The following is a 72089-nucleotide window of genomic DNA, read 5'->3' as shown; positions in this document are numbered from 1 at the left end:
TGCTCGTTCGTCTAAATTTGTTGCAATATGTATTCCGTTTCATACCCATTCTGATTGAATATTTCATTGCTACGTTACATTAAAACACTACATCTTCATCATCCTACTGTTATAGAGAGAGCTAAATTGGGTCCACTGCGTGCGTACGAATACCTGACAACCCGTGTGGCTTCAGCTGTAGCCAACGGCAACGCTACTTTTACTGCATAAATATGCAAACCTATTAGGGACATTAATATGGGGTGTGTGCACCCTTCACCTTTGTGATGCCTTGGACTCTGCTATGGACACTCTCGATGAGGTGCCTGAATGTCTGTCGAGAATGACAGCACATTCCTCCTCAAGAGCCGAAACCACAAAATGCAATGATTGTAGTAGAATGGGCATTCTGGCTCGCTGACTTGCAGCACAATTAATGTTACGCATTGTTGTACATAACTAACCTATTTGGTTCTATCTACTGCAATTGAGGAGATGCTAAGACCCCGTTACCACCTTCGGATCTGCAATGGAAAGAACCAAACTGAGAGGATGATACTTTTAAAACTCAAGTGCAACGATGCACAACATTAACTATTCATGCAATTAGAAAAGTAAGATACATTACGCTCTAAAAATTCATATACTCTTCTTCGAATGTGCTATGTGTCACATCATCACTATACATGTGAAGATCACCGGGCTTCTGCGTATGAAATGTAAAATAAACAATGTGTACAAACGTAATGAAAGTGCGCCCAACACAAGTGCTCATGCTTACACAACAGACGACTACAGACTGATACGCAGAGTAAACATAACTACAATTCCGTCACCCTGCCAGGTGGAATTTGTTTTGTGCAAAGCAAAGACATGAATATACAATGCCAGGTAATGTTAATAAGGTAACTAAAAAAAGGGAGCTTTCAAAAATCCAATATTTGTGTACAAAGCGTAATCCGAATCAGAAACTGCAGTGATCTTAAAACAACTAATTTTTATCAAAAGTTTTAGGGAATTCTTAGAAGACTCCCGTCTGTTGTTGTTGTTACTGTGGTCTTCAGTCCTGAGACTGGTTTGACGCAGCTCTCCATGCTACTCTACACTGTGCAAGCTGCTTCATCTCCCAGTACGTACTGCAGCCTACGTCCTTCTGAATCTGCTTAGTGTATTCATCTCTTGGTCTCCCTCTATGATGTTTACCCCCCACGCTGCCCTCGAGTACTAAATTGGTGATCCCTCGATGTCTCATAACATGTCCTACCAACCGATCCCTTCTTCTAGTCAAGTTGTGCCACAAACTCCTCTTCCCCCAATTCTATTCAATACCTCCTCATTAGTTATGTGATCTACCCATCTAATCTTCAGCATTCCTCGTATTGTAGCACGACATTTCGAATGATTCTCTTCTTTTCTAAACTATTTATCGTCCTTGTTTCACTTCCATACATGGCTATTCTCCCTACAAATACTTTCAGAAACGACTTCCTGACGCTTAAATCTACACTCGATGTTAACAAATTTCTCTTCTTCAGAAACGCTTTCCTTGCCATTGCCAGTCTACATTTTATATCCTCTCTACTTCGACCATCATCAGTTATTTTGCTCCCCATGTAGAAAAACTCATTTACTACTTTAAGCGTCTCATTTCCTAATCTAATTCCTTCAGCATCTCCCGATTTAATTCGGCTGCATTCCATTATCCTCGTTTTGCTTTTGTTGATGTTCGTCATATATCTTACTTTCAAGACACTGTCCATTCCATTCAACTGCTCTTCCAAGTCCTTTGCTGTTTCTGACAGAATTACAATGTCATCGGCGAACTTTGAAGTTTTTATATCTTCTCCATGGATTTTAATCCCTACACCGAATTTTTCTTTTGTTTTCTTTACTGCTTGCTCAATATACACATTGAAAAACATCGGGGATAGGCTACAACCCTGTCTCACTCCATTCCCAACCACTGTTTCCCTTTCATGCCCCACGACTCTTATAACTGCCATCTGGTTTCTGTACAAATTGTAAATAGCCTTGCTCCCTGTATTTTACCCCCGCCACCTTCAGAATTTGAAAGAGAGTATTCCAGTCAACATTGCCGAAAGCTTTCTCTAAGTCTACAAATGCTAGAAACGTAGGTTTGCCTTTTCTTAATCTAGCTTCTAAGATAAGTCGTAGGGTCAGTATTGCCTCACGTGTTCCAATATATCTACGGAATCCAAACTGATCTTACCCGAGGTCGACTTCTACCAGTTTTTCCATTCGTCTGTAAAGAATTCGCGTTAGTATTTTGCAGCCGTGAATTATCAAACTAATAGTTCGGTAAATTTCACATCTGTCAACACCTGCTTTCTTTGGGATTGGAATTATTATATTCTTCTTGAAGTCTGAGGGTATTTCACCTGTCTTATATATCTTGCTCACCAAATTGTAGAGTTTTGTCAGGACTGGCTCTCCCAAGGCCGTCAGTAGTTCTAATGGAATGTTGTCTACTCCCGGGGCCTTGTTTCAACTCAGGTCTTTCAGTGCTCTGCCAAACTCTTCACGCAGTATCATGTCTCTCATTTCATCTTCATCTGCATCCTCTTCCATTTCCATAATATTGTCCTCAAGTACATCGCCCTTGTATAGACCCTCTATATACTCCTTCCCCCTTTCTGCTTTCCCTTCTTTGCTTAGAACTGGGTTTCCATCTGAGCTCTTGATATTCATACAAGTGGTTCTCTTTTCTCCAAAGGTCTCTTTAATTTTCCTGTAGGCAGTATCTATCTTACCCCTAGTGAGACAAGCCTCTACATCCTTACATTTGTCCTCTAGCCATCCCTGCTTAGCCATTTTGCACTTCCTGTCGATCTCATTTTTGAGACGTCTGTATTCCTTTTTGCCTGTTTCGTTTACTGCATTTTTATATTTTCTCCTTTCGTCAATTAAGTTCAATATTTCTTCTGTTACCCAAGGAGTTCTACTAGCCCTCGTCTTTTTACCTACTTGATCCTCTGCTGCCTTCACTATTTCATCCCTCAAAGCTACCCATTCTTCTTCTACTGTATTTCTTTCGCCATTTCCTGTCAATTATTGCCTTATGCTCTCCCTGAAACTCTGTTCAACCTCTGGTTTAGTCTATCCAGGTCTAATCTCCTTAAATTCCCATCTTTTTGTAATTTCTTCACTTTTAATCTACAGTTCATAACCAATAGATTGTGACCAGAGTCCATATCTGCCCCTGGAAATGTCTTACAATTTAAAACCTGGCTCCAAAATCTCTGTCTTACCATTATATAATCTATCTGATACCTTCTAGTATCTCCAGGCTTCTTCCATGTATACAACCTTCTTTCACGATTCTTGAACCAAGTGTTAGCTATGATTAAGTTACGCTCTGTGCAAAATTCTACCAGGCGGCTTCCTCCTTCATTCCTTACCCCCAATCCATATTCACCTGTTACCTTTCCTTCTCTTCCTTTTCCTACTATCGAATTCCAGTCACCCATGACTATTAAATTTTCGTCTCCCTTCACTACCTGAATAATTTCTTTTATTTCATCATACATTTCTTCAATTTCTTCGTCATCTGCGGCATATAAACTTGTTCTTCTATAGTAGGCGTGGGCTTCGTGTCTATCTTGGCCACAATAAGGCGTTCACTATGCTGTTTGTAGTAGCTTACCCGCACTCCCATTTTTTTATTCATTATTAAACCTACTCCTGCATTACCCCTATTTGATTTTGCATTTATAACACTGCATTCACCTGACCAAAAGTCTTGTTCCTCCTGCCACCGAACTTCGCTAATTCCCACTAAATCTAACTTTAACCTATCCATTTCCCTTTTTAAACTTTATAACCTACCTGCCCGATTAAGGGATCTGACATTCCACGCTCCGATCCTTAGAACGCCAGTTTTCTTTCTCCTGATAACGACGTCCTCTTGAGTGGTCCCCGCCCGGAGATCCGAATGGGGGATTATTTTACCTCCGGAATATTTTACCCAAGAGGACGCCATCTTCATTTATCCATACAGTAAAGTTGCATGCCCTCGGGAAAAATTACGGCTGTAGTTTCCCCTTGCATTCAGCCGTACCAGCACAGCAAGGCCGTTTTGGTTAGTGTTACAAGGCCAGATCAGTCAATCATCCAGACTGTTGCCCCTGCACATACTGAAAATGCTGCTGCCCCTCTTCAGGAACCACACGTTTGTCTGGCCTCTCGATACCCCTCCGTTGTGGTTGCACCTACGGTACGGCTATCTGTATTGCTGAAGCACGCAAGCCTCCCCACCAACGGCAAGCTCCAGGTTTCATGGGGGGGAGGGGAGGGGGTGGACTCCACTCTATTAACCTGTAAAACAGATCAATGTAATACGTTTATGAAGTAATGCAGTACGTAACCAAACCAAACATTCTTGATACTCTACTACGTGCTTCCATAAAACAGGCTCCAAATCGTTAAATTTGTGTTTAGATCAACAAACTCAGGAGTTAAATCTACTAGGTATCGAAATTCTATACCAAGAAATGGCAATATATACACTTATTATGGTACCTAACATATTACACGACTTTCAATAGGTATGATGTCTTGATACATCGAAATGTGTCTGTCGATGTCTAGGTTGTATTATGACTAGACATCGAATGAGGGCGTTAACCGCTACGTAATGCCCCGAGACAAAAGAAGTGGGAACATGTGGATTCACCACCGTCGAAAAGCGCGAAGATCCGTCATGAAGAAAGGTGATACTTAGGATTTTTCGGACTGCTGTGGTGTATGGTGGTAACAAATTATGCTTGTAAGAGTTGCATAGTACCGAAATCTCCTGATGACTTAACGGAAAGCTGTCAAGTGAAGAAATTATTGAGTATGAGGCATTTCTAGAACGACAATAAGGTGATCTTCAAAGTGGACCAAGCAAGGTCTCTGCCAAGTCTTCTATCACTGTGAAAAATTTGTCGCTTTGAGGGGGGTACGTGTAGAGGACATCTAACACAAAGATTGATGGGCACAGTTTGGTTTTTCGAAGTGATAAAACTTTATGACTACACCTCGCATATAATAATACAAGACATTCAACACGTATCCTAGTATTTACTGACGGAATCTACCCGTCCAGTCTACAAGATATGAACTATAGTGGGTACGTAACTACAGTGCTCTGCAAAACATAAGAACGAACTTTCACATGGCGTGGCACTGCCAAGTAACGTACCTGGACCATACATGGAAAGAACTGGTACTGTATAACACGGAAGGTAACTGAAACAAGTAAGCAATGAGACGAACAGACATAACAGTTTTATTCAAGTATAATAAATGCAGATGATGCAGAGCCATAGTCGCAGTTTGTGAGTTGATTCTTAACTGAATGAAGCTGTTGATCGTCAATGCAGCATATACAGTGATGTCATCGCTATCCATGGTTGTCCCCTGGACATTACAAAACGCTGAACATGGTTCTCAAAAGGGTGTGTGTAACGTGCTCCCATTCTGTCTTCTATGCTGGGCCGGCCGGAGTGGCCGAGCGTTTCTAGGCGCTACAGTCTGGAACCGCGCGACCGCTACGGTCGCAGGTTCGAATCCTGCCTCGGGCATGGATGTGTGTGATGTCCTTAGGTTAGTTAGGTTTAATTAGTTCTAAGTTCTAGGGGACTTATGACCTCAGCAGTTGAGTCCCATAGTGCTCAGAGCCATTTGAACCATTTCTATGCTGGTAAGGAGTTCTTGTGGTCGGACGTTCCAAACCTCACCAGCGAAGTTAACGACTGTTGTATGGCCGATGGTGCCTGTGGACGTCGTGAAAAACGCCTCTCCAACGCATCCTACACGTGTACGATCGGGTATAAGTCAGGCAGGCAAGTCCATTCAAGGAATATCCTCTCTTTCCAACAGCCCTTCCACCTGCGCTCATCGGTGTACTCGCACATTCATCAACAAAAATCAAGTGAAAGCCGAATGCAGCCCTGAAAAAACTCACATAGGGAAGGAGTACACTGCCTAAATAAAGTTGACTAGTGAGTGAATCGTGTTCAAAAATTTGGAAGACAAGTACTTTATGCCTCCCCGCACATGCAGCACTGCCGGCCGCGGTGGTCTAGCGGTTCTAGGCGCTCAGTCCGGAGCCGCGCGGCTGCTACGGTCGCAGGTTCGAATCCTGCCTCGGGCATGGATGTGTGTGATGTCCTTAGGTTAGTTAGGTTTAAGTAGTTCTAAGTTCTAGGGGACTGATGACCATAGATGTTAAGTCCCATAGTGCTCAGAGCCATTTTTGAACCATGGAGCACTAAAACGATCAGGTTCGACAATGATGGACGTATCCTCTCGTGGCGAGATTTGGGAACAAACAGTGCATTCAGGAAAATTGTCGAATATGATTGTTTTGGTGGTCCATGTGTGGTGAGGCATAAAGCCGTATTGGCGTACTTGTCCTCCAAATCATTGAACACGGTATAGTCACCGAACCACTGTACTCCCTTTGTGTCTTTTCAGGGGAGTATTCGGCTCTGACTTTTTATGGATGACAGTGCGCGACCTCGTCGAGCAGCGCAGGTGGAAGACCTTTAGCAACGAGTGAATGTTTGCGGAGAAACTGGCCTTACCATTCACCTGACTTGAATCCCATTGAGCAAGTGTTGCAGCAGTCCTCAACTGCACTGGTGGAAGAACAGAAAGCCCTGCCCCGAGGACTCCTTACTAAACTCGTAGCCAGCATGGTATCACGTTGCAGAGAATGCATAGCCACCAGTGATAATTATAGACTCCATTCAGAACTATGTCCAGTCTTTTTTGATGTCCGGGGAACCATCATAAACAGCGGTGTGTTCAGTGTTAACTGAATAAAAGTTTCATTTCTGTTCGTCGTCTTGCGCATTTCTTACTGTTATCTTCGGTGCTGTACTGTGGCAGTTCTTTGTATGTTTTGTCCGAGTTTCATTGAGCTATGTTAATTGACAGTGAAATTTCATGGAGAGGTTACTTTCGTCCTCCGGTTCATCTCAGCAGTGTATACGGTGAGGTCCATTGATCGTGACCGGGCCAAATATCTCACGAAATAACCGTCAAACAAAAAAACTACAAAGAACGAAACTTTTCTGGCTTTAAGGGGGAAACCAGATGTCGTTATGGTTGGCCCGCTAGATGGCGCTGCCATAGGTCAAACAGATATCAACTGCGTTTTTTTAAATAGGAACTCCCATTTTTTATTACATATTCGTGTAGTACGTAAAGAAATATGGATGTTTTAGTTGGACCACTTTTTTCGCTTTGTGATAGATGGTGCTGTAATAGTCACAAACATATGGCTCACAATTTTAGACGAACATTTGGTAACAGGTAGGTTTTTTAAATTAAAATACAGAACGTAGGTACGTTTGAACATTTTATTTCGGTTGTTCCAATGTGATACATGTATCTTTGTGAACTTATCAGTTCTGAGAACGCATGCTGTTATATCGTGATTACCTGTAAATACCACATTAATGCAATAAATGCTCAAAATGATGTCCGTCAACCTCAGTGCATTTGGCAATACGTGTCGCGACATTCCTCTCAACAGCGAGTAGTTCGCCTTCCGTAATGTTCGCACATGCATTGACAATGCGCTGAAGCATGTTGTCAGGCGTTGTCGGTGGATCACGATGGCAAATATCCTTCAACTTTTCCCACAGAAAGAAATCCGGGGACGTCAGGTCCGCTGAACGTGCGGGCCATGGTATGGTGCTTCGACGACCGATCCACCTATCATGAAATATGCTACTCAATACCGCTTCAACCGCACGCGAGCTATGTGCCGGACATCCATCATGTTCGAAGTACATCTCCATTCTGTCATGCAGTGAAACATCTTCTAGTAACATCGTTGGAACATTACGTAGGAAATCAGCATAGATTGCACCATTTAGATTGCCGTCGACAAAATGGGGGCCAATTATCCTTCGTTCCACAATGCCGCACCATAAATTAACCCGCCAAGCTCGCTGATGTTCCACTTGTCGCAGCCATCGTGGATTTTCCGTTGCCCAATACTGCATATTTGCCGGTTTACGTTACCGCTGTTGGTGAATGGCAGTTCGTCGCTAAATAGAACGCGTGCAAAAAATCTGTCATCGTCCCGTAATTTCTCTTGTGCCCAGAGGCAGAACTGTACACGACATTCATAGTCGTCACCATGCCTTTCCTGGTGCATAGAAACATAGTACGGGTGCAATCGATGTTGATGTAGTATTTTCAACACCGACGTTTTTGAGATTCCCGGTTTTCGTGCAATTTGTCTGCTACTGATGTGCGGATTAGCCACGACAGCAGCTAAAACACCTACTTAGACATCATCATTTGTTGCAGGTCGTGGTTGACGTTTCACATGTGGCCGAACACTTCCTGTTTCCTTAAATAACGTAACTATCCGGCGAACGGTCAGGACACTTGGATGATGTCGTCCAGGATACCGAGCAGCATACATAGCACACGCTAGCTGGGCATTTTTATCACAATAGCCATACATCAACACGATATCGACCTTTTCCGCAATTGGTAAACGGTCAATTGTAACACGGGTAATGTATCACGAAGCCAATACCGTCCGCACTGCGGAATGTTACGTGATACCACGTACTTATACGTTTGTGAGTATTACAGCGCCATCTATCACAAAGCGAAAGAAGTGGTCCAACTAAAACATTCGTGTTTTTTACGTACTACACGAATATGTAATAAAAAATGGGGGTTCCTATTTAAAAAAAACGCAGTTGATGTCCGTTTGACATATGGCAGCGCCATCCAGCCGGCCAACAATAGCGCCATCTAGTTTCTCCCTTCGAGCTAGACGACTTTCGTTCTTTGTAGTTTTTTCGTTTGATGCTTATTTCGTGAGATATTTGGCCCGGTCACTGTCAATGGAGCACACTGTATAATGCGTAATATAGGCAGATTGTAGCTATTTATCTTATGTGTGATGGGGTGTGTTCAAAGTAGCAATTGTTACGCAGCGGTAAAAGAGCATTTTTGTGCACATTACAAGAAGTAATATTCGCTGGCCACATGCTAGTGTTTTCAATACAGACCACATACTTTCCTGATGCTCTTATACGAACACTGCAGAACTGGCAGGTGTAGAGAGAAGAGAATAACAAAGACGGCCGAACATGTGGCAGACGCCTTTCGCTACGGATTACAAGTTGCCTTCAAGGTCTTGCGGGAGACTAATAGCGCAGAGGACAGACGTTCGGAGCCGGATCCCTGGCACCAGGCGCTGGTTCTCCAATCGCTGACGAAAATGCTGGTGTAACACGGATTGCGGTGTTCGCTCGTCTCCATGCTATTTCGTAGAAACATGGACCGATCACACTTTTGTGTCGCGAAACATGTGACTGCAAAGTAGTCCAATACGATTTGCTGTGAATATCCAGTTGGGTCACATATAGCTCATGTTAATCACTGAATTTGTTAATGACAGTGTTGGTTGTCATGGCAAAGGTGGCGGTTGTGAGGGCGTGTTTTATAAATTAGTTTCAGATACAAAGAAGTTTTTCCATTGTAACTGAAGAACGTCATCGAGGAACAACCGAAAGTAGTTGTAATGTACATCTACTTACTGTGAATCATTTTCGGCTTGAAAATGGTAGCTTCACATAAACGTGTTGTCTGTGAATAAACAAGCATTTCAACTGCATTCCTTGGTTCTTTGATGTTGTTCTCTAAGTACACGTTCCAGTTACATTAATGTGACCACCCTCTTTCTACATCAACGTGCAATAACCACTCACATAGCGTAGATCGCAGCTCTAGCTTTTTGGGTTGTTTGGGGGAGGAGATCAGACAGCGAGGTCATCGATTTCATCTGGATTATGGAAGTAAGGGGAAGGAACTCACCGTGCATTTTCAAAGGAACCATCCCGGCATTTATCTGGAGCGATTTAGGGAAATCACGGTAAACCTAAATCAGGATGGCCGGACGCGGGAGTGAACCGTCGTCCTCCCGAATGAGAGTCCAGTGGCCTAGCCTCTGAGCCACCTCGCTCGCGCAGCACTACCAGTGGAGGACATATAAATCATTCTGGGAGGGGGGCAGCGGAAAAACGGTGCGGTCGCTGTCATACTGCGGAAGCAAAGCGATTTATCTGACGTCCAGACGGGCATGATTATTAGATTTCTAGTTGTGGGCGGAAGCATTTCTGAAACGACTAAGTTTGTAAACTGTTCACCTGTCATCGTGCTTAGAGTATATCGTGCTTGGTAAAATGGCAGAATGGCACTATCCTAAAGTGGTACGAGGCAACTGAGGTGCACCACGGACCATAGATGAGAGCGGTGATTAGCGACTGCGTAGATGTGCACAGGCGAATAGACGAGCGGCTGTTGAGCAGCTGATCGCACAGATGATCCAAGGGGCTACCAAAAGTGTGTCCTGAGAGGTTGTTCAGCAAACGTTGCTGCCTACGCGTACTCGCAGCAGGCTCCTGGTTCATGCACAGGTGCTGGCTGCTGTTCATCGGTGACGAAGGCTGGAATTTGTACACCAGTACCCCAACTGGACGTTTACTATGTGGTGACAGAGAGCCTTTTCAGATGAATCACGTTTTTTCAGACAGATGTCTGTTGGCGAGTATGAAACGTCTAGAAGCAAACAAACGTCGGAAGGGTCCATGCCGGAAGGCATTACCTTGATGATCTCGTCTTTCTGGAAGGCACAATGGGTCCACACAAGTAACCATCTATCACTGTGGACCATTTCCCCTCATACATGCAATTTGTTCTTCAGCACGATGGCACCTACCAGTAGGACAATGCAGTGTCTCACACAGATAGCAGTGTACGTGCATCGTTCGAAGTGCACCAGTACGATTTAATTCCCCTGGCCGCAAAATACCCGGATTTCAATCCAATGGAGAATTTGTGGTACCATCTTGATCGGGCTGTTCGCGCCATGGGTCCTCAACCGAGAAACCTGGCGCAGCTGTCCACAGCACGGGAGTCGGCATGGATCCACACCCATGTCGGTACCTTCCAGAACGCCATTGACGCTCTAGCTGTACGTTTTGCAGCAGTCCGCGTTGTAAAAGACAGTTATTCATGCGTTTGACGTGGTCACGTTTATGTGACTCGATAGTGTACAGCTCTGCGGTGTATGTATGTACTTATTGTGAAATGGAAAACTCTTAGTGTTGTAAGTAAAGAAGAAAAGAGAATTTCGCCTGTAATTAGTATGTACTGTAAAATTAATATTCTAGATTGGCGTATTGTATATAAGTAATATAAAGGATATGCTGCAAAAAAAAGAAAAAAAAGTTCAAATGGCTCTGAGCACTATGGGATTTAACATCTGAGGTCATCGGTCCCCTAGAACTTAGAACTACTTAAACGTAACTAACCAAAGGACATCACACACATCCATGCAGGAGGCAGGATTCGAACCTGCAACCGTAGCGGTCGCGCGGTTCCAGACTAAAGCGCCTAGAACCGCTCGGCCACTGCGGCCAGTCTATATGCTGCATCTTCAACAATTACAGTTACGTACCTGATGTGTTCGGCAGTTTCCCATCAGTATCAAGGTCAACTGCTTGTTTCTAGGCAAGGGAATGAAGTATATCCTCTGCGGTTCATCATATTCTACGTTTTTTTGTACTTTTAGAAATTTAAAATCTTTTTTTACCTCAATGAAAGTTACACCCAACTCTTCAGTAACTTAATATGATCTTTTGGTATGATGACATCATGTCGTTGCTGGAGAATATTTTTACTGAAAAAAAAGAATATCTAACCAAATGAAAGGATTTAGTAAAATATCCCTGTTAGTGTTGTTTACGAATAGTCACATCTCAGCAAGAAAATCATTTTGTATGAGAGAATCTGCATGAGAAAATACCTAGTCAGTGTTTTCCACATGTTCCATTCACCGTTGATTCTATGTTGAACCTCTTCATTTCTTATCTTCCCAGTCCACTTAATTGTCAACATCGTCCTACAGCAATACATCGCAAACGCATAGGTTCCCTTCTTTCCCGATTTTGGCACAGTTCACGATTCACATCAATACAATGCTGCTTGTAAAATGTTCGTTATCAGAAATTTCTTCCACAGAAGGTCAATGTTGGATGCTCGCAGACCTACTTCGCAAGGAATACTCTCTTTGCTTGTGCTTACCTGTTTCTCAGGACATTTTTAGTCGCTCTAAGCACTATGGGACTTAACATCTGATGTCATCAGTCCCCTAGACTTCGAACTACTTAACCAAGTAGGAGAAAAAGAAGCATACTTGCACAACAAAAAGATTACATTCCTTCCCTTGAGAAATCTAATGGTAACGAACAACGGCCATATTTTGAAGAAGAAATCTCTGAGAATGTACGTTTCGAGCATATCGTTGTGTGGAAATAAAGCATGGACTGTGGGAAAATCGAAAATGATGAGAATCGAAGCGTTTGAGATGGAATGCTATAGAAGGTTGATGAAAATAGGTGGACAGGGAAGATAAGAAACGAGAAGGTTTTCCCGAGAAATGGCGAGGTGAGAAACATACGGGAAACACACACAAGAAGAAGGGACAGGATGACAGTACATATGTTAAGACATCAGTGAAGAACTTCCATGGTACTTGCGGGAGCTGCAAAGGACAAAAAGAATAGTTGAGAATGGAGATTTTGTAAATTCTTCATAATTACAGCCTATTATCTGAAACGCTAAAATAGGCCATACAAATCACATTTCATTGGATAGTAATAAATAATGTGTTGAATGTTTATTTCTGATACTTAATTTTAAAATACTACATTTAGCCTACTTCTACTACTACAAAATTACAAAGAAACACTTAACCAGTTATCAAATTACTAATACTTCAGCATTTGTTCTCTGTTGGTTCGTTTATTTTGGTGCATTTAGCTTGTAGATGGTTTTCTCCCGCAGCTGGATCCGCCCTCGTACTACTGTCAGCAGCCATTATCTGCTGGGTTTCTTGGGCATCGGGCAGCACGTCCGTAGCGTTTCAACCGTAGCAAGTAATTCTACCCATAACTGATACGTCTTGAAGTCCACACTTCCATGGTCACTTGCACAAACAAAATGTAAATCCCTGCTACACTAGTTTATGCGGTGGTCGCGGACCTCAGTTACCTTCTCCCCAACTGCAGAGTATGTTGCTTAACCTGGATGGCAGGATGCTGACTTATGGGTGAATACCTCGTGAAGTCTTCCTTGGCCTTGCTCTATACTGCGGCTGCAGTATCGTCCAAGATGAGCCACGTCGAGTCGCTCCTTAGTGCTGCTTTAGGATCCAACATCCTTAATGCCTGACGTCCATTACAGTCCGCATCTTCATAGTGTGTGCTGTCCCACAGTGTTTGTTCTGGGGTGTCCACAGTGTACATCGGTCATCTATCTTCAGATTTTGTACAGCTCTGTAGCATAAGAGCCGTGGCCATGGCCAGTCATGTAAGTATCATTAACTCAACGGTTTAAGATAAGTCATTTTTAATCTTTCCCTGGTATCAGGGAGAAATTCGTATTTTCTCTTGCCTGTGCCTGAAGTGTCCCATCCGCCTTGCGAGAGTTGTAATATACGATCTCTTATGCTCTCTTTCGAATTCGCCTCAGTTTCAAGCACCTTTCATATATCTATTTCACCGCCCTTATTTAAAAAAGTAAAAGGCTCCCCTTTTCCTAATTTTGCAAGTCCAGTGGGCATATTCCTAGAGTTACTAGCAAAACATCATTCGGGGTAGAGCAATAGGTGCCCGATAATCTTAGTAGCAGTCCTCGTTGAACTCTTCTCACTGATGAAGCTGTCTTCATTGCTGCAGTCTATCAGCCCAAAAGCTCACACTTTATGCTACGACTGATACTAACATAGACTGGTGGTATACGCTGATTATTTTCGAGGGCAGCCGAAATGACCTATTTGCAATGGTTATATACTGAAGAGCCAAAGAAACTAGTATACCTGCCTGATATTGGATCCCCGCGAGTACGCAGAAGTGACGCAACACGACGTGGCATAGACTCGGTTAATGTCTGAAGTACTGCTGGAGGGAACTGACATCATGAATACTGCAGGACTGTCCATAAATCCGTGACAGTACATGGGAGTGGCGATGTCTTCTGAACAGCACGTTGCAAGGCGACCCAAATATCTCAATAGTATTCATGTCTGGGGAGTATGGTGACCAGCGGAAGTGTTTAAACTCAGAAGGGTGTTTCTTGGAGCCACTCTGTAGCAATTCTGGATGTGTGAGGTGTCGCATTGTTCTTCTGGAATTGCCGAAGTCCGTCGGAATGCATGCACAATAGACATGAATGGATCCTGGTGATCAGACAGGACGCTTACGTACGTGTCATCTGTTAGAGTCGTATCTAGATGTATCAGACCTCTGCTGACATGCAGCGTCCATTGATTCATGAGGTTGTCTCCATACCCGTATACGTCGATCTGCTAGATAGAATTTTAAACGAGACTCGTACGACCAGGAAACGTGTTTCCAGTCGTGAACAGTCAAATGTCGGTGTTAACGGACTCAGGCGAGGCGTAAAGCTTTGTGTCGTGCAGCCATCAAGGGTACACGAGTGGGCCTTCGGCTCCGAAAGCCCATGTCGATGTTTCGTTGAATGGTTCGCACGCAGACACTTTTTGATGGCCCAGCACTGATATCTGCAGCAATTTTCGGAAGGGTTGCACTTCTGTCACGCTGAATAATTCCTTTCAGTCGTCGTCGGTACCGTTCTTGCAGGATCTTCTTCCGGCCGCAGCGATGTCGGGGATTCGATGTTTTACCGGATTCTTGATATTTACGGTACACTCGGAAAATGGTCGTACGGGAAAATCTCCACTTCATCACTACCTCGGAGACGCAGTGTCCCATCACTCGTCCACCAACTATAACGCCACCTTCAGATTCAATTAAATCTTGATTACTTGCATTGCAGCAGCAGCAGTAACCGATTTAACAACTGCGCGAAACACTTGTTGTCTTATATAGGGGTTGCCGACCGCAGCGCCGTATTCTGCCTGTTTACATATCTCTACATTTGAATACGCATGCGGTCCGCAGCTCGTGGTCGTGCGGTAGCGTTCTCGCTTCCCACGCCCGGGTTCCCGGGTTCGATTCCCGGCGGGGTCAGGGATTTTCTCTGCGTCGTGATGACTGGGTGTTGTGTGATGTCCTTAGGTTAGTTAGGTTTAAGTAGTTCTAAGTTCTAGGGGACTGATGACCATAGATGTTAAGTCCCATAGTGCTCAGAGCCATTTGAGCCAATACGCATGCGTATACCAGTTTCCTTGGCGCTTCAGTGTAATTTAATATATTACCTTTGTACCGTTTGTGCCTGCTTCTTCAATATGATGTGCTATCCAGAAATACCCCCAGATGTCTTGTTACTGCGCTTCTCCTGATCGTTACATAATTTATTTTTATTATGTTTCCTTTCAGCAGGAGGAATGTTGTTTTCTGAGGTGCTGGATCAGTTTGGATTCCGTAGAAATGTTGGAACACGGGAGGCAATACTGACCCTATGATTTATCTTAGAAAATAGATTAAGGAAAGGCAAACCAACGTTTCTAGAATTTGTGTAGAGAAAGGTTTTGACAATGTTGACTGGAATACCCTCTTTCAAATTCTGAAGGTGGCAGGGGTAAAATACAGGAAGTGAAAGGCTATTTACAATTTGTGCGGAAACCAGATAGCAGTTATACGAGTCGAGGGACATGAAAGGGAAGCAGCGGTTGGGAAGGAAGTGAGGCATGGTTGTAAACTCTCCCCGATGTTATTCAATCCGTATATTGAGCAAGCAGTAAAGGAAACAAAAGATAAATTAGGAGTAGCTATTAAAATCCATGGAGAAGAAATTTAAAACTTAAAGGTTCGCCGATGAAATTGTAATTCTGTCACAGACAGCAAAGGACTTGGAAGAGCAGTTGAACGGAATGGACAGTGTCTTGAAGGAAGGATATAAGATGAACACCAAAGAAAGCAAAACGAGGATAATGGAATGTAGTCGGTGATGCTGAGAGAATTAGATTACGAAAGGAGACGCTTAAAGTAGTAAAGGAGTTTTGCTATTTGGGGAGCAAAATAACTGATGATGGTCGAAGTAGAGAGGATATAAAATGTAGACTGGCAATGGTAAGGAAAGCGTTTCTCAAGAAGAGAAATTTGTTAGCATCAAGTATAGATTTAAGTCAGGAAGTCGTTTCTGAACGTATTTGTATGGAGTGTAGCCATGTATGGAAGTGAAACGTGGACGATAAATAGTTTAGATAAGAAGATATAGATGCTTTCGAAATGTGATGCTGTAGAAGAATGCTGAAGATTAGATGGGTAGATCACATAACTAATGAGGAGGTATGAATAGAATTGGGGAGAAGAGAAATTTGTGGCACAACTTGACTAGAAGAAGGGATCGGTTGGTAGGACATATTCTGAGGCATCAAGGGATCACCAATTTAGTATTGGAAGGCAGCGTGGAGGGTAAAAATCGTAGAGGGAGACCAAAAGATGAATACACCAAACAGATTCAGAAGGATGTAGGTTGCAGTAGGTACTGGGAGATGAAGAACCTTGCACAGGATAGAGTAGCATGGAGAGCTGCATCAAACCAGTCTCTGGACTGAAGACCTCAACAACAACAGTGACATTTTAACACTTCTGCATCAGCGCTCAAGATCTTGGAGCGTTTCACCACATTTGTCTTCCATAATTTTTCTGGAGTCCCCACAGAACAGAAATTGGGTTATACTACTGGCCATTACAATTGCTACACCACGAAGATGACGTGATACAGACGCGAAATTTAACCGACAGGAAAAAGATGCTGTGATATGTAAATGATTAGCTTTTCACAGCATTCACACAAGGTTGGCGCCGGGGGCGACACCTAGAACGTGATGACATGAGGAAAGTTTCCAAACGATTTCTCATACACAAACAGCAGTTGACCGGCGTTGCCAGGTGAAACGTTCTCGTGATGCCTCGTGTAAGGAGGAGAAATGCGTACCATCACGTTTCCGACTTTGATAAAGGTCGGATTGCAGCCTATCGCGATTGCGGTTTATCGTGTCGCGACATTGCTGCTCGCGTTGGTCGAAATCCAATTATATAGAATCGGTGGGTTCAGGAGGGTAATACGGAACGCCGTGCTGGATCCCCGTCTCGTATTATTAGCAGTCGAAATGACAGGCATCTTATCCGCATGGTTATAATGGATCGTGCAGCCACATCTCGACCCCTCAGTCAACAGATAGAGACGTCTGGAAGACAACAACCATCTGCACGAACAGTTCGACGACGTTTGCAGCAGCATGGACTATCAGCTCGGAGACCATGGCTGCGGTTACCCTTGAAGCTGCATCACACACAGGAGCGCCCGCCATGGGGTAACCTACGAACCTGGGAGCACGAATGGCAAAACGTCATGTTTTCGGATGAATCCAGGTTCTGTTTACAGCATCATGATGGTCGCATCCGTGTTTGGCGACATCGCGGTGAACGCACAATGGAAGCGTGTATTCGTCATCGTCATACTGGCGAATCACCCGGCGTGATGGTATGGGGTGCCACTGGTTGCACGTCTCGGCCACCTCTTGTTCGCATTGACGGCACTTTGAACAGTGGACGTTACATTTCAAATGTGTTACGACCCGTGGCTCTATCCTTCATTCGATCACTTCGAAACCCTACATTTCAGCAGGATAATGCACGACCGCATACTGCAGGTCCTGTACGGGCCTTTCTGGATACAGAAAATGTTCGACTGCTGTCCTGCCCAGCACATTCTCCAGATCTCTCACCAATTGAAAACGTCTAGTCAATGGTGACCGAGTCACTAGCTCGTCACAATACGCTAGTCACCACTCTTGATGAACTGTGGTATCGTGTTGAAGTTGCATGGGCAGCTGTACCTGTACTCGCCATGCAAGCTCTGTTTGACGCAATGTCCAGGAGTATCGAGGCCGTTATTACGGCCAGAGGTGGTTGTTCTGGGTACTGATTTGTCAGGATCTATGCACCCAAATTGCGTGAAAATGCAATCACATGTCAGTTCTAGTATAATATATTTGTCCAATGAATATCTATTTATCATCTGCATTTCTTCTTGGTGTAGCAATTTTAATGGCCAGTAGTGTACATTGAACAATAATTGATGATGATGGTTGGCAGTGTTAATAGTGAAGAATTTGGAAAAGGAGAGACGGTTGTGGCGAACCGCTTCAAATCATATTGGCGGCTTAAGGATAAGAAAGTAGTCTCCTGCATGGAGCAGTTCCAATACGTTTACAAGCCTACAGACAATCTCTCGCGTTTCACTTGTAAGAGGAGCAGGAGAAACAGGGGAAAATAGTCGTCCAAAGTATCCTCAGCAAAACTTAATATGTGACTTGCGGAAGTGTGTGAAAATGTGGATCAGCGATACAGCCGCAGCCGGCGATACTGGGCGGCAGTCCCTGTGGAGTGACTCAGTACTGCCGCGTCCTCGGTGCGGACCGTTCAACTCGGACAGGCGCCGTGCCGCAAAAAGCGTACCGCGTCCTTGGGACGGTTTAGAGATAGACGCCCGACGCTGGCTGGCGGGCGTGTTGGTTTTTGCGGCGGCCTTCGTCAGTCGCCGCACGCTTGCAGGCGCGGCTCGGGAGGTACACGATGCACTGCCCGCGCACGCCAATGACGTCACCAAGCTACTCGCTTTACCGCAGGCTCTGAGCAGTACGTTGCTTCTCCTTGCCTGCATTTTCCAACGAGAAGCACATTTGTACCGCATTTTTGCAAATTTTCACAAACAAAGTGCAGGTGCTCGGCAGAGGGTAATTCGTGCAGCTTCCTTCCTTTTCGTCGTCCGAATAAAGCACGGCGGAGGTTCGAGTCCTCCCTCGGGCATGGGTGTGTGTGTTTGTCCTTAGGATAATTTAGGTTAAGTAGTGTGTAATCTTAGGGACTGATAACCTTAGCAGTAAAGTCCCATAAGATTTAACACATATTTGAACATGTTTTAAAGCGCGGCAGGTGAGACTGTCTGAAAAAAGTTCTCTATAGAAAGATAGTAACGCCAGAAGTCTGTAGCGAATTACAGAAAAATCTGATGGGGATCAATGATTGGAGCAGAGATTAACAGTCCACTCTGAACATAAAGAAATACCACGATTTTCGCAGACATTAGTTACAACATTCACTACTGTTTGATTACACTATTAGCGTAATCTCACTGGCAACAATAAGAACCCTAATATCTAGCGACAAACATGAGGAGTGACCTAAATTCGATTGGCTTCTGTCTCGGATTCTTTGGCCGACGTTTTTCTGGGGTTTCGGCAGCATGAGTGGCTGGCCCAAAGCTTCACCCTCAATTGCTGGTGGTGGACTGGAGTCGAACTCGCCGCCGCAGATCATATGTACCTGGCGCTCCAATATCTGAGGACTTTTCTGTTGTCATTTCCGGTGCGGTTCTCTCATTGCTATCTGCAACGGTCGTTTGCTGCAGCACGGGAATCCAGGATCCGTTCAGCTTGAGGCATTCTTCTTTCTTGCTGAAATCGGGTCTCACATTTGTGGACTTTCATCAAGAAAGAAGAAAGCCACAAGGGGAAGGGGTCATGGATTCCCGTGCTGCAGCGCACGACCGTTGCAGGTAGCAAGTGAAGAATAGCATCGAAAATGACTATGGAAAAGCCCTCGGATGTTGGAGTGCCAGGTACGTAAAATATGCGGCCGCGAGCTCGAATCCGGTCACCACCAGCAATCGAGGGTGAAGCTTTGACAATGCCAGCCACTCGTGCAGGCGAAACGTCATAAAAGTTATAGAGTAGACGACAGCCGAAGAACTCGAGACAAAACCCAACAGATAATTTGTCAAAATGCCTTAACAATTTCGTATGAAACCAACTGTTGGAAGTCAATATGACAATCTGAGGTTCCCTTGAATAATTTTAAGGATATAAACAGGGGTTGGGCCAAAATAAAGAAACACTGCCAGAAATGTTTCAAATTCAAATGGCTCTGAGCACTATGGGACTTAACATCTGAGGTCATCATTCCCCTAGATCTTAGAACTACATGCTTAAACCTAACTAACCTAACGACATCACACACATCCATTCTCGAGGGAGGATTCGAACCTGCGACCGTAGCGATCGCGCAGTTGCAGACTGAAGCGCCTAGAATTGCTCGGCGACACCGGCCGGCGAGAAATGTTTTTCCTGAACATAAACGCAGGTGCCAGCCAGGCCTGCAGGTGTCGTCTTTAACCACGATGGGCACCTGTGCGACGTCCCCAATACATTGCAAGTTTCAGTCGCAATTAGGCACTTTTCTGTGTAGTTGTAACTGCAATGGGTCGGAGCTCCGTGAATTTGAACGTCGACAAACTGTTGTGCTCGTATCGTAGATGTTTCCGTAACCAAAGGAACTGAAATGTTTGTTGTTTCAGCAGGCACCGCAGGGATTATTAATGCCGCACACAGGGCTGGAGTGAAAAAAAATGTCACACGGCGCACGAAAGTGTTGGTTGAAGCATCGTGACAGATGTTTATTGGACAGGATTGTGACGAAAAATAAGAAGGCAGCATCGCAAACGTCACTGCATAACTGAATGTCTGCACTCACGAAGGCTGTCACCATGGAAACAACACGAAGGGAGCTCCACAAACAGATAAATGCGATACCAACTGGAATTCCGAAACCGCACATCAATAATGCGAAGGCCCGTAACGGGAAAACGTGGTGCCGCAATAATGCGAAGGCCCATAACGGGAAAACGTGGTGCCGCAGCCACAAAACCTGGACTAAGCAGCAGTGGAAGAAAGTCATTTGGTCGAATGAGTCTTGTTCCACACACTTTTACAACTTCTGGCTGACTTCTCGACTCAAGATTGAAACATGGCGCGGGTTCGGTGATTTTCTGGGCTGCTGTATCGTGTGTCTCATCGTTACTATGCAAGGTTATATTACTGGCAAGGACTACGTGAGAATTTTGGCTACTCAGGTCCATCTCATGGTGCACTGTTCGTTCTCCAGTGGTAATGCTGTCTTCCAAGAAGACAGGGTTTTCCTTCAGACACCTCGCTGCGTCCAGGACTGGGTTTGTGAGCACGATTCCAGACTACACATTTAAACAATAATCCAGATTAAGAAATTAATGTTTACTGGTTCGATACGACGAGCGACAATAAAGTAATGAGACTGATTTTCTTTGCAACATGTGGCAACCCTGCAGGCTTGTGTAGGCACAATATCATTGACCTTGCTCTATAAGCTGCTTCTAGTCCAAGTGGCACATCGATGCAACTGATCAGTCGTACTGTAATAAGTTAACACGTGTTTGTGTCTTTCGTCGCGGATATGAAACCGCATAATATTGCGCAATGGTGTGCCATTATTTTTGCGTTAAATTGGGTGAAAACACCTTACAGTAAGCTTCAGAAGGCTTTAGGAGAGGAGGTTACGTCAATAGCTCAAGTTTTTCTTTGGCATAAAATGTTTAGTGAAGGCAGAAAGAATGTTGAAGATGAAGACCGCAGTGGACGACCATCAACCTCACGGATGGATGTCAACTTGGCCAAGGCGCGTGAACTCGTACGATCTGATCGAAGATTATCCGTGAAAATGATTGCAGAAGAACTGAACATCAATCGAGAAACAGTTCGTCTAATAGTAACTGAAGATCTTGGTATGAGAAAGATTTGTGCAATGCGCCAACCCATACTGCTCTCTCAGTACAGCAATTTTTAACCTCAAAACAAATTTCAGTACTACCACAGCCACCTTATTCACCAGATATCACTCCGTGCGACTTTTTTCTATTTCCAAGAGTCAAAACGGCGGTCAAGGGGCACCATTTTCAAACAGCAGAAGATGTCCAAAAAGCTGTGACGAGGGTCTTGGATGATATTACAGAAGATGAGTTCTAGAAATGTTACCCTCAATGGCGCAAGCGCTGGAAAAATTGTGTGCAACCAGACAACACTAAACTTGACTCAAATGGTAAGCAACATTTATTTTCACATCAGTCTCATTACTTTATTATCGCACCTCGTATAACAGTCACGGACGTTAACTTTAACAGTACTTGTACTCTCATTTCTAGCTGGGAATTAATTTAAATTACCTGGATTTATAACTTTAATGGAGTCTGACTATGATACGTGGCGATTTTTACAACAACGGTCGCCTAACATCCGCAGGATGGTACGAAATATTATGTGGGCAAATAAAGTACTAGAGGAAGGAAGTCTGTGGGATTTTATGCAAAAAGAAAAAAATACACAAATTGACGTGAGATGTATCACAGCACCCAACAAAAGGTTACGTGTCTCTGAACGGAGCAATGACGATGAAATGTAATTACAGATGAACAGTGGGGTATGTATCACTGGGGACGTCACTTTGTAGAGCAGAGGCTTTTCTTTACCCTATCACACGGTGCGCACTAACAACGACTGCTATCCTGTTTAGAATTTCTGACCAAGGGAGACTGTCATAACAAAACACATTTTATTTTTCTGAGTGTATGTTCAAACTATACGCAAATTTACGTATTATTTGATACATCACGAAGGTCGGTCCGATTAATAATGAGAAGGTCAATGACATTAATCGTCACTTAACCCATATCAAACCAATTTTCCCTCGCAGTCAGATATCTCAGCTGATTTACCTAACCAGAGGACTGCTGCCTCGCAGGAGCGGAGAAATTTTCCGAGCCTGTGCATAAATATTCCTCATTATTTGCAGTATGACGGACAGTGACGAAGACTGTTTGAGTATTCAGACGGCGGCTTCTTCGTTCTGAGGGACACCAGTTCATCCCTGTCTTTTCACGAGTTGTCGCCGCTCCAACTTTGGAACCGTGAGACCAGGTCTTGCAGGCCAGAACATATGCTAATCGTCACTCTGGTTAGGTTGGCTACGGGCTCCTCTTCCTGCCGGCGGATGCTTACTGCGTTACGATATCCTCGGCAGCAAAACCGATGGGATACACCCCTCTCATCATTAGGTGACCGAGTGGTTAACTGGAGAAAGTCCTTGGAGTTCAGCAGCACAAAAGTTGCCGTCATTTCTATGTCCTTGTGCTTTCCTGCTGATTTGAGTAGCAGCTCCAATTACTTCACATCAAAGGTAACGCAAGCGCAATTATTTCGGCCGTGAATAATCACAAATGCAACGGTTTGCACATCGTTCGGTAGGTACGACAAAGCTTGCTCCATAGTGAGTATTATGTACTGCCCCTACCTCCGCTTGATTACTCTTTCTCGTGGATAATAATAATCATTACGAACTATTCAACATTGTTCACACTATCTCTGATCAAGGCTGACGATTTAACAGGACGTTCGTTTATGTTGAAAATTATTCTCTTGTGTTTTCCTGCAGCAGGACATTTTCTGCGTCAGATTTGTGATATTGCTGTGTGTGAGGTATCCACTGTTTTAATTGTAACAGGATACCTCGAAATTTCCATGTGTGTCTTTCTGGAAATATATGCAAGATTTTAATGGATCTGTCAAGCTTCCGATCTTTAGAATTCTCCTGTTGCCTCCTATAACTCTTTCATTAATAATCAAGGACCTCTGCGAGAAGAGATGAGTTCCGATACTGGCCATGATTCAGACAGAAGAAGATTAGCGGCTAAGGTCAAATATACCTGTTAGTTGGGGATCGGAAGCCAGGCAGTCGTTTTAATTTCCACCGTAGCATCCCTTCTTTTAAAAGAGAACCGACGAAAACCGCAAGAACTGCAACTTTTCATAGGTATATGGAATGATGAAGCTGTTACTGGATAGACGCAAGTGATGCATGACAATAAAATCACCCAGCTGGCTCAGTGGGTTTAAAGGAAATTTAGCCCTGTGAACAATGACGACCCGCAGTTACCATTTTTGAGAGTAGATGAAACATGAACTGAACAGCAACATACGTGCAAATTGCGCTGAGCACTATGGGACTCAACATCTGAGGTCATCAGTCCCCTAGAACTTAGAACTACTTAAACCCAACTAACCTAAGGACATCACACTCATCCATGCCCGAGGCAGGATTAGAACCTGCGACCGTAGCGGTCGCGCGGTTCCAGACTATAGAGCCTAGAACCGCTTGGCCACCCCGGCCGGCTGCTGAGTAACAATCAGATGAGATTATTATTGTTGTTTTCTTCAAAAGATAAGGACCCAGTCCGATAATCCAAACCAAATTGTAGCATAGAAAGCTACTGAAATCCCGTTATATGCTGCTCAAATATGCAGAAAGTTAATGAAACTTAATTTTCAGCTTTTCACGGTATTTTCACGGCTGCATGCCAGAAATTTTATGGATTCGTCTATTTTAGGTAATTTATAAAGCACTTGGGCGTTTATTGGCGACAAGATAGTTGGGTGGCAGTGATCCTTATCAGATCACTTGACTGAAACCCACTCCATTGCATGTACATCCTCAAATATGTTGAAGTGATGGCTCATCTACAACTGAAACAACAAATGGCATTTAAGGGTACCACCATTGAAAGAAAGCATAAACAGACAATGAGGTGACAAAATTCACGGGGTAGCGAGATGCAAGTATACATGGTAGTTCGTAGATGAATGGTAGTTGGAGCTAAACGCATAGGACATTCCATTTCAGAATGGATCCAAATTGTGAACAAGGCGCTGTGCAAGCTAGTGTTGGTTCCATAATGGTTTCGACTGTGTTTACATGGAATAAACTGGATCCTCTGGTCCAACTGAACCGATCACTGACTGGAAATGGTTATGTTCGGCTACTTGGAGATCATTTTCAGCCCTCCTCGGACTTCACGCTCCCAAACAACGACGGTATTTTTTTGGATGACAATGGATCATTTCATTTGGGCCATAATTGTTCGCGATAGGTTTGAAGAACGTTCTGGAAAATGCCAGCTAATAATCTGGCCATCTAGATCGCCCGACAGGAATCCCGCTGAACATTCATGGAACAGAATCGAAAGATCAGCTCGTGCACAAAATCCTGAACCGGCCACTCTTTCACAATTATGGACGAGCTATAGAGGCAGTACTGGTCAGTTTATTTGCAGGCAACTTCCAACGACTTGAGTCAAAATGGTTCAAATGGTTCTCAGCACTATGGGACTTAACATCTGTGGTCATCAGTCCCCTAGAACTTAGAACTACTTAAACCTAACTAACCTAAGGACATCACACACATCCATGCCCGAGGCAGGATTCGAACCTGCGACCGTAGCAGTCGCGCGGTTCCAGACTGAAGCACCTAGAACCGCTCGTCTACAGCGGCCGGCCAGGCAGATCAGTTGCAACGAATAGTGCCTTCATTGTTCTACTACCAGGTCTCTCTCTCCGACAGCATCGACATCACCTATCACCTCCCAACGAACGGCCAAAGACATAGAATTGAGCTTTTTTTTCCAGAAAGTGGAAAGGCTGCTATTTTGCAATGAATCTCCGCTTGTATCTATACTGTGCGACCTGCAAACTGTGACACATCGCCGCCTTATTAATACAATGTAATGATATTTGGTGTATTTAAACATAATTTCTCGTCGATGACAACTAAGGGCGGTGCTCGTTTCTTCGCAGGTCTGTCTCTTTCTTGGATGTGATTCTACACTGCCTTAATGCTCGAATTCTCAGTGAACTTTTCCATTATTTTCAGACGATAGCTCTATTTGTGGGACCGTAGCTGATGAATCACTTCTTTTGGAAACAAAAGATCCACAATTAACGTTTGCTTATATCTAATTTACGCGTATTTAATATTTTTTACGACTAGTTTCAGCGCTGTGCCCTCCAATCTAGGCCCCGGGACGGTCATTGGAATAGAAATTAATTAATTTTACCACTCATTGATGGGTGTTGACAACTATTATCTCACAGATGACTGAATAACAAAACCTTAAATATAAATAATCGCATAGCGACCATCTCTCAAGAGAACCGAATCTACCATTCTCTAGATATGAGACATTTACACCGCCTGACAAAGAAACTGAAGCACCCAGGAGACGTGATAGGAAGTCAAGATAACGTCGCACACGTACACACCGTCGGCGCATATGTAAATGATTAGAGCTGCAGTTCTCGTGTAAGGTACAACGATAACCAGAGTGTGTTACATTTGTTCGTGTTTAATTCTGTTACCAGGCCTAGTAGGGTATATCAGAGGGCGTCAACAGCGTCAGACGTTGAGTGATCATGTGAAGAATTCGTAGATGCAACTTTACCAGCACCTTAATGAGTCTAAAAAGGACCTCATGGTGGGTCTCCATTTGCCCCCGCTACGCAAATGATGTGTTATCCAGATCTGTGGGGCATTCGAATGTGACGGTTGCTTGAGTAATGGCACAGGCTGCTATTTCATATTGACATACTCTTGAATATAGTGAATGTTCTCTATACAGGAACTAAAGGCAGAAAACTACTATATTCGAAATGTTGTTGTTGTGGTCTTAAGTCCGGAGACTGGTTTGATGCAGCTCTCCATGCTACTCTATCCTGTGCAAGCTTCGTCATCTCCCAGTACTTACCGCAACCCACATCCTTCTGAATCTGCTTAGTGTATTCATCTCTTGGTCTCCCTCTACGATTTTTACCCTCCACGCTGCCCTCTAATGCTAAATTTGTGATCCCTTGATGTCTCAGAACATGTCCTACTAACCGGTCCCTTCTTTTTGTCAAGTTTTGCCACATACTCCTGTTCTCCCCAATTCTATTCAATACTTCATCATTAGTTATGTGATCTACCCATCTAATCTTCAGCATTCTTCTGTAGCACCACATTTCGAAAGCTTCTATTCTGTTCTTGTCCAAACTATTTATCGTCCACGTTTCACTTCCATACATGGCTACACTCCATACAAATACTTTCAGAAACGACTTCCTGACACTCAAATCTATACTCGATGTTAACAAACTTCTCTTCTTCAGAAACGCTTTCCTTGCCATTGCCAGTCTATATTTTATATCTTCTCTACTTCGGCCAACTCCTTTACTACTTTAAGTGCCTCATTTCCAAATCTAATTCTCTCAACATCACCCTACTTAATTCGACTACATTCCATTATCCTCGTTTTGCTTATGTGATGTTCATCTTATATCCTCCTTTCAAGACACTGTCCGTTCCGTTCAACTGCTCTTCCAAGTCCTTTGCTATCTCTGACAGAATTACAATGTCATCGTCGAACCTCAAAGTTTTTATTTCTTCTCCATGGATTTTAATACCTACTCCGAATTTTTCTTTTGTTTCCTCTACTGCTTGCCCAATATACAGATTGAATAACATCGGGGAGAGGCTACAATCCTGTCTCACTCCCTTTCCAACCACTGCTTCCCATTCATGCCCCTCGACTCTTATAACTGCCATCTGATTTCTGTACAAATTGTAAATAGCCTTTCGCTCCCTGTATTTTACCCCTGCCACCTTTAGAATTTGAAAGAGTGTATTCCAGTCAACATTGTCAAAAGCTTTCTCTAAGTCTACAAATGCTAGAAACGAAGGTTTGCCTTTCCTTAATCTTTCTTCTAAGGTAAGTCTTAAGGTCAGTATTGCCTCATGTGTTCCCATATTTCTACGGAATCCAAACTGATCTTGCCCCGAGGTCGGCTTCTACTAGTTTTTCCATTCGTCTGTAAAGAATTCGCGTTAGTATTTTGCAGCTATGACTTATTAAGCTGATAGTCCGGTAAATTTCGCATCTGTCAACACCTGCTTTCTTTGGGATTGAAATTATAATATTCTTCTTGAAGTCTGAGGGTATTTCACCTGTCTCATACATCTTGCTCACCAGATTGTAGAGATTTGTCAGGACTGGCTCTCCCAAGGCCGTCAGTAGTTCTAATGGAATGTTGTCTACTCCCGGGGCCTTGTTTCAACTCAGGTCTTTCAGTGCTCTGTCGAACTCTTCACGCAGTATCATATCTCCCATTTCATCTTCATCTACATCCTCTTCCATTTCCATAATATTGTCCTCAAGTACATCGCCCTTGTATAGACCCTCTATATACTCCTTCCACCTTTCTGCTTTCCCCTCTTTGCTTAGAACTGGGTTTCCATCTGAGCTCTTGATATTCATACAAGTGGTTCTCTTTTCTCCAAAGGTCTCTTAATTTTCCTGTAGGCAGTATCTATCTTACCCCTAGTGAGATAAGCCTCTACATCCTTACATTTGTCCTCTAGCCATCCCTGCTTAGCCATTTTGCACTTTCTGTCGATCTCATTTTTGAGACGTCTGTATTCCTTTTTGCCTGCTTCATTTACTGCATTTCTATATTTTCTCCTTTTGTCAATTAAGTTCAATATTTCTTCTGTTACCCAAGGAGTTCTACTAGCCCTCGTCTTTTTACCTACTTGATCCTCTGCTGCCTTCACTACTTCATCCCTCAGAGCTACCCATTCTTCTTCTACTGTATTTCTTTCCCCCATTCCTGTCAATTGTTCCCTTATGCTCTCCCTGAAACTCTGTACAACCTCTGGTTTAGTCAGTTTATCAAGATACCATCTCCTTAAATTCCCATCTTTTTGCAGTTTCTTCAGTTTTAATCTACAGTTCATGACCAATAGATTGTGGTCAGAGTCCACATCTGCCCCTGGTTCCTAAATCTCTGTCTTACCATTATATAATCTATCTGATACCTTCTAGTATCTCTAAGATTTTTCCATGTATACAACCTTCTTTTATGATTCTTGAACCAAGTGTTAGCTATGATTAAGTTACGCTCTGTGCAAAACTCTACCAGGCGGCTTCCTCTTTCATTTCTTACCCCCAATCCATATTCAGCTACTATGTTTCCTTCTCTCCCTTTTCCTACTCTCGAATTCCAGTCACCCATGGCTATTAAATTTTTGTCTCCCTTCACTTCCTGAATAATTTCTTTTATTTCATCATACATGTCTTCAATTTCTTCATCATCTGCAGAGCTAGTTGTCATATAAACTTGCACTACTGTAGTAGGCGTGGGCTTCGTGTCTCTCTTGGCCACAATAATGCGTTCATTATGCTGTTTGTAGTAGCTTACCCGCACTCCTATTTTTTTATTCATTATTAAACCTACTCCTGCATTACCCTTATTTGATTTTGAATTTATAAACCTCTATTCACCTGACCAAAAGTCTTGTTCCTCCTGCCACCGAACTTCACTGATTCCCACTATATCTAACTTTAACCTATCCATTTCCCTTTTTAAATTTTCTACTCTACCTGCTCGGTTAAGGGATCTGACATCCGAGGCCCCGATCCGTAGAACTGCAGTTTTATTTTTCCTGATAACAACGTCCTCTTGAGTAGTCCCCGCCCGGAGATCCGAATGGGAGACTATCTTACCTCCGGAATATTTTACCAAAGAGGACGCCATCTTCATTTATCCATACAGTAAAGTTGCATGCCCTCGGGAAAAATTACGGCCGTAGTTTCCGCTTGCTTTCAGCCGTACCAGCACAGCAAGGCCGTTTCGGTTAATGTTGCAAGGCCAGGTCAGTCAATCATCCAGACTGTTGCCCCTGCAACCACTGAAAAGGCTGCTGCCCCTCTTCAGGAACCACACGTTTATCTGGCCTCTCAACAGGTAACCCTCCATTGTGGTTGCACCTTCGGTACGGCCATCTGTATCCCTGAGGCACGCAAGCCTCCCCACCAACGGCAAGGTCCATGGTTCATGGGGAAGGATATTCGAAATAATGGGCATTAATAAATACGAAGCACGAAATCCTAAGTTGATTTTTAATTACCAAACACAGTTCAATTACTCATCCTTAAAAAGTAGCACCAGCCAGTCAGTATTTCCCCCAACATTATATAATGAGCTTGTTGTACCTGTACCACAACCACATTCCAAAGACTTCTTTCTTCCCTCCCCCCCCCCCCCCCCCAACCACCATTGTCACCGCCCTTTTATCCGACCTGTTCCCCACATTCACCAGTTTGTCCATATGACACAGGAACCTGTGCCAACACTCACTTGTACAACGTATTTGTCTTATACAATCACGTAGTTTTAATATTTTAATAGACAATAATATAATATTTATTTGTTCAGTCTCTTTGGTATTACGATATGCTTATGTTTTATATAGATATACGCTGATGAGCCAAACCATTATGATCATCTGCCTAATAGCTTGTTTCCCCGTCTTTCGTCTCTGGAACGAAATACGAGGTGCATTCAAGTGCTAAGGCCTCCGATTTTTTTTCTCCGGACTGGAAAGAGATAGAAACATGCGCATTGTTTTAAAATGAGGCTGCGTTCATTGTCAATATGTCCCAGAGATGGCAGCATCGTACGGCAGATGGAATTTTACCGCCAGCGGCGAGAATGAGAACTGTTTTAAATACTTAAAATGGCGCCGTTTTCCTTACTTGAACAGCGTGCAATCATTCGTTTTCTCAATTTGCGTGGTGTGAAACCAATTGAAATTCATCGGCAGTTGAAGGAGAGATATGGTGATGGAGTTACGGATGTGTCGAAAGTGCGTTCGTGGGTGTGACAGTTTAATGAAGGCAGAACATCGTGTGACAACAAACCGAAACAACCTCGGGCTCGCACAAGCCGGTCTGACGACACGATCGAAAAAGTGGAGAGAATTGTTTTGGGGGATCGCCGAATGACTGTTGAACAGATTGCCTCCAGAGTTGGCTTTTCTGTGGGTTCTGTGCACACAATCCTGCATGACGACCTGAAAATGCGGAAAGTGTCATCCAGGTGGGTGCCACGAATGCTGACGGACGACCACACGGCTGCCCGTGTGGCATGTTGCCAAGCAATGTTGACGCGCAACGACAGCACGAATGGGACTTTCTTTTCGTCGGTTGTGACGATGGATGAGACGATGATGCCATTTTTCAATGCAGAAACAAAGCGCCAGTCAGCTCAATGGAAGCAGACAGATTCACCGCCACCAAAAAAATTTCGGGGAATCGCCAGTGCTGAAAAAATGATGGTGTCCATGTTCTGGGACAGCGAGGGCGTAATCCTTACCCATTGCGTTCCAAAGGGCACTACGGTAACAGGTGCATCCTACGAAAATGTTTTGAAGAACAAATTCCTTCCTGCACTGCAACAAAAACGTCCGGGAAGAGCTACGCGTGTGCTGTTTCACCAAGACAACGCACCCACACATCGAGCTAACGTTACGCAACAGTTTCTTCGTGATAACAACTTTGAAGTGATTCCTCATGCTCCCTACTCACCTGACCTGGCTCCTAGTGACTTTTGGCTTTTTCCAACAATGAAAGACTCTCCGTGGCCGCACATTCACCAGCCGTGCTGCTATTGCCTCAGCGATTTTCTAGTGGTCAAAACAGACTCCTAAAGAAGCCTTCGCCGCTGCCATAGAATCATGGCGTCAGCGTTGTGAAAAATGTGTACGTCTGCAGGGCGATTACGTCGAGAAGTAACGCCAGTTTCATCGATTTCGGGTGAGTAGTTAATTAGAAAAAAAATCGGAGGCCTTAGAACTTGAATGCACCTCGTACATCCCTGGTTCTGCGTATCAGGGATCCGACAGTTTGTTGGAAAGATTGTGCAGGTATGAAACATTAGATGTCTGCACACACGCCATGCAACTCGCGTAAATAAAGGGCCGCTGATCTGTGTGAGCGGTGATAGCGCTCGACAGCGACCAAATGGATTCCAAAGATTTACATCCGGCGTATTTGGTCGCCAAGATATCAACGTCAGTTCACTATAATGCTCCTCAAACCATGGTTCCCCGAGACACGTACAATTAAACTGTTCAAAGATGACATCGTCGTCGGGGAAGACATCGAGCATGGAGAGATGTAAGTGGTTTGCAGTTGTCAGCGATTACTACAACAGGTCCCATACAAGAGCAGAGAATTTCTCCCACAGAATAATACTACTCCCACCAGCCTGATTTCGTGGCGATCTGCTCATTTCGGCCGGCTCAAGTGGCCGAGCGGTTCTAGGCGCTTCAGTCCGGCATGCCTCGGGCATGGATGTGTGTGATGTCCTCAGGTTAGTTGAGTTTAAGTAGTCCTAAGTTCTAGGGCACTGATGATCTCCGCTGTTAAGTCCCATAGTGCTCAGACCCATTTGAACCACTTTTTTGCTCATTTCGAGCCCACCGCTCACCTCTATGACGACATTTGCGGAAACGAACATCGACCTAGTGTAGCAAAAATGTAATTCACTCGAAGACTGACATGTTCCCATTGATCTACCGTCGAATCCCGATGGTCCCGTGCCCACTGAAATCGTAAATGACGATGTCGCCGGATCAACGTGTGAACACGTAGGGGTGGTCTGCTGCGGAGCTCTATGTTCAACAAAGTACGACGAAAGATGTGCTCCGAAACACTTGTGAGTTCACCAGGATTGTGCTCCTTCCGCAGAGATGCCACTAATCATTGTAATACTGCTTTACAGAGCAGACAAGCCAGACACGTTCTGTGAAGAGTCGTGGAGCTCCAAACATTTAGCGCGTAGTCATAGTTTCACTGTCCTTCTACCTCTTTCCGTAGAAACTGACGGCAACAGAACGTGAAAATTGGATCAGCTTCGTCGTTTTCGAGACACTCGTTCATAGGCTCTGCATGATAGTAATCTGCCCTTTGTCAAAGTCGCTTATCTCAATGGATTTCCCCATTTACAGCCTATATATTTAACTGGGTGATCCTCCGTTCGTGTCTGTTCCATTTACATACCTTCGTTACGGTGTCACATACTCGCAACACCAACAGGCGGGATACAACGTCGCGGTGGACAGTTGTCATAATGTTTTGCTTGTCACTGTAGTCATAAAAGTCACATACACTACTGGCCATTAAAATTGCTACACCACGAAGATGACGTGCAACAGACGCGAAATTTAACCGACAGGAAGAAGACGCTGTGATATGCAAATGCTTAGCTTTTCAGAGCATTCACACAAGGTTGGCGCCGGTGGCGACACCTACAACGTGCTGACATGAGCAAAGTTTCCAACCGATTTCTCATACACAAACAGCAGTTCACCGGCGTTGCCTGGTGAAACGTTTTTGTGATGCCTCGTGTAAGGAGGAGAAAAGCGTACCATGACGTTTCAGACTTTGGTAAAGGTCGGATTGTAGCATATCGCGATTGCGGTTTATCGTATCGCGACACTGCTGCTCGCGTTGGTCGAGATCCAACGACTATTAGCAGAATATGGAATCAGTGGGTTCAGGAGGGTAATACGGAACGCCGTGCTGGATCCCAATGGCCTCGTATCACTAGCAGTCGAGATGACAGGCATCTTATCCGCATGGCTGTAACAGATCGTGCAGCCACGTCTCGATCCCTGAGTCAACAGATGGGGACGTTTGCAAGACAACAACCATCTGCACGAACAGTTCGACGACGTTTGCAGCAGTAAGGACTATCAGCTCAAGCCCATGGCTGCCGTTTCAGTTGACGCTACATCACAGACAGGAGAACCTGCGATGGTATACTCAACGACGAACCTGGGTGCACGGATGGCAAAACGTCATTTTTTCGGATGAATCCAGGTTCTGTTCACAGCATCAAGATGGTCGCATCAGTGTCTGGCGACATCCTGTTGAGCGCACGTTAGACACATGTATTCGTCATCGCCATACTGGCGTATCACCCTGCGTGATTGTATGGGGTGCCATTGGTTACACGTCTCGGTCATCTCTTGTTCGCATTGACGGCTCTTTGAACAGTGGACGTTACATTTCAGATGTGTTACGACCCGTGGCTCTACCCTTCATTCGATCCCTAGGAAACCCTTAATTTCAGCAGGATAATGCACGACAGCATGTTGCAGGTCCTGTACGGGCCTCTCTGGACACAGAAAATGTTCGACTGCTGCCCTGGCCAGCACATTCTACAGATCTCTCACCAATTGAAAACGTCTGATCAATGGTGGCCGAGCAACTGGCCCGTCACAATACGCCAGTCACTACTCTTGATGAACTGTGGTATCGTGTTGAAGCTGCATGGGCAGCTGTACCTGTACACGCCATCCAAGCTCTGTTTGACTTAATGCCCAGGCGTATCAAGGCCGTTATTACGGCGAGAGGTGGTTGTTCTGGGTACTGATTTCTCAAGATCTACGCACCCTAACTGCGTGAAAATGTAATCGCATGTCAGTTCTAGTATAATATATTTGTCCAATGAATACCCGTTTATCATCTGCATTTCTTCTTGGTGTAGCAATTTTAATGGTCAGTGGTGTATCTTTCCACAGCCATGAATGCTGGCCTAAGTTGTGTGGTCTATCTGTTTAGTCGGTTCATAACTATTAAATATTATTGAGCACCATTAATGCAGTGTAGTCAAGTTTTTAATATATATCTGATCCTCCAAAAACTGACGGGAATATTCCATAAATATTATTTCATAGTGGTTTACACGTGCTGATTCCCGACTTAGACGTTCGTTTCGCATTGTAAAGAATGGGGCTGACTGAGATAAAAACGTATTTCGCGCAACTCACCAGTGACACAGGTGGGCGACTTCAGTTACTGCGACAAAAGTCTGGCGGGCCTCCGTAATTCAGATGTGTAACGAACGGTGAAATTGAGGGTCCGCCTCTGCCCTGTACGGCGACCTCCCACGCGCAGATGGAACGAGTCCGTGCTTTTTACCGCGACAGGATGGACACGGTGGATTGAGCCGAGCGTGACATTTGTCCACGCTCTGACGATAACGCTAACTGACTGAAACTGTTCGTCCGCGGTAGTGACTGTCACATCCAGGACTACAACTGGGTACTTGCATTAACTCTCGCTCTTTGTTGGACAGATAATTATGTTTATTTTAGCAGAATTGTATAGTATAATTTACGGAAAATTGCGTCTTTCGGTAACTACGAACTTTTAGCACTTTTCCGGTAGCTTATGGATTGTGCGACAAAAAATATCATGTTCTTTCGAGGTGATTCACTTTTGAAGCCAGTGTTCGAGATCTTTAACAGATATGAAGTGTTGTTCAGAGAGGACAAGGACAGAAACAAATGATAATCGGAAGGGGCAATGACTGAGATTATGGCGGTTGAAGTAAGACATGTCGAAGTCCCTCCGAAGTTACGTTCACAAGATATCCTTGCAAAATGTGGTTTGGCACTGTCATGTAGCAGAATGACTTTGTCACACCTCTGAGTGTACTGCAGTGATTTGTCTTTAAGTGTGTGACTCGAAACGACTACAATTGTGCTTTGTAGCTTTCATCCGTCACCATTCGATCCGGTCGTAGCAGTGCATGGTACACCACATCGCCAAGTCACTCTTTGTAACATGAAACCCGTAGTCTTTGACTCGTCTAAAAAAATCTTTGCACTTTGTTTCAGACATAGTATGTTCTCCATACGCTTCACTAATAACCAATGACTATCCGGAACTGATGTCTTGAGATGAAACCAGGAGAGTAACACTTCCCGCAATTGATTTTCTGTAGGTAAAAAACCAGACAAGTTGAAGGTTCTAATTAGTTATGTTATCTTTGTTGTGGATTGGCAGGAGAGCCAACACCGTGTTACTAGAGGAAGCCGAAAGGCACTCGTTTTAGCTCACGCAGGCTGGCGTGAGGTCTGGAACAGGGCAAGGAAATTAGAATTTAGAAAAAACGGACGTAGCTGGTGGAATACTTAACTTTAATCCATTAATGGTGAACGTCGCTCTTGACGGTACATGATTCAGTATCAATAGTAACTGGTAATGGCGCCTTGCTAGGTCGTAGCAAATGACGTAGCTGAAGGCTATGCGAACTATCGGCTCGGCAATTGAGAGCGTATTTTGTCAGTGAACCATCGCTAGCAAAGTCGGTTGTACAACTGGGGCGAGTGCTAGGAAGTCTCCTTAGACCTGCCGTGTGGCGGCGCTCGGTCTGCAATCACTGATAGCGGCGACACGCGGGTCCGACGTATACTAACGGACCGCGGCCGATTTAAAGGCTACCACCTAGCAAGTGTGGTGTCTGGCGGTGACACCACAATCTTTACTCCACTAGAGTCACACACATAGATCCGAAAGCCTTATGTTCCTACTGTTAAAAAGGTCTCGTGCCGCTCTTCGCTATGCCACCCCAGTATAACTACTGCCCTTTCTTCGTCAACAGCGAGAATTATTTCAAGCTCCCAGTACATCATCTACAACTATACCTACATCAATATTCCGCAATTCATCTTACGGTGCGTGGCGAAGGGTACCCCCTACCACTACTAGTCATTTCCTTTCCTGTTCCACACTTAAATAGAGCGAGGGAGAAACGACTGTCTATATGCCACCGTATGAGCCCTAATTTCTCGTATCTTATATTCGTTGTCCTTACGAACAGTGCATGTTGCAGGTAAACAAAATAGTTCTGTAGTCATCTTCAAATATCAGTTCTCTAAATTTTCTCAATTTTCTCTTTGCTCGAAAAGAACGTCGCCTTCCCTCCAGAGATACCCATTTGAGTTCCCGAAGCAAGACGGTAACACTTCGTATTGTTCGAACCTACCAATAACAAATCTACCAGGCCGCCTTTGAATTGCTTCGAGGGCCTCCTTTAATGTGACGTGGTACGGATTCAGAACACTCGAGCAGTACTCAAGAATAGGTCGCATCAGCGTCCTATATGCGGTCTCCTTTACGGATGACCCACACTTTCCTAGAAGTCTCCCAATAAACCAAAGTTACCATTCGCCATCCTCATATGCTTGTTCCATTTCACATCGACCTAGCAAGGCGCCATTACCAGTTACTATTGATACTGAATCATGTACCGTCAAGAGCGACGTTCACCATTAATGGATTAAAGTCAAGTATTCCACCAGCTACGTCCGTTTTTTCTAAATTCTAATTTCCTTGTCCTGTTCCAGACCTCACGCCAGCCTGCGTGAGCTAAAACGCGTGCCTTTCGGCTTCCTCTAGTAACACGGTGTTGGCTCTCCTGCCAATCCACAACAAAGATAACATAACTAATTAGGACCTTCAACTTGTCTGCTTTCCAGCGTACAAGCAGATATTGAATTGACTTGATTGTGTCAAGCAGGACACTATTAATACGTATCCGAACATTGCGATTTTTTTTTTTTTTTTTTTTACCCATCCAAATTAACTTACAATTTTTCACATTTACAGCTAGCTGCCATTCATCACACCAACTAGAAATTTTGCCTAAGTCATCTTGTATTCTCCTAGAGTCAGTCAAATTCGACGCCTTACCATACACCACAGCATCATCAGCAAACAACAGCAGATCGGTGACCACCTTGTTCGCCAAATCATTTATGTATACATCATCCATAGTTCGCAGTACATCGTGTGAGAAAAGGCCAAGCTGAGTTTCGCACGAGCGATGCTTTCTAAAATCATGCTGATTCGTGGATATAAGCTTCTCGGCCTCAAGAAAATTTATTGTATATGAACTGAGAATATGTTCAAGTATTCTGCAGCAAACTGATGTTACAGATATCGGTCTGTAATATTATGGGTCCGGTCTTTTGCTCTTCTTTTACACAAGAGTCACCTGCGCTTTCTTCCAATCGCTTAGGATCTTACGCAGGGTGAGAGATTCGGATAAATGTAGGCTAAGTAAGGAGACAGTGCCGTAGAGTACTCTTTGAAAAAGCGAACTGGCGGGTAAATCGTTCAAATGCTCAGCGGCCGCTGTAAGTAACCAGTCGACTTTTATGCAGTGGTGGGTGAAGACACACTAGCTAAAGGTAAAGCAACGTTTACAGGCTCTTTTGGGAGATTCGCTAGCAACCGACCGCCGTATCATCCTCTGCCTATGGCGTCAATCCGATGGGGTATAGAGGGTCGTGGTATCAGCACACCGCTCTCTAAACCGTTGCCAGTTCCACAATCCGTAAACCGGAAGCTTCTCAAGCAGCTACTGAGCTGGCATCCGGAGGTTTACTGCATCCTGATCCAGTCCTCCGACCAAGGGAAAATTCCTGGCAGTGCCATACCGAGAACTGAACCCACGTCCTCGCATAGCAGTCACACACGCTGAGACCACTTAAGTCTCTCTTTGTTCACGAACTTAACGACAGAATTATTGCCTAAAACATGTCATCTCACAGGTTTTATCGGTACGATTGATTAATACTGTGCTTCCGGTTGTTCTTCCGGGTTGTTGTTTCCATTTTGAGCACAGTATTTCGACGACCGACCGTCTGCCTTCTTCAGGTGATGCGACTTTCGTTGTTACGTTTACTAGCTTCCTGGACGCTAACCAGACTGTAGAGTCCAGGTAGCGAGTACACATCACAGCAAGAGTCGGAGCACCTGAAGAAGGCTGCTTAGTCGGTCGTCGAAATACTGCACTCGAAACAGAAACAACTCGGTAGAACATCCGGAAGCACACTTGATGTTAATCGTCTTTCGGCTCAGGATTATTAATATGTTTGGGAGAGCCATTTCGTGTGCAAGGTATCTGAAGCAGTCGAAATACCCTTAGACTTCTAGAAGAATATACCAATCCCATTTCTAGAAAATGTAGTTACAGACAGGTGTGAAAGTTAGCAAACCATAACTTTTTAAAAGTGAAGGTTGAAAACGCTTAAACTAATTATTAGCTGAAGAGTAGGAGGGTAGGTAAAGGATTACCGAGGTCGAGATTAATTTGGAATATGGGCAAATGAAGACTATGAGAAAGGAAGAATAATGCAGTTTATAGCATTTCTAGATAGAGAAAACTTTTTACAGTGTTGACTGAGATACGCTTTCTGAAATTCTGAAGTTAGCAGGGATACAAGATAGGAAGTGAAAAGCTATCTACAGCTTGTTCAGAAATCGGACTGCAGTTGTAATTCAAAGCAGTAAGAGACCTGAGGATGATTAGAGGCGTTTTCTGCCGTAGGCTAGGACGTGGTGTTGGAACCGGAGGTAGCTCATTCGTATTCTGCAGGCTGACGTAAATTTAATCGCCAATAACTGCCAGCAAGGGAAGAATAGGCGAGAGGGTGTAAAGTCTGAGACCACTCCACTTTTTCCTCCTTGCGTCAAGGCAGGCTGGACGAAAAACATTAATCTTCCTCCGTTCCTTCCTGTCTTCACTCCGCCTTGGCAGATTAATTTCGGTGACAAATGTTTCTCTCCATCAGAAACGATTTAAAGTTACTTCCTCGAGAGCTATCAGTGTATCCCTAATAACTGTTGAAAATACTGTTTATTACAGGAGAGCTTCGTCACCAGATAACAGCATATTTAGAAAGACGCACAAAAAATATATACAGCTCTTGTGGCAGTCCACTCTAAAATACAGGGTGATTCAAAAAGAATACCACAACTTTAAAAATGTGTATTTAATGAGAGAAACATAATATAACCTTCTGTTATACATCATTACAAAGAGTATTTAAAAAGTTTTTTTTCACTCAAAAACAAGTTCAGAGATGTTCATTATGGCCCCCTCCAGACACACGAGCAATATCAACCCGATACTCCAACCCGTTCCACACTCTCTGTAGCATATCAGGCGTAACAGTTTGGATAGCTGCTGTTATTTCTCGTTTCAAATCATCAATGGTGGCTGGGAGAGGTGGCCGAAACACCATATCCTTAACATACCCCCATAAGAAAAAATCGCAGGGGGTAAGATCAGGGCTTCTTGGAGGCCAGTGCTGAAGTGCTCTGTCACGGGCTGCCTGGCGGCCGACCCATCGCCTCGGGTAGTTGACGTTCAGGTTTCATAACTAACCTTCTTCGTAGGACTCTCCATACAGTTGATTGTGGAATTTGCAGGTCTCTGCTAGCTCTGTGAGTCGATTTTCCTGGGCTGCGAACAAATGCTTGCTGGATGCGTGCTACATTTTCATCACTCGTTCTCGGCCGTCCAGAACTTTTCCCTTTGCACAAACACCCATTCTCTGTAAACTGTTTATACCAACGTTTAATACACCACCTATCAGGAGGTTTAACACCATACTTCGTTCGAAATGCACGCTGAACAACTGTCGTCGATTCACTTCTGCCGTACTCAATAACACAAAAAGCTTTCTGTTGAGCGGTCGCCATCTTAGCATCAACTGACGCTGACGCCTAGTCAACAGCGCCTCAAGCGAACAAATGTACAACTAAATGAAACTTTATAGCTCCCTTAATTCGCCGACAGATAGTGCCTTTTGTCGTTGCAGAGTTTTAAATTCCTAAAGTTGTGGTATTCTTTTTGAATCACCCCGTATAAAGACAATATAAATACAGTGTTCAATTGCAGCAACTATATCAACATAAACATTCTTGGCACCAATGAACTTGATTGTTCATTTCTACGTCCGGGGTTTCAGAATAAGACTGCATGACAACTGAAAGAGATACAGAAAAAAAAACCGTATCAGTGGATGGAGCACATCTCCAAGTTTTGATTCATAATACACATGATGGCATAGTTACAGAGTGAACCGCTAGCGGGCAGACGTCAGAATATGTAGACAAATTATCTGGTTTGTACTGTCGCAGCAATTTAGTTCGTGCCTCCAGATAGGCAATACAGTGAACAGACTTGCAAAGCGGGCTGCTATACTTGTGCCTTCATAGGTAGCAGCGACTTCAGTGAATTACATGGCCATGCTCCTCCGCTTTTAGTGACGTTTACTGCGTCATAAACGCTGATTAAATTGCTAAGTTGTAATGTTAGTTAAAAACTAGAAGGCGTTCTATCCGCTATTATGTATTGTAGTTCTCGTGAAGTCGCCTTCTCAAAATGCAATAACAGAGAAAATACGCCCAACAAAATATAATTAATCTAAAGTAATGAAATTAAGAGAATACATTTGTCTAAGTAACCTATTTACAAGATTGCAAGATCACAGTAAGCGCAAGGTAAGCCATTGCAAATGTGAAATGCTGATACACTAATAATCGCTGTAGCCGCCAGAATATTGAATGCAAGCAAGCAACGCGCATGCATTGTGTTGTTCAGGTACCGGGTGTCTGTTAGTGGGATGGAGTTCCATGCCTGTTTTACTTGGTCGGTCAATACAGAGACGGTTAATGCTGTTAGCGGATGACGCTGGAGTTCGATGTCCCATACGTGGTCGATTGGACACAGATCAGGTGATCGAGCAGATCAAGGCAACATGTCGACACTCTGTAAATCATGTTGGGTTACAACAACGGTATGTGGGTGAGTATTATGCTGTTGGAAATTACGCCCTGGAATGTTGTTCATGAATGGGAACACAACAGGTCGAATCACCAGACTGATGAACAATTTTGCAGTCAGGGTGCGTAGTATAACTACGACAGTGCTCCTGCTCTCATACGAAATCGCACATCAAGCCATAACCCCAAAGGTACACTCACGCTCATGAATTAAGGATAAAAGCAAAATGTGGTGCCACACAAACGTGGTACTACACAAAACTGGCGCTAATAGCATAGGCACATAGGGAACACACACGACACGCATCTGTAAGTCCACGGTATAGGTGATACGTTGAGAAAACCGTCCAGAAACACGTGTGCTACAAAACGCCACTATTTCCTGCGCATGTACCCCGACAGACCCCATGCACACGTACACGCGCTGGCATACTCTGGATCAGATGGTCGAGCAGCTGCTCGGGTATAGCCTCTCATTCTTGCACCAGTACCTGTTGGAGATCCTTAAGTGTCCTAGGGGTTTGAAGACATGCAGGGATACGTCGACCGGGAGGATCATACACGTGCTCGATGGGGTTTAGGTCTGGAGAATAGGCAGGCCACTCCATTCGCCTGATATCTTCTGTTTCGAGGTACTCCTCCACGATGGCAGCTCGGTGGGGCCGTACATTATCATCCATCAGGAGGAAGGTGGGCCCCACTGCACCCTGGTGCAAAATGACGTGCCGATACACCTGACCTGTTCCAGTTCCTCTGTTAAAGACATGCAGGGGTGTACGTGCACCAATCATAATCTCGCCCCATACCATCAAACCATGATCTCCATGCAGGCCCCATTCAAGGACATTAAGGGGTTGGTATATGGTTCCTGGTTCACGCCAGATGAAAATCCGGCGAGAATCACTGTTCACACTATATCTGGACCACTGTTCCAATGACCATGTACTGTGTTCTTGACACAGGCTCTCCTGCGACCAGGTGTCAGTGGAATGCACCTTGTAGGTCTCCGGGCGAATAAACGATGTCTATTCAGTGGTATGTAGACAGCGTGTCTGGAGACGACTGCTCCAGTGGTTGCGGTAAGGTCCCGAGCAAGGCTACCTGCAGTACTCTGTGGCCATCTGCGGGACTGATGGTGAGATATCGGCTTTCTTGCGGTGTTGTACACTGTGGACGTCCCGTACTGTAGCGCCTGGACACGTTTCCTGTCTGTTGGAATCGTTGCCATAATCATGAGATCACACTTTGTGGCACGACCTGCTGTGTTTGACCAGCCTCCAGTCGCCCTAGTATTCTACCCCTCATAACGTCGTCAGTACGCGCTCTTTGAGCCATTTTCAACACACAGTCACCACTAGCACGTCCGAAAACGTCTGCACACTTACTCGCTGCACCGTACACTGACATGCACCAACACACCTCTGCGTATGTTGATTGCTGCCAGCGCTACCGTGCGACGACCGCAGGTCAAATGCACCGCATGGTCATACCCCGAGGTGATTTAAACCCACAAACGCCCACCAGAGTGTTGTTTCACCATGTATCAGCATTATTATTAATTTATGATCATGAGTGTATTTCCAGTGTATCAACTACACAGACGTGGCTGGCACTCAACTGACCTCGTTCTAACCAACCCACGGCCCCCACTGGCACCAAGGCACAACCAGCTTTCATTAGAAAACACAACTTTCACCCTCCATCTCCAATGAGCTCTCGCTTGATACCACTGAAGCCGCAAATCGCTGTGGTTTGGAGTTAGAGGGATGTACGCTAAAGGGCGTCTGTCTCTGGGCTGCTGTTGAAGTAAGGGACTTGTAACAGTTCGTTGTGTCCCGGTGGTGCCAACTGCTGCTGAAACTGCTGCTGCAGATGCAGTACGAAGCGCAAGAGCCACTCGCCGGACACGATGGCTTTTCCTCTCGGTAGTGCCACATGGTCATCCAAAACCCTGTCTTCTTGCGACCGTACATTCTCGTGACCACCGCTACCATCATGTGCTGTGGCTACAGTCCACCCAAGTCTTTCTGCAACATCGCAAAAGAAACGTCAAGCTTCTCGTGGGCCTACTACACGGCCACGTTCAAACTGAGTGAGATATTGGTAAGACATCATTGTTGCTTTAAATGCATTGTTGACTGAAATCAACTCAACTCGCCCAATCTCAAAGGTAACTAACGCTCACGACCGTTTCAGCGTGTGTTTAAAGCAAACCCGATTTGCATCCTCTTAGTGGGGCTGCTAGCGGCACTCTTGTGTGACTGGCGCGAAATTTGAATAGAAAACATCTTTCAGACATAGTAACAAGCCTACCGACTTTCTTTTTCAGTCGCACAACTCCTCCTTGGTGTTATCATTTTTGTGTGTCAATGTATAAGTGGTAAATATGAGTAATCCTGTATAGCAACTAGTGGAAAATATTTCGCAGCGTAATTTCTCCCTTCTCGTTCTTCTCAGATCGTGGACAGAATGCGTGACACGTAACTATCCACATGATCCCGTTTGTCCCATAATCTCTCGATCGTTAATCTCATAGACTCTGTCAAACTGAAAAACGATACGAATAAAATCATGCGTAGTTATATGAAGAGCGTGTGGAAGTTTTAGGAAAAGTTTAGGCCTCTGCCGAAGAGACAAAGTACAAGACCGATGTCACCTATTCGTGAGTACATTTACATCCAGGTGATTACTTTGCAATTTACAATTAAGTGCCTTGCAGAGGGTTCACTGAACCACCTTCGAGCTACTCCTCTACAGTTCGACTCTCGAACAGCGCACTAGAAAAGCGGACGCTTAAATACACCACTTAGTTATGGACCGACTAAACAGATAGTCCACAAAACTTCTGCCAGCATTCATAGCTGTGGAAAGATACACTACTGGCCATTAAAATTGCTACACCAAGAGGAAATGCAGATGATAAACGGGTATTCATTGGACAAATATACTAGAATTGACATGCGATTAAATTTTCACGCAATTTGGGTGCATAGATCCTGACAAATTAGTACCCAGAACAATCAACTCTGGCCGTAATAACGGCCTTCATACGCCTGGGCATGGAGTCAAACAGAGCAGACTTGCATTCTCTAAGTGTTCTGCCAATATATCGCAGTCTTTGGTTTGCTTTCCCTACAACATTATTTATGTGATCGTTCCAATTTAAGTTGTTCGTAATTGTAATCCCTAAGTATTTAGTTCAGTTTACAGCCTTTACATTCATGTGATTTATCGAGCAACTGAAATTTAGCGGATTCCTTTTAGTACTCACGTGGATAGCTTTACACTTTTCGTCGTTTACAGTCAATTGCCACTTTTCGCGCCATACAGATGTCTAAATCATTTCACAGTTGGTTTCGGTAACCTGTTGAGTTTATAAGACTGATATCATCATTCGCAAACAGTCTTAAGAGGGATGCTCAGATTTGTCTCCTACACTGTTTATGCAGATCAAGAACAGCAGAGGGATAGTAACACTTTCCTACGGAACGCCACATATTACTTCTGTTTTACTCCATAACTTTCCGTCAATTATTACGAACTGCGACCTTTCTGACAGCAAATCACGAATCCAGTCGTACAACTCAGTCGATACTCCATAGGCACGTAGTTTTATTACAAGTCCCTCATGTTTAAAATGTTCTGGAAATCTAAATACAGGGTGTTCGTAAACTCCCGTTACAAACTTCTAGGACTTGTACGCGGAGTAAATACATAATATTTTTAACAGGAACCCATGTCCGGAAACGTGCCGTTCTGTTCAGATGTGTAACGCGTCCACGTCCGCTGATGGAAAGAAAAGAGTCTCAGGTTTGCTTATCCTGGTGTGTAATAGGCTGAAACGATGACGTGTACAATTTCTTGTGGGGTCGTGTGCAAAGTAGTTCAATTTTCTAGACTGCTGTAGAGACATAGGAATATCTGCTGGCGCGAGCTCTGGCCGCAACACTGAAAGTGAAGAGGTGCCAGGTGGAATGGAGAGTGTGTACCACAACACGCTTCGTACGCACAATGACTGTAACAACGTTGGTGGTCGACACATCGAACTGCTGTTGTATTGCATCAGCACTGTTCTGTAAGTACAGTATGCTGTTTTTTTTCTTTTGGAATAATGTAAACACTTAATGTTTAATGTGTTAATACAAAAAACTGTTCCCAAGTTATAAATGGATGTTTCGTCATTTGTCCTTTTGAGCAGCTACGTATAATTGCACTGCGTCACATCTAATTCAATTCCTCAAGCAGCAGTGCACGAATTAAACATCTGAACTGAAACCGCCGCAGGACGGAAATGGTATGTTTCCGGACGTGGGTTCCTATTCAGAATATTATGTAGTCACTCTCCAGTAGAAGTCCTAGAAGTTTGTAATGGGAATTTACGAACACTCTGTATCCGGAATCAATTTGACATTCTCTGTTCATAACACTCATCACCTCGTGGGAATAAAGAGCAAGTGAGTTTCATAAGAACAATATTTTCTGAATCCGTGCTAGCCATTTGCAATAAATCGTTTTCTTGGAGGAAATTGATACTGTTCGAAAACAGCATATCTTCCAAAATCGTACTGGAAACCGACGTTGGTGATATGGGTCTGTAATTCAGCGGATTACTCGTATTTCCTTTCTCGGGTATTGGTGTGACTTGTGCAGCTCTCCAGTCTTTAGGTACGGATTTTTCGACTAACGAGCGGAAGGTTTGAAATTGTGTCTTTAAGGTAGGAGAAGGATGGAAGTGAGAAGTGCAGCATCCTATCCATACTGACATCTTTATATAAGAATCACTGACAAAGATTATGCAGAAATAGGGGATGAATCTGGCTGAAATAGAACTGAACTGTTCGAGAGAAACAACTTAAAAGTTGCATTTGGAAAACCAGAAGGGGATTCGAACGCCTCTCCATCCAAGTCAAGCATTTTAATCACAGAATCACTTTCGTCAGTTCCGTAAAGAAGACGTGCCAGGAATTAATAAATGTTCAACTTGGGTTTAAACTCGCCTCTTTAAACTGTATAAAATGTTCGGAGAGGGTCAGAGGAGTTTTACTCCCAGAATTCTGTTTGTAAATTTAGTGGGTAAAGATGTTCACAACGAAAAGTTTGTTCTGAACAGCACAGTGGTTTACCAGGTATGATCCTATTAGAGTTGGTATGGTGCTGCCTTCGTCCGAGCTTTGAAGTGACTTACCCACCTAACTATACGGTGACCTACAGTTTAATGTGTACCCCAAACCATGGTAAAACTTGAAGTTTTTGGCATCAGTTAGTAAAAACAGTCAAGATGACATAGCATCTCATCCATTAAAATGACCTGTTTAGGCACGTTTAGTCGGCCATCTTCGGTTTGTGACCACTGTAAAAATAGAAAAGTGCTTGTTGATTGGGGAAGTCAACCATAATACAGCAAAACATTCAGAAGGAGATATTATCCATATGTTTGGAATGTAGCATACTATACCCAAACGGTTACTACGGAACACAATCGAAGAGCCGGAAATTTTCGTTCATCAGAAAAATAATTTTCCTACTCTTCTAAAGGAGCAAACAAATTTTCATGAATTAACTTTTTTAAATCTTTCTAAACATGTAATATAGAAATGGACTTCTGCATCTTCCTTTTTCGTTTTCGGTGTTTCAAATATGGGTTTAAAAATTTAAGGATTTTTAGAAAGAACCACGAGTTCTTTTAGATATTTTTACTGTTTTTCGCTTGATTCATGCTATAGTTCCAATAAACGTCTTATAAATTTTCCATCATTAAGAATTCATATTTTTATTCCTTTTATTTAACTTAAATTTTTAATCATAAACCTTTATTCTATGTAGAATTTCTCTCCTACTGTAATGTATTTGAAATTAACTTTTTCTATTTTTCTCCACACTAATTATGACTTCAGTGATCCTTAAGCATTCTACTGCTGATAAGTTCAAGCAACATATGGGATAACCTACAGTGATGTCTTACATCGATAAATGTCTTACATCGTCGTAGTAGTCACGTCGTTTTCAATTGGTTCAAAGGGCTTGAAGCACTATGGGACTTAATATCTGAAGTCATCAGTCCCCTAGACTTAGAACTACTAAAACCTAACTAACCTAAGGACATCACACACATCCATTCCCGAGGCAGGATTCGAACCCGCGACCGTAGCAGCAGCGCGGTTCAGGACTGAAGCGCCTAGAACCGTTCGCCCACTGCGGCCGGCTCACAAATCGTTTTCTACATATGTCTGCTGCGGCCAACAGCTATTGTAACCACTACATCGCAGTCGAAACGGCGTCCGATAAATACATCTAACTATTTGCGGCCACCTGAACGAAGTCTCCGCGGTAACAGCGTTCTCCACGTACATTTTTGGTCGTCTGCTCCAGTTATACTGCGTTTCCATGGAAATTGCGTCTTACAGCATAATCTTTGACTACCAAGAGCCACTCTGTCGATATTTCCATGGAAACAGCGTCGCTAGGAATGCTGAAAAGGGTCACTATCTGTCGTTCTACGATCCTACAACCGTTTCCATTGGCTGTTCTATTTCAAAGTCTTTTATAGACTTATAGGAAGATTATTAAATACTTGTATTATTTATTTCAGCAGTTATATTTGTATAATGCTACACACAACAACTATCCTATTATTTTTATATTTTATTCACAAGTTATAATGTGTTTTTATAAGTTTAATTCCTATTGGGTGCACCTGACGTAGTAGAGCAAATGCGCTCGCCTTCATACACCATTTAACCCGTGGCAGTTACGGTGTGACCACAAGCAGCTGCTCACCACGCCGCCAGCTCTAGCCAAACGCGTAAACACTACGCCGTAGTATTTCTAATCTTCTGCATATGTTTTGTAAAGTTCCAGCCAAATATCACGCTACAGTATTTCTGGTCTTCTGTATATGATGAGTACGAGATGACTTCCCTAATGACCAAGTACTTCCATATCTCTACAGCGCCCATAATCCGAAGATGGCCAATTAAACGTGCCGAAACCGGTCATTTTAATAAATGGGATATTCTACGATACTGACTGTTTTTACTAACTGATCGTCGAGAACTGATTGCTGCTACCTTCTTACCATCTTGGTTAAAATTACTTTTGACGTCGACAATTCGCTGTCAGAAATGAAAAAAATAAAAATCCTCAACATTGAATGCGACAACTTTGAATTTCAGGTTTGCACTTACTGAACCACCGAGGCAATCATTGTAAATTAATGGAACCTATATTAAAGATCGATTGTCAGTTAATTCTATTACCTGCATCATTTACGTTGTGCATCGGCCAACATAAGAAAAAAGTTATGAAAATCGGTGCATGCAAGGAAGAATAGAGAAAATAACTTTCCGTCGCTCGTGTGCAGATGGATTAGGGAAGTTGTATTTACAGTAAAACAAAGAGCACTTCGTCATGCGTTATTCAGTAGATTGTAAGATGCATAATTCTTAGGTTTGGACATAGCGATTGAACAACCTTGGCTATGGGGCAGTGTGCATAGATAATAATTTACGGAGATGGGAATTATGTAGAATCGTGACAAGTGAAAACTTCACAGCGCCAAAAACATATAAAATTGTAGACGTAAACCGATTTCTTTGTCAAAATTCAATGTAGTGGACGTTTCTAAATTTCTGAAACATGTTTCAATTTATATTACTGAAGACTGAAAAACTCATTGATAATGAACCGCGTGCAAGTAAGAATCGGATGCTGGTCAACGTACGCCAATGGTTTCAAGGCAGTTTATGAGCCCTTGCAATGATCTGTGCTAAAATTTTGTACAGTATTCTGCTATGGACATGCTGGAAAGCTGGCTGCTCTGAGGAAGGGATCCAACCGGATGGAGACGAAAACGTGTATGAGGTACATCTGTAACCACGTAGCTGAAAGCGTGAACTACAACTTCTCAAATGTTTTCATGATAGGTATCAGCTTTGCGTTGTGAACCTCATACATTGTCTGTTATTAATTTTGAAAAATCGCGTTATCAAAATTTGTGTGCGCGTAAAATTCGATCTGAAATGTAAAATTAATTTTGCTTTATTTCAAGTACGCTATGAACATTTTACTAACCCATAAACTTCTTCTCATGTGAGAAGCAATGAAGAAAGGGAACCACCGGTTCAAAAATCGTCCAAATGGCTCTGAGCACTATGGGACTTAACATCTGAGGTCATCGGTCCCCTAGAACACACATCCATGCCCGAGGTAGGATTCGAACCTGCGACCGTAGCGATCACGCGGTTCCAGACTGTAGCACCTAGAACCGCTAGGCCACCCCGGCCGGCCGATCATATCCGCACTCTTTGATGCTGAGGGAGAATGAAACAGTGGCAGTGGCAAAGAGACGGGAAAGTAATAAATACTGGAAGATAGTAGACAATGGTTGTGGTATAGAAAGAGGGAAGGAGACAGTGGCAGTGTGAGAAAACGAGAAGGAATTCTGGAAAATTTTTAAAGGTGCTGAGGAAGGTAGAATGAAGTTGCTGGCACCCCACTTTTCAGTCGTTTTTAAGGCAGGAGCATATTAGCCTTTTCTGTACTTCGATTGATGCACTTTTCCACTGGTAATTACTTACTTTAAGATTCTTCCAACGAATCTAACGCAGCATGACACCTGTTTTCCTTCAGTTAGTTTTACACGGTCATTCCACTTTAGGTCTCTCCGGACGGTTAGTCCTGAGTTTTACGGTTGTGCCAGTGATTTGCTGCCAAAAGTGTAATCGAAAAGTGATGATTCTCTTCTCCTATTTATTCGAAGAATAGGCGAGAGGGTGTAAAGTCTGAGACCACTCCACTTTTTCCTCCTTGCGTCAAGGCAGGCTGGACGAAAAACATTAATCTTCCTCCGTTCCTTCCTGTCTTCACTCCGCCTTGGCAGATTAATTTCGGTGACAAATGTTTCTCTCCATCAGAAACGATTTAAAGTTACTTCCTCGAGAGCTATCAGTGTATCCCTAATAACTGTTGAAAATACTGTTTATTACAGGAGAGCTTCGTCACCAGATAACAGCATATTTAGAAAGACGCACAAAAAATATATACAGCTCTTGTGGCAGTCCACTCTAAAATACAGGGTGATTCAAAAAGAATACCACAACTTTAAAAATGTGTATTTAATGAGAGAAACATAATATAACCTTCTGTTATACATCATTACAAAGAGTATTTAAAAAGTTTTTTTTCACTCAAAAACAAGTTCAGAGATGTTCATTATGGCCCCCTCCAGACACACGAGCAATATCAACCCGATACTCCAACCCATTCCACACTCTCTGTAGCATATCAGGCGTAACAGTTTGGATAGCTGCTGTTATTTCTCGTTTCAAATCATCAATGGTGGCTGGGAGAGGTGGCCGAAACACCATATCCTTAACATACCCCCATAAGAAAAAATCGCAGGGGGTAAGATCAGGGCTTCTTGGAGGCCAGTGCTGAAGTGCTCTGTCACGGGCTGCCTGGCGGCCGACCCATCGCCTCGGGCCGTCCAGAACTTTTCCCTTTGCACAAACACCCATTCTCTGTAAACTGTTTATACCAACGTTTAATACACCACCTATCAGGAGGTTTAACACCATACTTCGTTCGAAATGCACGCTGAACAACTGTCGTCGATTCACTTCTGCCGTACTCAATAACACAAAAAGCTTTCTGTTGAGCGGTCGCCATCTTAGCATCAACTGACGCTGACGCCTAGTCAACAGCGCCTCAAGCGAACAAATGTACAACTAAATGAAACTTTATAGCTCCCTTAATTCGCCGACAGATAGTGCCTTTTGTCGTTGCAGAGTTTTAAATTCCTAAAGTTGTGGTATTCTTTTTGAATCACCCCGTATAAAGACAATATAAATACAGTGTTCAATTGCAGCAACTATATCAACATAAACATTCTTGGCACCAATGAACTTGATTGTTCATTTCTACGTCCGGGGTTTCAGAATAAGACTGCATGACAACTGAAAGAGATACAGAAAAAAAAACCGTATCAGTGGATGGAGCACATCTCCAAGTTTTGATTCATAATACACATGATGGCATAGTTACAGAGTGAACCGCTAGCGGGCAGACGTCAGAATATGTAGACAAATTATCTGGTTTGTACTGTCGCAGCAATTTAGTTCGTGCCTCCAGATAGGCAATACAGTGAACAGACTTGCAAAGCGGGCTGCTATACTTGTGCCTTCATAGGTAGCAGCGACTTCAGTGAATTACATGGCCATGCTCCTCCGCTTTTAGTGACGTTTACTGCGTCATAAACGCTGATTAAATTGCTAAGTTGTAATGTTAGTTAAAAACTAGAAGGCGTTCTATCCGCTATTATGTATTGTAGTTCTCGTGAAGTCGCCTTCTCAAAATGCAATAACAGAGAAAATACGCCCAACAAAATATAATTAATCTAAAGTAATGAAATTAAGAGAATACATTTGTCTAAGTAACCTATTTACAAGATTGCAAGATCACAGTAAGCGCAAGGTAAGCCATTGCAAATGTGAAATGCTGATACACTAATAATCGCTGTAGCCGCCAGAATATTGAATGCAAGCAAGCAACGCGCATGCATTGTGTTGTTCAGGTACCGGGTGTCTGTTAGTGGGATGGAGTTCCATGCCTGTTTTACTTGGTCGGTCAATACAGAGACGGTTAATGCTGTTAGCGGATGACGCTGGAGTTCGATGTCCCATACGTGGTCGATTGGACACAGATCAGGTGATCGAGCAGATCAAGGCAACATGTCGACACTCTGTAAATCATGTTGGGTTACAACAACGGTATGTGGGTGAGTATTATGCTGTTGGAAATTACGCCCTGGAATGTTGTTCATGAATGGGAACACAACAGGTCGAATCACCAGACTGATGAACAATTTTGCAGTCAGGGTGCGTAGTATAACTACGACAGTGCTCCTGCTCTCATACGAAATCGCACATCAAGCCATAACCCCAAAGGTACACTCACGCTCATGAATTAAGGATAAAAGCAAAATGTGGTGCCACACAAACGTGGTACTACACAAAACTGGCGCTAATAGCATAGGCACATAGGGAACACACACGACACGCATCTGTAAGTCCACGGTATAGGTGATACGTTGAGAAAACCGTCCAGAAACACGTGTGCTACAAAACGCCACTATTTCCTGCGCATGTACCCCGACAGACCCCATGCACACGTACACGCGCTGGCATACTCTGGATCAGATGGTCGAGCAGCTGCTCGGGTATAGCCTCTCATTCTTGCACCAGTACCTGTTGGAGATCCTTAAGTGTCCTAGGGGTTTGAAGACATGCAGGGATACGTCGACCGGGAGGATCATACACGTGCTCGATGGGGTTTAGGTCTGGAGAATAGGCAGGCCACTCCATTCGCCTGATATCTTCTGTTTCGAGGTACTCCTCCACGATGGCAGCTCGGTGGGGCCGTACATTATCATCCATCAGGAGGAAGGTGGGCCCCACTGCACCCTGGTGCAAAATGACGTGCCGATACACCTGACCTGTTCCAGTTCCTCTGTTAAAGACATGCAGGGGTGTACGTGCACCAATCATAATCTCGCCCCATACCATCAAACCATGATCTCCATGCAGGCCCCATTCAAGGACATTAAGGGGTTGGTATATGGTTCCTGGTTCACGCCAGATGAAAATCCGGCGAGAATCACTGTTCACACTATATCTGGACCACTGTTCCAATGACCATGTACTGTGTTCTTGACACAGGCTCTCCTGCGACCAGGTGTCAGTGGAATGCACCTTGTAGGTCTCCGGGCGAATAAACGATGTCTATTCAGTGGTATGTAGACAGCGTGTCTGGAGACGACTGCTCCAGTGGTTGCGGTAAGGTCCCGAGCAAGGCTACCTGCAGTACTCTGTGGCCATCTGCGGGACTGATGGTGAGATATCGGCTTTCTTGCGGTGTTGTACACTGTGGACGTCCCGTACTGTAGCGCCTGGACACGTTTCCTGTCTGTTGGAATCGTTGCCATAATCATGAGATCACACTTTGTGGCACGACCTGCTGTGTTTGACCAGCCTCCAGTCGCCCTAGTATTCTACCCCTCATAACGTCGTCAGTACGCGCTCTTTGAGCCATTTTCAACACACAGTCACCACTAGCACGTCCGAAAACGTCTGCACACTTACTCGCTGCACCGTACACTGACATGCACCAACACACCTCTGCGTATGTTGATTGCTGCCAGCGCTACCGTGCGACGACCGCAGGTCAAATGCACCGCATGGTCATACCCCGAGGTGATTTAAACCCACAAACGCCCACCAGAGTGTTGTTTCACCATGTATCAGCATTATTATTAATTTATGATCATGAGTGTATTTCCAGTGTATCAACTACACAGACGTGGCTGGCACTCAACTGACCTCGTTCTAACCAACCCACGGCCCCCACTGGCACCAAGGCACAACCAGCTTTCATTAGAAAACACAACTTTCACCCTCCATCTCCAATGAGCTCTCGCTTGATACCACTGAAGCCGCAAATCGCTGTGGTTTGGAGTTAGAGGGATGTACGCTAAAGGGCGTCTGTCTCTGGGCTGCTGTTGAAGTAAGGGACTTGTAACAGTTCGTTGTGTCCCGGTGGTGCCAACTGCTGCTGAAACTGCTGCTGCAGATGCAGTACGAAGCGCAAGAGCCACTCGCCGGACACGATGGCTTTTCCTCTCGGTAGTGCCACATGGTCATCCAAAACCCTGTCTTCTTGCGACCGTACATTCTCGTGACCACCGCTACCATCATGTGCTGTGGCTACAGTCCACCCAAGTCTTTCTGCAACATCGCAAAAGAAACGTCAAGCTTCTCGTGGGCCTACTACACGGCCACGTTCAAACTGAGTGAGATATTGGTAAGACATCATTGTTGCTTTAAATGCATTGTTGACTGAAATCAACTCAACTCGCCCAATCTCAAAGGTAACTAACGCTCACGACCGTTTCAGCGTGTGTTTAAAGCAAACCCGATTTGCATCCTCTTAGTGGGGCTGCTAGCGGCACTCTTGTGTGACTGGCGCGAAATTTGAATAGAAAACATCTTTCAGACATAGTAACAAGCCTACCGACTTTCTTTTTCAGTCGCACAACTCCTCCTTGGTGTTATCATTTTTGTGTGTCAATGTATAAGTGGTAAATATGAGTAATCCTGTATAGCAACTAGTGGAAAATATTTCGCAGCGTAATTTCTCCCTTCTCGTTCTTCTCAGATCGTGGACAGAATGCGTGACACGTAACTATCCACATGATCCCGTTTGTCCCATAATCTCTCGATCGTTAATCTCATAGACTCTGTCAAACTGAAAAACGATACGAATAAAATCATGCGTAGTTATATGAAGAGCGTGTGGAAGTTTTAGGAAAAGTTTAGGCCTCTGCCGAAGAGACAAAGTACAAGACCGATGTCACCTATTCGTGAGTACATTTACATCCAGGTGATTACTTTGCAATTTACAATTAAGTGCCTTGCAGAGGGTTCACTGAACCACCTTCGAGCTACTCCTCTACAGTTCGACTCTCGAACAGCGCACTAGAAAAGCGGACGCTTAAATACACCACTTAGTTATGGACCGACTAAACAGATAGTCCACAAAACTTCTGCCAGCATTCATAGCTGTGGAAAGATACACTACTGGCCATTAAAATTGCTACACCAAGAGGAAATGCAGATGATAAACGGGTATTCATTGGACAAATATACTAGAATTGACATGCGATTAAATTTTCACGCAATTTGGGTGCATAGATCCTGACAAATTAGTACCCAGAACAATCAACTCTGGCCGTAATAACGGCCTTCATACGCCTGGGCATGGAGTCAAACAGAGCAGACTTGCATTCTCTAAGTGTTCTGCCAATATATCGCAGTCTTTGGTTTGCTTTCCCTACAACATTATTTATGTGATCGTTCCAATTTAAGTTGTTCGTAATTGTAATCCCTAAGTATTTAGTTCAGTTTACAGCCTTTACATTCATGTGATTTATCGAGCAACTGAAATTTAGCGGATTCCTTTTAGTACTCACGTGGATAGCTTTACACTTTTCGTCGTTTACAGTCAATTGCCACTTTTCGCGCCATACAGATGTCTAAATCATTTCACAGTTGGTTTCGGTAACCTGTTGAGTTTATAAGACTGATATCATCATTCGCAAACAGTCTTAAGAGGGATGCTCAGATTTGTCTCCTACACTGTTTATGCAGATCAAGAACAGCAGAGGGATAGTAACACTTTCCTACGGAACGCCACATATTACTTCTGTTTTACTCCATAACTTTCCGTCAATTATTACGAACTGCGACCTTTCTGACAGCAAATCACGAATCCAGTCGTACAACTCAGTCGATACTCCATAGGCACGTAGTTTTATTACAAGTCCCTCATGTTTAAAATGTTCTGGAAATCTAAATACAGGGTGTTCGTAAACTCCCGTTACAAACTTCTAGGACTTGTACGCGGAGTAAATACATAATATTTTTAACAGGAACCCATGTCCGGAAACGTGCCGTTCTGTTCAGATGTGTAACGCGTCCACGTCCGCTGATGGAAAGAAAAGAGTCTCAGGTTTGCTTATCCTGGTGTGTAATAGGCTGAAACGATGACGTGTACAATTTCTTGTGGGGTCGTGTGCAAAGTAGTTCAATTTTCTAGACTGCTGTAGAGACATAGGAATATCTGCTGGCGCGAGCTCTGGCCGCAACACTGAAAGTGAAGAGGTGCCAGGTGGAATGGAGAGTGTGTACCACAACACGCTTCGTACGCACAATGACTGTAACAACGTTGGTGGTCGACACATCGAACTGCTGTTGTATTGCATCAGCACTGTTCTGTAAGTACAGTATGCTGTTTTTTTTCTTTTGGAATAATGTAAACACTTAATGTTTAATGTGTTAATACAAAAAACTGTTCCCAAGTTATAAATGGATGTTTCGTCATTTGTCCTTTTGAGCAGCTACGTATAATTGCACTGCGTCACATCTAATTCAATTCCTCAAGCAGCAGTGCACGAATTAAACATCTGAACTGAAACCGCCGCAGGACGGAAATGGTATGTTTCCGGACGTGGGTTCCTATTCAGAATATTATGTAGTCACTCTCCAGTAGAAGTCCTAGAAGTTTGTAATGGGAATTTACGAACACTCTGTATCCGGAATCAATTTGACATTCTCTGTTCATAACACTCATCACCTCGTGGGAATAAAGAGCAAGTGAGTTTCATAAGAACAATATTTTCTGAATCCGTGCTAGCCATTTGCAATAAATCGTTTTCTTGGAGGAAATTGATACTGTTCGAAAACAGCATATCTTCCAAAATCGTACTGGAAACCGACGTTGGTGATATGGGTCTGTAATTCAGCGGATTACTCGTATTTCCTTTCTCGGGTATTGGTGTGACTTGTGCAGCTCTCCAGTCTTTAGGTACGGATTTTTCGACTAACGAGCGGAAGGTTTGAAATTGTGTCTTTAAGGTAGGAGAAGGATGGAAGTGAGAAGTGCAGCATCCTATCCATACTGACATCTTTATATAAGAATCACTGACAAAGATTATGCAGAAATAGGGGATGAATCTGGCTGAAATAGAACTGAACTGTTCGAGAGAAACAACTTAAAAGTTGCATTTGGAAAACCAGAAGGGGATTCGAACGCCTCTCCATCCAAGTCAAGCATTTTAATCACAGAATCACTTTCGTCAGTTCCGTAAAGAAGACGTGCCAGGAATTAATAAATGTTCAACTTGGGTTTAAACTCGCCTCTTTAAACTGTATAAAATGTTCGGAGAGGGTCAGAGGAGTTTTACTCCCAGAATTCTGTTTGTAAATTTAGTGGGTAAAGATGTTCACAACGAAAAGTTTGTTCTGAACAGCACAGTGGTTTACCAGGTATGATCCTATTAGAGTTGGTATGGTGCTGCCTTCGTCCGAGCTTTGAAGTGACTTACCCACCTAACTATACGGTGACCTACAGTTTAATGTGTACCCCAAACCATGGTAAAACTTGAAGTTTTTGGCATCAGTTAGTAAAAACAGTCAAGATGACATAGCATCTCATCCATTAAAATGACCTGTTTAGGCACGTTTAGTCGGCCATCTTCGGTTTGTGACCACTGTAAAAATAGAAAAGTGCTTGTTGATTGGGGAAGTCAACCATAATACAGCAAAACATTCAGAAGGAGATATTATCCATATGTTTGGAATGTAGCATACTATACCCAAACGGTTACTACGGAACACAATCGAAGAGCCGGAAATTTTCGTTCATCAGAAAAATAATTTTCCTACTCTTCTAAAGGAGCAAACAAATTTTCATGAATTAACTTTTTTAAATCTTTCTAAACATGTAATATAGAAATGGACTTCTGCATCTTCCTTTTTCGTTTTCGGTGTTTCAAATATGGGTTTAAAAATTTAAGGATTTTTAGAAAGAACCACGAGTTCTTTTAGATATTTTTACTGTTTTTCGCTTGATTCATGCTATAGTTCCAATAAACGTCTTATAAATTTTCCATCATTAAGAATTCATATTTTTATTCCTTTTATTTAACTTAAATTTTTAATCATAAACCTTTATTCTATGTAGAATTTCTCTCCTACTGTAATGTATTTGAAATTAACTTTTTCTATTTTTCTCCACACTAATTATGACTTCAGTGATCCTTAAGCATTCTACTGCTGATAAGTTCAAGCAACATATGGGATAACCTACAGTGATGTCTTACATCGATAAATGTCTTACATCGTCGTAGTAGTCACGTCGTTTTCAATTGGTTCAAAGGGCTTGAAGCACTATGGGACTTAATATCTGAAGTCATCAGTCCCCTAGACTTAGAACTACTAAAACCTAACTAACCTAAGGACATCACACACATCCATTCCCGAGGCAGGATTCGAACCCGCGACCGTAGCAGCAGCGCGGTTCAGGACTGAAGCGCCTAGAACCGTTCGCCCACTGCGGCCGGCTCACAAATCGTTTTCTACATATGTCTGCTGCGGCCAACAGCTATTGTAACCACTACATCGCAGTCGAAACGGCGTCCGATAAATACATCTAACTATTTGCGGCCACCTGAACGAAGTCTCCGCGGTAACAGCGTTCTCCACGTACATTTTTGGTCGTCTGCTCCAGTTATACTGCGTTTCCATGGAAATTGCGTCTTACAGCATAATCTTTGACTACCAAGAGCCACTCTGTCGATATTTCCATGGAAACAGCGTCGCTAGGAATGCTGAAAAGGGTCACTATCTGTCGTTCTACGATCCTACAACCGTTTCCATTGGCTGTTCTATTTCAAAGTCTTTTATAGACTTATAGGAAGATTATTAAATACTTGTATTATTTATTTCAGCAGTTATATTTGTATAATGCTACACACAACAACTATCCTATTATTTTTATATTTTATTCACAAGTTATAATGTGTTTTTATAAGTTTAATTCCTATTGGGTGCACCTGACGTAGTAGAGCAAATGCGCTCGCCTTCATACACCATTTAACCCGTGGCAGTTACGGTGTGACCACAAGCAGCTGCTCACCACGCCGCCAGCTCTAGCCAAACGCGTAAACACTACGCCGTAGTATTTCTAATCTTCTGCATATGTTTTGTAAAGTTCCAGCCAAATATCACGCTACAGTATTTCTGGTCTTCTGTATATGATGAGTACGAGATGACTTCCCTAATGACCAAGTACTTCCATATCTCTACAGCGCCCATAATCCGAAGATGGCCAATTAAACGTGCCGAAACCGGTCATTTTAATAAATGGGATATTCTACGATACTGACTGTTTTTACTAACTGATCGTCGAGAACTGATTGCTGCTACCTTCTTACCATCTTGGTTAAAATTACTTTTGACGTCGACAATTCGCTGTCAGAAATGAAAAAAATAAAAATCCTCAACATTGAATGCGACAACTTTGAATTTCAGGTTTGCACTTACTGAACCACCGAGGCAATCATTGTAAATTAATGGAACCTATATTAAAGATCGATTGTCAGTTAATTCTATTACCTGCATCATTTACGTTGTGCATCGGCCAACATAAGAAAAAAGTTATGAAAATCGGTGCATGCAAGGAAGAATAGAGAAAATAACTTTCCGTCGCTCGTGTGCAGATGGATTAGGGAAGTTGTATTTACAGTAAAACAAAGAGCACTTCGTCATGCGTTATTCAGTAGATTGTAAGATGCATAATTCTTAGGTTTGGACATAGCGATTGAACAACCTTGGCTATGGGGCAGTGTGCATAGATAATAATTTACGGAGATGGGAATTATGTAGAATCGTGACAAGTGAAAACTTCACAGCGCCAAAAACATATAAAATTGTAGACGTAAACCGATTTCTTTGTCAAAATTCAATGTAGTGGACGTTTCTAAATTTCTGAAACATGTTTCAATTTATATTACTGAAGACTGAAAAACTCATTGATAATGAACCGCGTGCAAGTAAGAATCGGATGCTGGTCAACGTACGCCAATGGTTTCAAGGCAGTTTATGAGCCCTTGCAATGATCTGTGCTAAAATTTTGTACAGTATTCTGCTATGGACATGCTGGAAAGCTGGCTGCTCTGAGGAAGGGATCCAACCGGATGGAGACGAAAACGTGTATGAGGTACATCTGTAACCACGTAGCTGAAAGCGTGAACTACAACTTCTCAAATGTTTTCATGATAGGTATCAGCTTTGCGTTGTGAACCTCATACATTGTCTGTTATTAATTTTGAAAAATCGCGTTATCAAAATTTGTGTGCGCGTAAAATTCGATCTGAAATGTAAAATTAATTTTGCTTTATTTCAAGTACGCTATGAACATTTTACTAACCCATAAACTTCTTCTCATGTGAGAAGCAATGAAGAAAGGGAACCACCGGTTCAAAAATCGTCCAAATGGCTCTGAGCACTATGGGACTTAACATCTGAGGTCATCGGTCCCCTAGAACACACATCCATGCCCGAGGTAGGATTCGAACCTGCGACCGTAGCGATCACGCGGTTCCAGACTGTAGCACCTAGAACCGCTAGGCCACCCCGGCCGGCCGATCATATCCGCACTCTTTGATGCTGAGGGAGAATGAAACAGTGGCAGTGGCAAAGAGACGGGAAAGTAATAAATACTGGAAGATAGTAGACAATGGTTGTGGTATAGAAAGAGGGAAGGAGACAGTGGCAGTGTGAGAAAACGAGAAGGAATTCTGGAAAATTTTTAAAGGTGCTGAGGAAGGTAGAATGAAGTTGCTGGCACCCCACTTTTCAGTCGTTTTTAAGGCAGGAGCATATTAGCCTTTTCTGTACTTCGATTGATGCACTTTTCCACTGGTAATTACTTACTTTAAGATTCTTCCAACGAATCTAACGCAGCATGACACCTGTTTTCCTTCAGTTAGTTTTACACGGTCATTCCACTTTAGGTCTCTCCGGACGGTTAGTCCTGAGTTTTACGGTTGTGCCAGTGATTTGCTGCCAAAAGTGTAATCGAAAAGTGATGATTCTCTTCTCCTATTTATTCGTAAGTTTTACATTTATTTACGTCCAAGGTCAAGTGCCAATCCCACACCACTTTTTATCAGTCCCTCTCAAGTCTTCTTGCATCTCACTACAGTCTTCTGGCTCTCCAAGTTTCCCATAGACAACGATATTAAGATGCAGGTTTAACGCAAAAGTGCGTCCCTGTTCTTCAGGAAAATACTTTGATACACAAGTGGTGATCACAGCTCTCCATATGCCCACTTCACCACACCTTTGTGAAGTACATTTTCAAATTACGTGGTCAGTGTTCAGAAGCCAATGTTGTCGAGCAGTTTTAAAATTACTTAATCTGTCATACTTAGGAAGAAAAAGGCCGTTGCGTCCCAAACGTATATGGGGATTACTTACTTTGTATAACCAGCACGGGAAGGTGAAATGTCCGATTGTGGTTCGAAAAGGTGTATAGAGAAATCAACAACCCAGAATTCACGCAGACTATCGTGACAGATCCGTTGTTACTCTAATTTGAATTAGCTAATGGCTTAGAAGCGGGAGAATACTTACTGTAGTATCACACGGAAGTTAGCTGGAAGAAAGGGTCGGTTATATATCATGCAGTGGCTACTGCGCCAGCGCCAGGGCGTGTTAATTGTGAAGAGCTGTTCTTAACTGGCGCCAGTACATGAGCCCGTAGTCTCCGCCGCGGACTACCGACCGGCGGGCAAACCTGTTGTGCCCAGGCATTCCAGCACGCCAGCAGGCCAGCCTTCCTGGAATTGCTGGACCTCCAGTCCATCTGCTGCCTCAATAACAGAGCTCGAAGTGCGTACCACCATGGAAACACCGGGTGGTTATAAAATAAATTAAAGTGTACCTACTTACGGAGGTCCCGTGTAGGCCGTAATTATCGTATTATGTAGATACGCTAATGCGTTAGTTCAGAACCGATTTACGCTAGAAAAAACAGTTTCAGTTCTGTCCACCAGGTGCAAATCTGGCGTTGTACGACGTTTGCATGACGGTACGACAACCACGCTGTCATTTGACAAGCCGTAACGTGAGTGAACGGTATGGTTGCCGGGAAGACAGACCGCGAGCCGTTAGTGAAACTGTTTTATATGAAAGGCAGCAGTTGTACAGTGCTGCGTTGTGAGAGCTTCGCCGACTAAAGGGTCTAAGCAGAGGCCTGATGTCATTAAATGGTTTCTACATCTACATATCTACGTATGTACTCCGCTAGCCACCAAGCAATGTATGGTGGAGGACACAATTCGTGCCAAAATCATATTTCGCCCCCTCTGTTCCACGCGCGAATCGCGCGAGGGAAAAACGACTGTCTGAACGCCTCAGTACGAGCTCTTATTTCCCTTATCTTTGAATGGTGATCATTGCGCGATTTGAACGTTGGTGGTGATAATATATGCTCTACATCCTTGGTGAAGATCGGATTTCGGAATTTAGTGAGCAGCCCCTTCTGTTTAGCGCGCCGTCTATCTACGAGAGTGTCCCACTTCAAACTTTCTATGAGATTTGTAACGCTCTCGCGATGCCTAAATGTACCAGTCACGAATCTTTCCGCTCTTCTTTGGAGCTTCTCAACCTCTTGAATCAGAACCAACTGGTAAGTGTCACACACAAACGAAGAATACTCCAAGACTGAACGAACTAACGTATTGTAAACTATTTCTTTTGTTGAAGGACTGCATCGCTTCAGGATTCTACCAATAAACCGCAATCTAGAGTTCGCCTTACCCCTTACTTGTGTAATCTGATCATTCTATTTGAGATCAATTCGAATAGTCACACCCAGATACTTGACGGATGGTACCGCCTCCAAAGACTGAACATTTATTTTGTACTCGTACATTAATGGGGATTTTCACCTTGTTATACGCAGTAGGTTACACTTACTAATATTCAGAGATAACTGCCATTCATCACACCACGCATTTACTTTCTGCAAATCCTCATTGATTTGTTCACAACTATCGTGTGATACTACTTTCCATTGGCAAACAGTCTAAGGCCGCTGTCAATACCATCAACCAGATCGTTTATGTAAATCGTAAAAAGCAGAGGACCTATTACGCTGTCCTGGGGCGCACCTGGAGTTACGCTTGTTTCTGTTGAAGTCACCCCGTTCAGAACGACATACTGCTTCCTGTCTGTTAGAAAACTTTCTATCCAACCGCATGTTTCATTTGATAGACCGTAAGCGCGCACTTTTTGTAGCAAGCGACAGTGCGGAACTGAGTCGAACGGCTTTCGAAAGTCGAGAAATATGGCATCAATATATTATAGAAGATGATAATGAAATTCGAAAACACGTGTGAGCTTGGCGTGGCACCTGGAAAACGAAGGCGTCCCATGCTGGTGGACATGATTGGCGAGGTTGCTGTTGCTATAACTGATCATGCAGCCCATATCCAGAGTAGTGCTACGAGAATTGTCAATTTCTTGGTCAACAGTACAGAAAGTTTTGCGGTCTATTTTACACTGGTTCCCGTACAAGATCCAGACGCTGCAACAAATGAAACCTGACGATCTGCAGCAACGTTCTAAATTTGCTCTTCGGTTTCTGACACTGATCGAAGTTCATGACATGTGGCCGGTCAATATTCTGTGGAATGACGAGGCACATTTTACATTACAGTGTGCAGTGAATACGCAGAGGTGCCGAATTTGGGGTGGTACTTTTAAACCGCGCGTTGTGCAGGAGGAGCCATTACACTTGCTGTATCTGACTATGATGTGGCTTCACAAACACTTTTATTCTCTGTCTTTTATTCTCTGTCTTGTCTTCTCTGAAGAGAATACACCCAGTGCTCCTGTCAGCTGCACCATGATCTCTGCACGTTATATAGACCTCCTTGTACAGTTCCCCCTGCTTTGGAAGAGTGTAGCTGTGTGAAAACACAAATGAAGTAAGATGGAGCAACAGCTCATGTCGCTCGCCCAGTGAAAGATCTGCATGAGCGCAGCCTTCCACGAACGTGTTATCTCCAGACGTTTTCCAGATACCCGTACTGAATCCAGGTAACCTTGGCTTTGAGGATATCTAAAAGAACGCATTTACTAGCGTCACGTCCGATCTCTACCTGACCTGAAGGCATACAGGAACCCGTTGCCCAGATTCCACCGGAACTGCTGCGAGCAGCTGTTGATCACGTCGTTTTACGAATGCAGCTTCTCATCGACATCTCCGGTGCTAAAAGGGAACGAATTGTGTATGCGCCGGTTAATAACAAAATCAACATTACGCCTTTCTCACATGTTTGACCTTTTGTGCTCACTTCCCGTTCCTTAACCGTTACATGTATTAACATTTCTATACGTCCTTCAAGCGGTCAGAGCGCCAGATTTGCACCTGGTGACCAAAATTAGAACTATTTTTTTGCAGCGTAAACTGGTTCCGCATTAACGCATTGGAATATCTACCATGTTCCGCTGTCATATGATAATTACAAGCCTTGCGGGACCTCTGCGACTTACCATCCGGTATGTCCACCGCTTCGGAAACAAGCTATATGGATTACCAACTCAAGCCGTGGTGCACCTGTACATTGACTTTGCAATCTACATCTACATCTCTATACTCCCTCTTCCCTGTTCCACTCGCGAAAATCGCCGTATTATTCGCTCTAATTCCTCAGATTTTCTCGGAATAGACATTCTCGGGACGTAAGTGGGAGGATATAATATGTTTCCCTACTTTTCCGGTTTATACATTCTCGGAATTTCTATCGTAAACGTGCCGTGTACATGAGAAGATACGATACACACATACACAGAGCACGGCAGACGGCTAGGCCACCCTCCATAGGCGCAACGTTGTTATGGTCACACACCGTAGACCACGCACATTACACGAACTATGTTCTGCTTCCGTCTTATGTCATATAAATAGTTTCTGAATGTGGATATAAGCAGACACACGGCTCCACTTAGTTTCTCAACAGTTGGTTGGCCAGCATCAACACCGTGCCTGAAGACATATCAGCCTCTGGCCAGAACAGCCCAACCGAACGTTATACTGGTTACGTAAATCGTAACTAGAAGAAGAAGGCGTTACGGGAGAATATGGGATTCGTAGTAGGTATGAGAGAGAGGAAAGACTAAGTAAACTTCGTCCGAACTGAAACAGCCGACCGCCGTCTCATCCTTTGCCGACAGGCGTCACTGGATGCGGATACGGAGGGGTATGTGGTCAGCACACTGTTCTCCCGGCCATTATCAGTTTTCGTGACCGGAGCCGCTACTTCTCAGTCAAGTAGCTCGTCAAATGAGCCGAGTGCACCCCGACTGCCAGCAGCGCTCGAGAGGTCCTGACGGTCACCCTTCCAAGTGCTAGCCAAGCCGGACACCTCTTAATTTCGGGGTCTGACGGGAGCCGGTGTTACCACTGTGACAAGGCCGTTGCCAATAGCGCAATAGCGAGTACACTGTCCAAAAACCATAATAAGAGGTGTACTTCGAAATGGTCTGGAGATTCGGGAAGATTCCACCTTGATTACAACGTGGTCAGACAGAGATTCCAACATCAGATCAGCAGCGGATCACAATTTAGTGATAATGAAGAGCAGGTTTAAGTTTAAAGCACTATTCCGAAAGAATCAATGTGCAAAGATATAGGATACTGAAATACTACGTATTGCTGACGCGAATAACTTACAGAAGACCGTAAAACAAAACTGAGGACCTGTCATGTGACGATAACTTTCACTTTCGGAAAAAAAGGCCACCAGACAGGCAGTTCTGACGTTGCGATTGATACTGAAAGTGACACTGAAGAAAATCGAGACACGTTCATACTATTTGTCGACCTGGAAAAAGCGTTCTAAAGTGTAAAATGGTGTAAGACATTCGAAATTTTGGGACAGAGGGAGTACGCTACAGGTAAAGACGTATAATATGCAATGTGTACAAGAACCAAGGGGAAACATTAAGAATGGAAGACCAAGAAAGAAGCCCTCGGATTAAAAAGGTTGCAAGATAGAGATGTTTTTTCTATCGTAGTGTTCAGTCTAAACACTGAAGAACCAATGACGGAAATAAAAGAAAGTTTCAAGAGTGGGAATAACACTGAAGGTGAAAAATGATCAATGATAATATTCGCTGGTAATATTGCTATCATAAAAAAAAGTGAAGAAGAATTACAGGACTCGTTGAATAGAACGAACAGTCTTATGAGCACAGAATGTGAATTGAGGATAAACCGAAGAAAGACGAAAGTAATGCGGAGTAGCACAAATGTATTTAGGGCTGAACTTAATATTAAAATTGGGGGCCACGACGGGCCGAAGTTACGAAATTCCGCAACCCTGGAAGCAAAATAACCCATGACGATCAAAGAAAGGAGGACATAAAAAGCAGAATAGCACAAGCAAAGAGGACATTCCTGGCCAGGAGAAGTCTGCTGTTATCAAACATAGGCCTTAACCCGAGAAAGAAATTTCCGAGAATCTACATCTGGAGCACAGAATTGTTCAGTACTGACTCATGGTCCATGGAAAAACCGGAAGAGAAGAGAATCGAAGCGTTAGAGATGTGATGCTGCAGAAGGATGTTGAAAATTAGGTGGAATGATAACACATGAGGAAGTTCTCTGCGAATCGGCGATGAATTGGAAACCACTGAAGAGAGGAAAGGACAGGATGATAGGACATCTGTTAAGATATCAGAGGATAACTTCTAAGGTACAAGGGCGAGCTGCTGTTAGTGAAAACTGTGGAGGAAGACAGAGACTGAAAAACATTCAACACATAATGGAGGACGTAGTGTGCAAGTGCTACTCTGAGATGAAGAGGACAAAAAATGTTTTGTTATTGTTCAGTAGATTCAGTACTAGAGCAGTGTTGAAGCATAGAGCTACAGCTACATCTACACCCATACTCTGCAAACCATCGCGAAGCGTTTGGCAGAGGGTACGTTCTATTGTACCAGTTATTAGGGTTTCTTTCCGTTCCATCCACGTATGGGGCGCGGAAAGTATGACTATTTAAATATCTCTGTGCGTGCTCTTGCCCTCACGATCCCTATGTAAATGTAGGGTCTTATAGTATGTTCCTTGAGTCATCATTCTTGAAACTTTGTTAGTAGGCTTTCTCGGGGTAGTTTACTTTGCGACTGATGCTGGAATCGGAGCAAGTGAACATTTAACTACAGTGCATATTATATCAATAAATTTTTGCTAATTTTTGCTAGTTTGTGTTCTCTTCAGTTCTCCAGTAGTTTGGCTATACAAAATTGGTCCTGTGATGAGACTGTGTAGTGGCTGCATGTAGGCAATCCACTTCAGTAACGGCTACTACTTTCCATGATTGGACTTCCTCTTCCTAAGAAACTTACCTACGTAAGTACAAGAAGAGTGACTCTTTATATTGTTTGCGGTTTGCTTTGAGCGTTTGACGCGAAGCACATTTGGTGAACACAACATAAGAAATCTCTCCGTGATGCACACCGCTTCTCTTGTAGCGCCTAAACTGGAGTTTGTTGCGCACCTCGTGACAACTAAATAATCCTCCGAACCGATCGTCTTGTTTCTCTGTTCAGTTAATCCACCTTTGTAACGGCGCCACTCTGATGAAGAATACTGAAGAATCGGTCGAACAAGTATTTGGTAAGCCACTTCTTCCGTGGATGAAATACATTCTCTTATGATTCTTCCTATGACTCTCAATCAACTTTGGGTCTCTCGGATGGTTATTCCTATTTGTTTTACGATAGTTATTGAAGTGACCGAGTGAAAACCCATGCCTTGTCGGGACAGTTGTGTGGGTTCTAAGGCAGAAATCAAAAGAATATGACTGAGAAAAAAATTGTAATACACCCAACTTTGATGCAAAAGACTCCTTGATCGAGCTGGGTAAGTTACACGCTTTAACTGTTCGCAGTACGTAAATAAACATCGGTCTCGAAACAGTCCTGATGTACTGCTTCTGTACAGAAAGTTGCGACTGCACTATGGCGATCCTTGACTGTCGCTAACTGGAGCTACTCAACAATTGCTCTACAACTCGGCAAGAACTGGTTAGAGCTACAGTCGAGTGGCCTCTTATGCTGGAGATCCGTGGCGCCGGTGGCGCCTCAGCTCAGTGGGCGTGGCACTCCAGCGGCCAGTGGGTGGGCGGCGTGGGTCGGTGTCGTTCCCACTATCGGGCACAAGCAGAACCTGTAGCGCCAACTTCGGAATGATTGCCCCCTGCTTGGTATCGACTGGCTACGATACCACAGTTGCTGTTGAAAAATTGTTAAAATGGCTCTGAGCACTATGGGGCTCAACATCTGAGGTCATCAGTCCCCTAGACTTAGAACTACTTAAACCCAAGGACATCACACACATCCACGCCCGGGACAGGATTCGAACCTGCGACCGTAGCAGCAGTGCGGATCCGGACTGGAGCGCCTAGAACCGCTCGGTCACCGCGGCCGGCAGCTGCTGTTTCCAGTCATCTGTTACCAATAGTGTATACGTGCGTTAGTGGATTTCTTCGATTTTATGCGCAATATTTATTAGGTTCAAGGTTAATTGCCAGTCCCCGAACCTATCATCAATCGTCTACATTTGTTCCTGCAGGCTCTTATGGCGTTGCTACCGACTAATAGACAACCGCATCTGTGAACAGCTCCACGGAGCTCCCGACGTTATGCAGTACATCATTTAAGCATACTGTAAACAGTAACGGTACTATCAGACTTTCTTGGGGTCGTAGTTGTCCAGCGCTCGCCTGGTCAAAGCGAGTGAGGCTGGACCGCGTGGATAGCGAGTTATAGGGAACAGAAGCCGGTCATTCGGCTTCGTCACGCCGATGCTGTATCCTGCTTCTCGCGTTGGACCTTAGGTTCCACCGATCAGAGCTCGTAAGGTCACAGTCCAACAATTCGCTACCGCCAGTGCACTACAACGGAAGCTTCAGTCCACATTCCATTTTCGAGCAGTGTGGATTACAAAAAATGGTTCAAATGGCTCTAAGCGCTATGGGACTTAACAGCTGAGGTCATCAGTCCCCTAGACTTAGAACTACGAAAATCTAACTAACCTAAGGATATCACACACATCCATGCCCGAGGCAGGATTCGAACCTGCGACTTTAGCAGCCGCGTGGTTCCAGACTGAAGCGACTAGAACCGCTCGGCCACCGCGGTCGGCGTGTGGATTACACGCCCATTCCATTACTGGGCACTGCCGGCAATCCATTAAGGTGTCGCGTCCCGGGGGCAGACTAACACAAAAATGCGAAAGAGCAGTAAATATCCTACAAGTAGAATCTGGTATCGTATTGCGCGAGTGAGGGAGGGAGGACGGCGGCTGGTCCCAATGTGACTCAGGCTCAGGCTGTAGCGCATTGGAGAACGTGGCAGCGGCGGCCAATAAAACAATGACGGTTCATTACAACTCGCGCACTAAGCAGCTAACATTTCCTGGCTGCAGCAGCCATTAGAGAACGTCGGATTGCACGGCAGCGGCTGATTCAGCGCAGTCAGTTTTGAGCAGGGAGTCGCTTGGAGAAAGTAACAAGTATAATGTCTACCTTCAGTGTCTGCACGCTTGTCAAAGCAGCCTGACTGTCTGCATCCCGAAACAAAACCCGTGATGACAATGGACTCCTTGTAGCACTTGAGCGAATTTTCAGTTTTGGAGGGACGTACAGTGTGCCTCCAAATTTATAGCCATCTCTTTGTCGCAAGTAACAGTGTAAAACGCCGCTTGCTTTTACTATGGAAACTGGAAATTTTTCTCGAACATGCACTGCGAGGTGAAAAATCGTTACTTTATTTGCCAGAATGCCAAACGTGCATTCTATATACATCCTAGTCCTAGACAGTCGGTGATTAAAGTTCCTTTTTTTATTTGTTAACCTCCTTCCTCCATATGGGCGTATTAAAAAAATGGTTCAAATGGCTCTGAGCATTATGGAACATCTGAGGTCATCAGTCCCCTAGAACTTAGAACTACTTAAACATAACTAACCTAAGAACATCACACACTTTTATGCCCGAGGCAGGATACGAACCTGCGTCCGTAGCAGTCGCGCGGTTCACGGCTGAAGCGCGTAGAACCGCTCGGCCACACCGGCCGGCTGGGCGCATTAAATTTTCAGATATACCAAGTGCCTCGTCTCAGACAATGACGTACGGTACCTGTATTTCATTCTTTGATATGGGCATTATCTCCGTTACTCGTAAATTTTTATTGATGAGATGTTGCTTAATAATAGGTTAGTCTATACACTTTCCGTATGTTCCAAACCTATGTGTGTGGAATTAAAATCCGCATAGCACAAAACAAATAAAATGATGGAAAAATAATTTTTATAAATACAGTAAAGTGAGCCAGATAACGTGGCGTCGTGTGTATTAAGTGAGAATAGGTAAACAATGACTACGTCTTCCACGTCCGTCCTGCTGGCCTGATCGTCAACTGCCTGCTGAAGCTGGCTGACTAAACCGGCTGCTCAACATCTCAGCTGCGTCTCTCGAGTTTACGTCACCTGACCGCCTACTGCGTTCTAGCCCTAAGCATTTCCCTAGCTGGACTATGCGTATATCTGCTGCGTGTCTGCAAGCATAGCTACCCTGTTTAAACTAGACGGGAATACAATATAAAACGCTCCATTTCTGTGTCGATGCGGTTAAATTGATGCCAACGAATGCCCCGCTATGGAAAATTAGCAGCACCGCTACTCCTCCGTCAGCGTTATATCGGATCAAAGTTCAGGCTAAACCTTGACCAGTTTACGAGATTGATTATGCAGGATATCGACTATTTTACCGGACGCTAATGAATCAAATAACACGAGCGCAAATATGATAAATATTTGTTTGAAATAGAATTTCAGCAGAGAGTGATGGACGCTACAGCTCTACCGCATTAGAACTGTCAACATATATCCCACACACCAGTCAAAGTAAACAGTCTGAATGACACCTACGATGACCCTTCGAATCAAGTGATGCCTATATAAGTCTTACAACGCATAAAAAACGCCACTGACGGAAAAAATCGCAACGCCGAGGAGGGGATGTGTGACGGAAACGAAAGTTGCTAGGCATGTTTCTACATCTGAAAGATGGTGTCTAATCAAATTTCGCACCAGTTGCTTAAAGGGAGCGCTAGTAGGTTTGCTTTAAATACACGCTGTAACAGTCTTGAGCGTTTTGAGATTGGACTTGGTGAACTGATGTTAGTCAAGAATGCCATTATCAACACCTCGTTGAGTTTGAACTAGGTCGTGTAATAGGGCTACGGGAAGCTGGATGTTCCTCCGACGAAACTGCAGAAACACTTGGTAGGAATGTAGACACCCTATATGATTGCTGGCGGCGGTAGTCACGAGAATATAGAGTCGCAAGAGGACCGGGTTCCAGACAGTCACTTGGTACTACCAAGAGGTAGGGCGATCGTGTTTGGCGTATGGCTCTGGTGAATCATACTGCATCTGCAGAAGCAATCCGAGCACCAGTTGGCATCACAGTGACACAACGAACTGTTACACATCGGTTGCTTCAAGTACAGCTCCGAACTAGATGCCTTGCAGCATGCATTCCATCGACCCCAAACCTGGTGGTAACAACCGAGCATTCATGGCAAACCACGACCACCATACAGGTCCCTTACAAGGACATTACGGGTTTGGTATCTGGTTCCTGGTTCACGTCAGATGAACACCCGGCGGGAATCGCTGTTCAGACTATACCTAGACTCATCCGTGACCATAACCTGGGACCACTGACCCAATGACCATGTACTGTGTTCTTGACACCAGTCTTTACGGGCTCTCCTGTGACCAGGGGTCAGTGGAATGCACCTTGAAAGTCTACAGGCGAATAAACCATGTCTGTTCAGTCGTCTGTAGACTGTGTGTCTGGAGACAACTGTTCCAGTGGCTGCGGTAAGGACCCGAGCAAGGCTACCTGCAGTACTCCGTGACCGTCTGCGGGCACTGATGGTGAGATATCGGTCTTCTTGTGGTGTTATACACTGTGGACGTCCTGTACTGTAGCGCCTGGACACGTTTCCTGTGTGCTGCAATCGTTGCCATAATCTTGAGATCACAGTTTGTAGCACACGGAGGGTCCGTGCTACGACCTGCTTTTTTGACCAGCCCTAGTATTCTACCCCTCATAACGTCATCAGTGTGTGTTCTCTGAGCCATTTTCAACACACAGTCACCATTATCACGTCTGAAAACGTCTGCACACTTACTCGTTGCACCGCACTCTGACATGCACCAACAGACCTCTGCGTATGTGGACTGCTGCCAGCGCCAGGACCGCCAGCGAGGACCGCAGGTCAAATGCACCGCATGATCATACTCCGAGGTGATTTAAACCCGCAAACCGCCCACCAGAGCGTTGTTTCACCAAGTATCAGCGTTATCCTTAATTTATGAGTATGAATGTATGTTTCTACACCTGTTAACTCGTAACTAGAATGTACGTAGAAACAAGAATTGCATCTTATACTGAAATACTTTATTATGGTGTCTTACTGTTACTAGTCCTATAATGATCGGAAGTTCATAGGCCGACTCATAATTTATTACGGCTGTACTGGGGTACGATAAAATTAAAATCACGCCAGAATGATTGTCAGTTGCATAAGGCACCACTTCTTCTGTTAAGCAAAAGAGACTAATTGCTAGAAACAAGGCGTTATACCAT

Source organism: Schistocerca serialis, chromosome 9 (assembly GCF_023864345.2).
Source record: "Schistocerca serialis cubense isolate TAMUIC-IGC-003099 chromosome 9, iqSchSeri2.2, whole genome shotgun sequence".
Classification (NCBI taxonomy): Eukaryota; Metazoa; Arthropoda; class Insecta; order Orthoptera; family Acrididae; genus Schistocerca; species Schistocerca serialis.
This window is presented reverse-complemented; position numbering follows the sequence as displayed.